Source organism: Lynx canadensis, chromosome D4, assembly GCF_007474595.2.
Source record: "Lynx canadensis isolate LIC74 chromosome D4, mLynCan4.pri.v2, whole genome shotgun sequence".
Taxonomy (NCBI): domain Eukaryota; kingdom Metazoa; phylum Chordata; class Mammalia; order Carnivora; family Felidae; genus Lynx; species Lynx canadensis.
In genome coordinates, this window is record NC_044315.2 from 87,838,167 (window position 1) to 87,907,011 (window position 68,845).

Here is a 68,845-nt window from a genome sequence, read left to right on the forward strand (position 1 = left end):
CCTAAGGTACTCACTCCTTGGCATCATGCTGCCCTCGGGCCCCCGGTGAAGTCCAAGATCATCAAACACACACACACACACACACACACACCAAGAAGTTCATTTGGTGCCAGTCCGACAGGTCAAAATTAAGTGTGACTGGCACTGACCACAGGACGCGGAGGAGATTCAGGGGCCAGTTCTCGATGCCCCACGGTGGTTCTAAGAGCAACAAGAAAATAAAGGGTGGGCCACCCAGTGGCTTCCAGAAGCTTCTGGGCCACAACATCGAGGAGCCGGAAGTCACAGTGATGCCGGTGTGCAAAAAAGATCCTACCGTATGGGACTGGTCACAACGGTTCCTCCGAGAACTGCAAGGCGGTTGTAGAAAAGGCAGCCAACGGGCCGACGGTCACCAGTGCCCACACGGGGCTGCGTGGGGATGAAAATGAATAGACAGCCCATGTGCATGTTTCATTTGTGTTAAAGCCACAAAGACATTGCCGTAAACAAGCAAATAAAATAGCTCGTGCTAACCGGGATGCAGAGACCCAGGAACAGAAACTGACACAACCTTTCCGGAAGAGGCTCTATGGCAATATGATCGCAAGTCTTCAATCTCTCGAAGAATCTCGGACCCAGCGCGGGAGTTTTCTACTTGGGCTGTGACAAAGGATCACAAACCTAGTACTTGAAGATGATAACAAACGTATTACCTTTCCGTTCTGGAGATCGGAGAGTCCGGGGCTAAAATCAAGGCCTGGTTGGGGGTCGGTGCTGCATGTCTCCCCCGTGGTGGGATGTCTTAAGGAAGAATCTGTTTTCCTTGCCTCTTCCAGCTTCTAGGGGCTTCCCACCTTCCTGAGTTTGTGGGCGCCTTCCTCCTTCTTCAAAGCCAGTACTGGCCAGTTGAGTTTTTCTCAAATTGTATCACTCTGACAGAGGCTGTCCTACCTCCCTCTTCCCTTTGGAAGGGCCCATGTGATTACACTGTCATCTACAAGGATCTCCTTTGGGTAGACAGGCAACCTTAATTCCATCTGCTACCTTAATTCCGCTTTAGCAAATCCACAAATTCCAGGGATTATGCTGGGGACATCTTTGGGAGGCTATTATTTGTCTATCACATCCGGATATTTATTAGCAAGAACCTAAGTATGGATGTATAGCAGCAGGGAATGATGTATCACTAGGGTTTCATTAAAAATAGTGGTGGAATGGGGCACCTGGGTGGCTCAGTTGGTTAAGCATCCAACTTGGGCTGAGGTCATGATCTTGTGGTTTGTGGGTTCAAGCCCGACGTCGGGCTCTGTGCTGACAGCTCGGAGCCCGGAGCCTGCTTCGGATTCTGTGTCTCCCTCTCTCTCTGCCCCTCCCCTACTCATGATCTGTCTCCCTGTCTCTCTGTCTCTCAAAATAAATAAATCAACATTTAAAAAAACAGTGGTAGACAAGACACAGTAAGCAAGTTATAAAAAGTTGTTACAATGTAGCTTGACTTTTAAAATATGAATGATGATCTTTCTCCATCTATCTAGAATACAGATATAAGCTGGAAAGATATACTCAGATTATTTTTAGCTCATTCCTTTTCCTTGTCTTATTGCTTTTCTAGATCTTCCATATTGAATAAATATAGTGATTACCTTCAATTTCTTTCATTAAACCAACTTTTATTTATTTTTATTGTTTTTATTTTTGACTTAAATCCAAGTTGGTTAACTTACGGTGTAATTCATTAAACCGACTTTTTAAAAACATGTATTGAATACCTACTGTGTGTCAGAGACATCTGGGAGTGGGTCATATGTAATTTTTATTTTCTCTTGTGTGTTCTTAAGTTTATTGATTTATTTTGAGAGAGAGAGAGAGAGAGAGAGAGAGAGAGAGAGAGAGAGAGAATCCCAAGCAGGGCCTGTGCTGTCATCATAGAACCCGACATGGGGCTCAAACTCCTCAAACTCACGAACCAGGAGATCATGACCTGAGCCAAAACCAAGAGCCAGACTCTTAACCAACTGAGCCACCCAGAGGCCCCAGTGACTTTTATTTTCTTAATTTTATTGATGTTTTCTAAAATCTCCACATCAAGCATCTTATTTCTGCGATAAGAATTTAACTTTTTTTTTTTTTTTTTTTTTTTTTTTTTTAAAGCATGTGAGCTTTTGAGACTGGGACAAACAGGCACTTTAGCTCATGGTCTCACCTAGGATCCAACCTCCAGCAGAGTCACTAATTAAGGATCAGCTCCTTCTCTGCGGAACCTTCTCTGGAGAGCAGGGAACCTCTCTGTGTCCCCCTGTTCCTCCCCATCCCTGCTGCCTGGACCAGGGCCTGGTTCAGTAAACCCTTGTTGAACTGAGGTTCTAAACTGTGATCCTAATTCCCCTTCATTGCCTCCTCTGGGTTGACATCCCGGCCTTGATCTCAATCACCATGGAAATGGTTTCTTTCCTAGCCGCGTCCCTGGGGGGTAATGAGTTTGCCTTCTCCAGGTTAACTGGAATTTCCCCCGCTACATCAGGCCCGGAGTTCTTGCTCAAGGGCTCAGCTTTGGAATAGTGGCCTATGCCCCCGGCCCCAGGACTGACAAGGGTCGTAACCACTCACTAGCAATGACATCAAATAAAATTAAAAACAAAAACAAAAACAAACAAACAAACAAAAAAACCCAGGGACGCCTAGGTGGTTCAATAGGTGAGCGACTGACTCTTGGTTTCAGCTCAGGTCATGATCTTGTGGTACCTGAGTCTGAGCCCCGCATCCGCCTCTGTGCCCGAAGCCTGCTTGGGATTCTGTCTCCCTCTCTCTCTGCCCCTCCCCCTGCTCGTGTTCACGCTTTCTAAATAAATAAATAAATATTTCAAAACGAGCCACGACCCTGGTTGCAACAGGGTCCGATTCACCAGAATTCAGGTATCGGGTTGGTCTCTTTTCTTTTTTTTTAAATTTTTTTTTCAACGTTTATTTATTTTTGGGACAGAGAGAGACAGAGCATGAACGGGGGAGGGGCAGAGAGAGAGGGAGACACAGAATCGGAAGCAGGCTCCAGGCTCCGAGCCATCAGCCCAGAGCCCGACGCGGGGCTCGAACTCCCGGACCGCGAGATCGTGACCTGGCTGAAGTCGGACGCTTAACCGACTGCGCCACCCAGGCGCCCCAACGCCCCCCTCTTCAAAGGAAGGGCTCGGACGGAACAATTTCCATGGTCCTCCCAGCCCCGGAGGGAGCTTCTGCCCTTGCTGCCTCGGTTTCCCCACCTGTCATGCCGGGGAATGGGATCTACATACTCTCTTGGGCCCTTCCCAGGTCCACAGGCCCTAGATTTCACCTGCTGAACCCCCCCCCCAGGAGCACCCCGGAGACTGGTATTTCTTTCCGAAGAAGAGAAACCCCATTTTCTCCAAACCTTCCATCTGCCCACGTGTGCACCTCCGTGGATTGCTGTGGTGACCACCACCTGGGGGACACTTCGCCCCACCTTAGGGGTCGCTCCCTTCTCTCTGGGAAGGGGGGGAGTGACTCCTGCAGAACCCAGGTGGCCAGTTCTGCAGATTCTCGGTGGGGGGGGGGTGCGCACAGGTTGGGTTTTCTCCGTGCAGAGGCCCAGGAAGGGCACGCGGAAGGCCTCCCCCCCTCCCGCCCCCCTCCACGGGCTTATTATTTTTGTTGGTCTGACATTACCACCGGGCAGGGAGGACAGAGGGCCAGGTCTCCAAGCGGCTGTCCCCGGGGAGACACCTGCGGTATCTGGAGGGCTTTCCTTGAAAAACCAACCAAGAGCAGAGACCCCAGCCTGCGGCTCTCTTACCCTGTCACCCATCTGTCAGCCTGGCTGTCGTCTGGCTGTCTGTCCTCTGGGCGTCAAGTAGGAATTCTGGAGGGAAACTCTTTCCTAGCGGCTTGATTTTCCCCCCGGGGAGGGCCTGGAGCAACCTGGAGGTGGGCTACGAGGCGTGTGTATTGGGGGCCGCCCGCGCCTACACCCCAGAAGCTTGAGAACGTGCTGCTTTCTGGGTCTCCCGCCAGGTGGAGTGAACAGGACGGGCCTCGGGTTCTTCCCAGAAGATTAGGAACCGCGTTGGGGTGCACAGTGTGGGGGGGGGTGTGGGGGGGTGATGAGGGTGGAGTTGGGAGTTGGCCCTTCCCCCTCAGCTGTCTCAGAGTCGCCCCCCTCCACCCGAGGAGGACTTTGTGAATGGAGGCCGAGTGGGGGGGGGATTTACACCCCCCCCCGCCACGAACACTGAACTTTCCCACTCCTTACATTGTGGGTGGGGAGGGCGCGGGGAGGACACCCCTTCCCCCCTCCCCTCCCCCTCCCTCCCCTCCCCCCCCCCCCCCCCGGACTCCGCGCAGGACCCCCTCCCTCCCCGCAGCCGCAGGGTGGGGGCGGGCGAGGCGCGGCGCGGGGAGGAGGAGGAGGAGGAGGCGAGGCAGGGGCGAGGTCTGCTTCAAGAAGGGGCGTGCGGCCGGAGGAGCTCGCGTTTTAGCAACTTGGAGAGCGCGAGGCGGCGGAGGGGAGGGAGAAAGTTTGCTTCCCCGACGTCAGCGCCGGGCGGGCCGCGGCGGCCGGGGGGCGAGCAGGCGGCGGGGAGCGGGGCCGAGCGCGGGGCGGCCGCGGGGCGCGCTCGCTCCGACCCGCGCCTGCCACCCGCGCCGGTGACCCCGGGGCCCTGGCGGGCATGGACAGCGCGGCCGCCGCCGCCGCCGCCGCCTTCGCCCTGGACAAGCCGCCGCTGGGCCCGGGGCCGCCGCCGCCGCCGCCGCCCGCGCTGGGGCCCGGCGACTGCGCCCAGGCGCGCAAGAACTTCACGGTGAGCCACCTCCTGGACCTGGAGGAGGTGGCGGCGGCCGGGCGGCTGGCGGCGCGCCCCGCGGCCCGGGCCGAGGCGCGGGAGGGCGCGGCGCGGGAGCCGTCCGGGGGCAGCAGCGGCAGCGAGGCGGCGCCGCAGGACGGTGAGTGCGGGCGGGGCGGGGGCGGGGGGTGGGGAGCCCGGGGGGAGGGGGGGCGGCCGGGGCCCGGGGTGGGGGGGGGCGGGGGGGGGGCGGGGGCACGGAAGCGCGGGGTCCGGCGGGGGCGCGCGCTCCGCGGGGTCCGGGACGGGAGGGAGTCGGGGCGCGGACGCGGCGCGGGACCCGCCGGGGGTGCGGCTGCCGGGTGGGGGCCGTCGGTCTGCGATCGGGCGGGCTGCGGGGACCGGGGCTCTGGACCCGGGGAGGGGCTCGGCCGCCCTCGGCCACGGCCGCCGCCGCAGGTCGTGGGAACGGCGGGGACGTGTGCCGCCTTGGTGCCCGGCCCGGTGGGGGGGGGGGCAGCGCTCGCGGCCGCCCCGCCAGGTCGCCCGGGAAGTGGGTGCGATCACTGCCAAGTCACAGCCCGGGAAACCGAGGCTTCCGAGGGGCAGGGCAGCCGGGTCACACGCTTGGGTTTCAGAGGCCGCCCCGCTTCCTCCTGTCCCACCCCAGCTGCGGCTAGGTCTTAGGATGGGCTCCTTGGCGGGGGTGGGGATGCCTGCCCCCCCAACCCCACCCCCAGTTTACCCCACCGGCGGCTTCCTAGATGGACTGGCCCAATCCTAAGGAGCCAGCGAGGCCTCTCTCCTCTGCCGAGGTTAAAGGTCATCAGGAAAGGGCTTTAAAAACAAACAACCCACCCAAGTGGCTTTTTTCAGAAAGTCGTACTGGATCACTGGGGCCTGAGCCCTGGGTGAGACCAGGAGGGTGGGGGGAGGGAGAGATGGAGATACAGCAAAGGTGCCTGGCCCTGGACGTTTCTCGTGGGAGCCGAGGAAGGACCGGAGTCCCCACACTCGCCTACAACCTGTAGAGTAGCTAGGGTGGCTGAGACCACAGCCAGGTCCCCTAGCTCCGGGGAGCCAGCTGGCCTGCTGGAAGCTCTGGGCCCCTTTAAGAGCCCTTCCCACCCCCTCTTGGGGACCCCCACTTCCTGCACCAGCCTCCAGGTCTCAGGGGAGCCCGCCCCCCTCGCTGGCTACATGCCCTGCTTTTCAGATGAGAGGAGGTGCAGGGGGCACCGAGGTGACTCCAGCCTCGCCTGAGACCTTGTCCAGGAGCACGTGTGTACGTGAGGCGTGCCCGACTCCCAGCCGCACCTCACGGAGCACCCAGCTGGTGCCGTTGCTGGCTCCCTCCCGGGGGCGTCCACTTGCCTGCCAGCCACAGCCTTCCGGCATCTCTCTGCACCCTCCAGGGTGAGCACGAAGCAGGCCGACCCACCCGCGGGAGCTGGGGTTTCCCTGATGGAAAAGTGGAAGCGAGGTGTCTGGTTTGGGCCGGGGGCAAAGTGGGTGCCTTCTGGTGCAAGAGGAGAGGGGCTCTGCCAGCCTGAGTTCGTTCCAGGACCCCAGGGCTCCTGGGAGGAGCGGCTGGCTCTGAGCTGGCTTCCCCTAAGAGGAGAGGAGAGGTCTCTGATTTTACCTGGACGAATGGGGGACCCCCGCTGGGGGTGGGGAGAGAAGGAGGAGCAAATTGAAGGTGAAGCCAAGAAGGAAGGGCCAAAAGGAAGGACAGGAGAGAAGAGAGGGGCGCAGAAGTGGCCGCGAGAAGAAGGAAGGAGGCACGGGCTTCCTGCCCTCGAGACCTGGCCAGGGGCTGGGTGCCTGTTTCCAGCCCAGCCGTGGGGAGAGACGGTGGAAGGCATCGCCGCTGTTGGGACACAGCATAGGTTTCCCAAACGCAGGGTTTTTCTGGGGGTGTCCCAGAACTGCTTGTGTCATCTGCGGACACAAGTGCCTGGACAGGGCCACTGGCAGCCCCCAGGGAGCTCAGTGGGTAGGGGGCCTCCCCAGCACCCCCCTGCCCACCCTAGCCCGGCCACCCTCAGTGAGAGCCCGCGGTGGGGGTGGGGGGGCTTTCCTTTCCCAGATGGGGCTTCCGCACCCTGGGGGCACCAGGGCCCTGGGGACAGGGAACGCACTGGGTGTGGGGTCGGGTGGGCTGGGGCAAGAGCGGTGGCAGCGGTCTGGCCCCCAGAAGCGAGCATCTCCCACTCAGCTGTGAAACTGAAACGTGCATGGCCACCGTGGAGGGTTCTTCGGGAAGCTACACGTTTCAGTTTCAAGGCTTCTCTGTGTTGGGGATCACATCTTTCCCCCTCACGTTTGGTGTTAAAACGCCCTTTCTTTCATGAACTGGGCATAATAATTGGAGATTGTTTGATTTTAATGTCCTTACTTGGCAAAATTAAAAGGAGGTAACCCTATACTCATTCCTTAGATTGAAAGCAAATCACTAGTCCATGAAATCCAAATGTTTTATATAGAGTCAAGCGTCTCCCCAAGGCCAACTGGGCGCATTCCAGGGGTGCCCGCTGCCGGCAGAGTTCCTCCCGGAGAGGCAGGCGGGACGCAGGGGGGGAGGGGACACTGTATGGCTGTCCCCCTGGCCCGTGAGACTCCCTCGGCTTGCTCTCTGCGTCTGGGCCTGCAGAGAGAGGGCAGAGGCCGGCTGCTCTGTTCTTTTTCCATTTCCTTCCCTGCTCAGGCAGGTGCCCCCTCCCACTGCCACTCACTGTGGATTCCCGAGTCTCGAAGTCTCCAAAGTGGGGGAGAAGGAACCTTCCCTCCCGGGATCTCGGTGAACCCAGCCTGCATCACGGGACCCCTTTCCTAAATAGGCAACCAGACCTCAGGGTGTCGGGACTCTAGACCCCAGGCCAGCAGGCACGGGGCCCTGGGCTGTGACTTCGTCCCCCAGTCCTGGGCCCGCCTGGAGCCCTGGCGCCTCGCCGAAGATTTGCCCGTGCTCAGAAGTGGGTTTTCCTGTGGCTTCTGGAGCTGTTTCTGGGTCCAAAGAAAACAACTGACACCAAAGAGAGATGTTCCCCCCCCCCCCCATTAAAAATTAAGGGCTAATGGAGAAACTCATGAGTTAGAAAATTGATACATTTTCAGTCCGCCAGGAGAGCAGGCTCAAAATTAAAAAAAAAAATTTTTTTTTCTTCTCTTTTGTTTTCACAAAGCCACCAGTAGATGTAGCCGAGCCTCGCCAGTGATTTTCCCAGAGCAGGCGTCCCCGGAACTGGCCGGGAAGGCTGTGGCTTTGCTGGTGACTCAGAGCAAAGCGGGGTCTCGTGTCCCTCCCAAATCAAACGCTGAGGTCCGCGCCGGGCGCTGAGCTATGCCAAGCACGTTAGGAAAATAAACCCTCGTTTGCTGTCTTTGCAGTGACTTACAACAAAAGAAACCACATTAATAACTGAGATTTTCTTTAAAGCATTCCCTCCTGTGGGCAGGGCGGAAACAGGGATGCGGACACACTGTGAAAATAAACACAGCCCCTGGAGCCAGCCGGGTGAGGCCCCCAGCCCGGGAGCCCTTCCCCCCCCCCCCCCAAGCCATCTGGCTGGTACCTGGTTTGGAGACCTCAGGACCACGCGGGTCCACTGCCCGGAGATTCAGGACAGCCGGGTGCTTGGAGGCTGAGGGCACAGGCTGGGCCGGAGGGCGGGCTGGAGCCCCGGGTGGGGGGTTCTGGGCTCCCTCAGCCACATCTGCTAATGGGGGGCCAGGAGGCCAAGGGTGAACCTGGTTTAGGGTGGGGGCCTGCCCCTTCCCCGGAGTAGCGGACCTGAAGGGACCCCTGAGTTCTAGAGACTGGCCGACCTGCCTTCAGTTCTTAAAACTTTTACTGTGGCGAAATGTACCCAAGAGTCAGCCCTTTAGCCATTCAGGGGCGCTCAGCGCGTTCACGCCGTTGCTCAGCCGTCAACTGCTGCCGGTCCCCAGAACTTTCTCAGCGTCCCAGACTGAGATTCTGCCCCCTTGAAACGCTGACTCCCCACCCCCCACTCTCCTCTCTGTCTCTCTGAATCTGACAACTCTAGGGACCTCACGTAAGCGGGAGCTTACGACGTTGCCCTTTTGTGACACTTAGCATGATGTCTTCTGGGTTCGTCCATGTGTAGGCGTGGGTCAGAATCTCCTTTCTTTTTACGGCTGCGCAGTATTTCGCTGAGTGCGTGGGCGTGTGTGTGTGTGTTTGCGTGTGCTCGCACGTGCCACGTTTTGACCATCCGTTCATCTGTCGGTGGACACGTGGATGTTTTCCACCTTTTGGCTGTTGTGACAAATGCTGTTGTGAGTACGGTGTGCAAATACCTTTTCAAACCCCTGCTTTCCTTTCCTTTTTTTTTTTTTTTAACGTTTATGTATTTATTTTGAGAGAGAGATAGAGAGTGAGCAGGGGAGGGGCAGAGAGAGAGGGAGAGAGAATCCCAGGCAGGCTCCGTGCTCTCGGTGCAGAGCCCAACCTGGGGCTCGAACTCACGAAGCCGTGAGATCATGACCTGAGCCGAAACCAAGAGTCGATCGCCCAACCAACTGAGCCCCCCGGGGTGCCTAGAGCCTGCCCTTCTTCCCTCTGGCCTTCCTTTCCTGGCATCCGTTTCAAGGGGGCCCCGGGGGGTGGGAGGGCGGGGGCAGAGCCGTCTGCAGTGGGAGCCCTGGCTTTTGCTGCCCCCTCCGTGTGTGACCTTGGGCATGTCACATCCCTTCTCTGGGCTCAGTTCCCACCTGAAAGGGGGAGGCAGTGCCCAGATGTTGGAGGGGCCCCTCCCGCCTTTCATTGTGATTTGATCCAGGTTGAGAAAACGCGCAGGAACGTGGAGTCTCGGGGGTCTAGATCCTGGCAGGGCCTGGTGAGGGCAGCCCCCCAGCCTGTGCCCCGGGTAGGGAGAGAGGAGGGTGAGCGAGACGCTGAAGAGCCAGGCCTAGAAGCTGGGAGCCCAGGGGAATCCAGTCTGAGAACTGCTGGGTCGGCCGGGCTGGCGGGAGGGGCGCGTCTCTGGCTTTTTGTCAGCGGGGTGGGCACTCCCTGTTTAGTTCGTTGTCCTCTAGGTTCCAGGGTCGTCTTGGTCCTCTAGTAAATCATCTGCCTGGAGCTTGGGGTGTGGCACAGGACCCTCGGACCCGCTAGCACCCCATAAGGGCAGAAGCTCAACAGGGCCCAAGCGGTCGTTGTTCCCTCGCGGAAGATTCCGGAAAAGTAGTTTTGGAGCAGTGGTGAGAATGCCTGTTTGCACACCACACTTGAGGCCCAGAAGGCATTGCCAAAGACGACAGGGGGAGAGCGGACCTGATGTCCCTGTAGGTGCGGGGCGCCCTGAGTGGGTGCGGGAGGCAGCACATAGTAGGTTCTCAATAAAGGGCCTCCATGGCAGCTCACTGGGATGCCCCACGCCTGCCCTGTGAATCAGGCAGGGCTAGTGATTTACCATCCCTATTTTGAGGGGGCCCAGAGAGGCAAAGCAACCTGCCCAAGGCCTCCCAGCTGGGAAGGGAGGGGTGGGATTTGTTTGGGGCACTAAAGGGATGGAGAGGCGGGAAGGGCTAGGCCTTGAGGGCTGCACAGAGTGGGGCTGTGGGGGTAGGCCCTGTGCCGTGTTCAGGGTTTCTAAACGTCTGAAGACAAAGGAGGGCTTCCGGTGGCTCGTCCTAGGCGGGGACGTGGGGTCAAACGGGATGAGGCAAAACCTGAGGGGCGGTCGTGGTGTCTAAGACCCAAAGGACAGTGGCTGACCCCAGATGGAAATGAATCTTAGGGGGTGATTAACGGGGAGCCGGCGGGCCCCCTGAACACATCCGACACACGGCACATCAGGGTCGGGACCTGGCCCGGGGTTGCCCTGGAGTTGGAGTGAGAAGTCGGTTGCGGGAGTAGAGAGAGCGGACGTGCCGGTGTGGCCATGACCGTGGTCAGCGGCCCTGAGAGGCACGTTCGCTGAGTGCTTACCGCGTGCCAGCCGGGGCTCTACCCGCCTCACCCCTGTTGTCTCCCCACCAACCACAGAAGTGGCTCTTTTTAGTACCCCCAATCTTTTTTTAAACATTTTTTTAATGTTTGTTTTTGAGAGAGAGTGCGCATGGGAGAGGGGCAGAGAGAGAGAGAGAGAGAGAGAGAGAGAGAGAGAGAATGAGGGAGACACAGAATCCGAAGCAGGTGCCAGGCTCCGAGCTGTCAGCCCAGAGCCCGACGCGGGGCTCGAACCCACAAACCACGAGATCGTGACCTGAGCCGAAGTCGGACATTTAACCAACGGAGCCACCCAGGCGGCCCCCCATCCCCATTTTATACGAGGGAGATGAGCCACTCGCCAAGTCACAGCTTCCCGTGAAGCTTCCCAGGTCTGTCCAGTTCTGAAGGCCCTGCCCTCCACCACTGCCTAAAGCCATCCCCGGAGCCCCCAGAACGCGGGCTGGTCCAACCGGGGATGGCTACTCCCAGGCGGATGTGGGCCGCACTCAGGGGGCATGAGGCAGCCTGTGGAGGGGTCTTTTCAGCAGCCCGGCCTGGGGGAGACGAGCAATCCTGGCAGTGTTGGGGGGCCGCCCAGCTTGGGGGGTTTGGGAAGGTGTGAGCTGAGCGGGGGACCCTCTCCTACCCAGAAACGTCCAGAATGGCCTATCCCACCCTCCGCAGGCCTATCTCCAGCCTCCAGGACACAGGAGAGCAGTGGAGGGTCCTTGACTCTGAGGAACATCGATAGGACGGCCCCCTTTCCTAGTCGACCGCAGCTCCCATACTCATTCATTCATTCATTCATTCATTCCGCAGTCGTTTTCTGAGTGCCCACTGTGTGTCAGGCCTCGAGCCCCTACCAGCCGCCCAGGCTTTCGGATTTCGAGCCCAGTGAGCTTAGAGCCACTGGCCCAGAGTGGCGAGTTGTACAAGTTGCCCAGAAACCCATTTACTCACGACAGGATCGTCCGGTTGCCTCCGTCCGTTTCAGACACAGAGACGCCCCCCCCCACCCCGCACACACACACTCGCACCCACAAACCCTCTCACGCCCACCCACACTCACATCCGTACACACAAGCCCACTCGTTCGCACACACCCCCTCATCAACACACATGAACGTGCGCGCACACACTCACGCCCGCAACGCTCACGCCCCTCCGTGAGGGCTCCAGCCTGGCCCAAGCGATCGCGTCCAGGCTCTTAGTGGGCAGGGCGGCCGCAGGCAGCCAGTGAGCAGTGAGCGGCCAGAAGGCTCTGGAACGGGCCAAGGGTTAAGTGCCTTTTGTGAGGTGGTGAGTAGGAGAGCACCGTGGGAGCTTCCTGTTTAGACAGAGGTGGGGAAAGTCATTGCACGGGCTCCCGTGCTGAGCAGACAGGGTGCTCTGGGGGGTAGGCGAGGGCACAGCGGGCAGGGGGCAGGAGGCAGGGTGCTCCCCATCCAGGGCTGCTGCCAGGAAGGAGCTGTGGCCTCCCCGGGAGCGTGGGCTTGCTGGCAATGGCAGGGGCAGAACCCCTCCCAACCCCCCCACCCCCGCCCCCAACCAGAGCCCAGGAGTCGTGGCATCTTAAGATGTCCTGGGAATCAGGTCGCGGAACAACCCGGATGCTGTCACCGCCGCTGGGAGTCTGGCCCCTTGCTCTGTGTCCCTTCCACATCTGGGAAGCTGCCTGTCCCCAGCCTGGCTCCGAGGGGCCACCGTGATGACAGGCGCCGTCCACATGGGGTACTTTACAGCCGGCCATATCTTTTATTGCGTCCTAAAAGATGAAGCGGGCTCTGGAAGGCATTATTTTTGGTCCCTCTTTGTGATCCATTCTGCTTTTCTGTGCATGGGAGGGGCAGTTGGGACCTTCCAGTCTGGGGGGCGGCGGGGGGTGAGGCGTTACAGAGAAGCCAAGAAGCTCGGACCTGGCGGCCCAGGGGGGGACCGTGGTCTTTGGGGAAGCTCCTTGGTGGGGGGCAGTGAAAGGGGAGGAGGCCGGGACAGGCACCCCTGGGAGCTTCCGCAGCGGGCCCTGAGCAAGCACCTTGGTCGCCTGAGACCCCACCGGGTGAAGGTTTGTCACAGCTGTGACACTGCTGCTCAGGGGGTCGTAGGTGGGGCCCTGGACATGGCCTGTCGCTGGTCTGAGGGGGTTTGGACCCAGCTGTGGGTCAACATGTGGCCCCAGAAAGACGCACCTGGGCAGCCGGTTGAAATGCATGTTCCTGGGCTCTACCCCAGCCCGTGGAATGGTGCTCCGTGGGCCCGGGCACCTGCATTTAACAGGTTCCCACGCACTTCTACGTGCATCAGGGGGTGCACGTTAGAATGGCGGGCGCCACCGAACCCTCAAAACCCCCTCCCGGCGTCCCACCCGCCAGCGGCTCTCCCTCGCGGGGGTGGGTCCCCGGGGGGCCCCAGGAGGGCGGCCACCTGGCCCCCCCCATCCCACCGCCCGGTCCATCCTCCCCTCCTGCCGTGGGCACAGACATCTCCACGCCAGAGATGGCGTTATTAAAAGTGACATTTAACCAGAGCTGGAATTAACCACGCGGATGGCTGCAAACCTCGGAATCAAAGCGCGAGCCGCCGGGCGCGCCTGGCAGGGGTCTGGGCCTCTCCGCCGCCAGAGCTCCGCGCCCCGGCCTCCCATATAAAACCCCCGCGGAACGCCGAGGTCTTGAAAGCCAGTGCACCTCCTTTCATTAGACTAACAAATAACACGTAACAGAAAACATCTGTTAACAGCAGCCCCTAATGTTCTCAAGATGGTGTCGCGGGCGGCCGGTCCAGCCAGCGGGCAGCCAGGCCGATCAGGGCTCGGGTTCTGGCCACCCCCCTCCCCAGGGGGGGTCGCAGGGCCCTCGGGGGAGCCGGGCACCCATCCCCCGTCTCTCCTGGGCCCCTGCACCCTGTGCGGCCCGGGGGATTCCTTCTCCGCCTTTCCTTCCTCTGACTGTCTCCCTGCTGATGAGAAGCAGTCATCCGAAGGTGTGTTTGCGGGGCGGGGGGGGGGGGGGACAGTGCAGCGGGGTCCTCCCCCCCACCCCCTGCCAGCCGTGTGGCCTCGGCACGTTTCACAGATCTGGGGAAACACGAGAGCTGGCTGGCGGGGGATACGTGGCGTGAGGTGGTCAGCAAGGGTGTCTGCTGCTTTGATTACCGTCGGGGAAACGGAGGCTCCGAGGGGTCAAGCGACTAGCCTGGGGTTACACAGGGGGCGGAGAAGCGAGGCCCGAGAGAGCACAGGCCGGCCCTGCCCTCGCTGAGGCCCCACGTCCCCTCAAAGTCCCCACCACTAACCGCACGGGCCCGGAAGGCAGAGGGGCCTGTGGATGCCGTATCTTCCCAGACGGAGGCCGGGAGACCTGAGCGCCACCCCCCTCCCGGGACCCGGAGCATCGTCTAATGGCCGCTTCCCAGACCGAGGGAGGGCAGTCCGGGAAAACAGCCCAACGGTGGGAGAAGAGACAGATTGGCACTTTGTCCCCTGTTTCCCGTCATGGTGAAGCTACAGAAAACAGGTCTTCTCGTCGTCCCCCGAAGAGACCGTTAAGCCCCAGCCCTCCCCGCCCCTCTCTAAGATACGCCTTGCTTTGGGGTTGCAAGGTGACGGGCTGGGGCGCGTTAATTTGCCCGTTCGTTCAGGGCACACGTGGTGTTGTTCCGAGACATCGTGCGGGGAGAAAACACCAGGGGGACGGGGGAGCCCTGGTCCCTCACCGGGGAGGGGAGCGCGAAGGCAGGGTCGCGGCCTGCGGTCTCAGCCGGCCGTCCCCACCTGCCTGGCTCAGCACAGCACTTCACGTGCAGCTCGCTGCTGAATTCTCTCAGCGGCCTTAGGAGGGCAGGGAAGCATGATCCCCATCTTGCAGATGAGGAAACTGAGGCTCAGAAAGGCAGCGCGAGGTGGCCCGAAGCCGCTGAGGAAATGTGCGGTGATCCCCAGAGCCTAGGGACAAGGCTGGTCACCCCCAGCCTGGGCCCCTAGGTGGCCAAGCAGCCCTGACAGGGAGGGACTGCGTCTCCCATCTTCCTGGTTCTCACCTGGAAACCTCTGCAGTGACCCCGAGGAGGGCGCTGCTTTTCCAGGGACACCCTTGGGCACAGCCTCGCCCCCAGCGGTCAGGCAGGGGGACTCCGGGCTGTGCTGCGACGCAGGGGCTGGGGCCGGGGGCCCGGGTTGGGGGGGGGGGCCAGGAAGGGACCCAAGCCTTTGGGAATCTCGTGTTTCCCAGACGCGTCGTGTTTTCCCCGGGAAGGCCGGCCCCTCCCCCAGAGCCGTCTGCCCTGCCATCACAACCCCAGGCTGACCCCCAGGCGGGGCGAGTGTCAGGGCTCGAAGCGGGAAATTGCTGGAGACAAGAAGTAAAAATGGACTGCTCTGGTTTCACCGGGAAGGGAAGAGGAAAAGGCGAAGATCTAACGTGGCCGAAAGCGAGGTCGCTGTTGAAAGGCGATCGTTGCTGTTGCCGTGAACTCGAGTCCGGGCCGAGCAGAGCTCCCAAGAGGGCGGCCTTTTCGAGGGGCTGATTTCTCTCTCAAGGGAGGAAGAGAATGGGGGAGGCATCCCCTGAACGCTTCCCTCCCTCCTTCCACAAATATTTGTCGAGCACCTACTCCATGTCGGGGGGTGGGCTAGGTCCTGGGGTCCCAGCGGGATCAAGGGAAGTGTGGTCCCCGCCACAAAGATGTCCTGGCTGCCCTGAGGACAGATAAAGGGGCCCCCTACCTGGCCTGGAGGTTCTGGAAGGCTTCCTGGAGGAGGCGGGATTTCAGACTGTACCTAAAGGATGAGTGGAGTTAGCCAGAAGAAGAGGTGGGGGAAGGGTGTCTGGGGTGGCGGGAATAGCAGATACAGAGGCTCAGAGGTAGGAAAGAGATTGGCTGTTCCAGGAGCAGAGGGGTGTGAGGGAGCACCGTGGCAGTGGGCCAGCGAGCAAGGCCTGACCCAAGACCCGCCGTTTTTTGCATGAGGAGCGGTGAGAACGCTTCCTGCTCGAGTGAGCCTGTCGTGTGGGATATGAGTGGCTCACTTGGGAACAGCAGGTGGCCTGGCTGTCCAGAGCGCCCAGGGCGCCCCTGTCTCCAAAGGAGCCGACCACAAGCCCTAACTGGCTGCCCAGGGCCCAGTCACTCTGAGATCTGAGATCCCGAGTTGGGGAGGAGAGACTTTGCAACAATCCTGAGATCGAAGCTTCATTCGCGGGCCCGTTAACAAGGCGAAAGGTTGGCCCAGGCCGTCCAGCCGCGAATCCCTGGAAGGACGGAGGGGACTTGGGGTGCTCGTGGCTGGGTCGGGGCAGTGGGGCCGGCTGATTTGTGGGCATGTTCATGTTCATCACGATCATCCACCAGTCCAGACCATCTATCGTGCACCTGCTGTTTGCTCAACCCTCCGTGGTTCCTCTCATCAATCCCTCCCGGATACTCTAGGAGGAAGGTAGTCTTCTGGCCCTGTTTTCCAGACAGGCAGGCTGAGGCCCAGAAGGATGAGCTATGTACTGAGGACACGGGGGTCCCGGGTCTGAGGCCCTTGCTCTCGGCGTGTTTCTCCGCCTGGCTGGCCCGGGGCCCCTGGGGCTGTGCTCACTCCGACCTCATCCAGCCTCTCCGGGCTTTGCTTATGGGAAAGAACAGAGGGTCCAGCTCGACCCTGGGACAGGGACAGCCTCCCTGGACCCCTGTGTGGCTCCATGGCGACACCAGCATAGAAACAGACAGCTGGTCCCAGGGAGTTCCAGTAGCTCCCCTGCCTTGTCAGGGGCAGGACATGTCGCTGGTGGGGTCCGGCCTGGCTGTGGGATTCTGGCCCCAGCCTCACCCCCCGATTTCTGACGATCTTGGGAAAGTGCCTTCTTTCCCTGAGCCTCATGTTCTGCATCTGCAGAATGGGCGTAATGATAGCAGCCGGAGCTTGGATTGTTCTGAGGAGTTGGTGAAATCAAGCAGCTCAGAGCTCAGTGCTATGCCCCCCTGGCCAATTTGTTTTCGTGTTCGCTCTCTCTGCCGCGTGGGAGGAGGAAGCAGCCCAGTTTAGGACTGCCAAGCCCTCCCACAGATGGAGAAACCAAGGAGGGAGAAGTTTCCCGAGGCCCCACAGGAAAAGGAGCTGAGATCGGGAACAGAGTTCTGGATCCCAGGAGCTGGCTCTGGCGGCCTTTGCTGGGACCTAACTATGCTTTCCAAAGAGGGGACAGATTATCCAGCCCTGGGTGCCCCCCCCCCAACACACCCACAGGACCCAAGCCCCACTGCCCCTGCCCAGCCCTGCCTGGTGACCTGGGGTCCCCTCTCTGGAAGGACGGCACGGATTTGCTGCGGCCCCAGCCTGGCTGATACGGACTGCTCGTTCCCGTGCAGAACGAGCCTCTTGCTTTATTTCCCGTGGCCCATATTGTAACCACGTATAATTTCATGACAAATGCCGTCTATAAAACACAACGCAAGTATTTTTATAATGTGGCATTTGAGGTTAAAAATTCAAATGAGAGATCAATTGCCACTTCTAGAAGGTCTGTGCATAAGATGGCTCAGAGAGGAAGGCTGAGATATTCAGATATGCTCCCTCAGGGATTACAGATGGGTTCTTGCCACATGTCTAGAACAGGTGTGTGTGTGTGTGTGTGTGTGTGTGTGTGCACGCGTGCACGCACACACACACACACACACACACACACACACTCAACTGATCCGAGGGCTCCAGCAGAGCAGGTTTAGACACGGTGTTTGCCTTCCTGGGAAAGCTGATCTCGATGCGGGCTCCTGTCTCTGCCCAGGACCCCAGTTTCCTGCTGCCCACCGGAAGCAGGTTCTGTGATGATCAGGCCGCCCCAAGTTCATGGGGGCAGATGGCAGGGGGAAACTCACAGAGCTTGGGGGACCAAGAAAAGAAGGTACCAGGTTTACCTCTGCTGGCTGCCAGCTCTCAGCTTCTCCCTAAACCCTCTCCTCCCTCCAGCCCTGAAAAACCAGACCCGGATGGAAATCTAAGTGAAGAGTGGGTCCGTGGACAGGGCAGACGGCATGGGAGGGAGCCCCAGTCAGGGAGGAGGGAGGAGAGCTGGGCCAGTCCCATTCCAAAGGGGCCGGAGGCGGGGGTGCGTCTCCTTCGGCACCCAGGGGTCAACCCGGAGCCCCCACAGAAGAGCCTCAGGGTTCTGGAGAGTTCCATCGTAGCTTCTTGGGCTCTGCGGATCGTGAAGAATGTTCGCTGCTTTCTTTAAACCGGTGTCCTCTGCACGGCAGATTTTCGTCTCTACCTTCCCCCCGTGCAGGCAGGTCTCTGACATGCAAGCCCCCCCCCACCCCCCCCACACCCCCCCCCGTCAGGAAGGCAGAAGTTCTGAGGAGTTCGTAGCCAAGCCTGCAGCCTGGTGGCCTCCTTGTGTGTCCAAAGGGCCCCAGGGAGAGGAGGTCCAGAGTGGGGGCCAGTGAGTCCGACCAACCCCAGATGGCTCTCTGGGGCAAAGGGCTTTCCCTTTCGGGCCTCAGTTTCTTCATCCGCAAAGTGGGGATAATGACAAGTGGGCTGTGGGGACGCAGAGTTGGGAAGCGCTTAGGCTGTGCTCTATCATTACTGCCATTGCTATGATTAGCGACTCACATGCGGGGGCCCTGAGAGAATGGGAGGAGGAACCCGCCCCACCCCTGGCAGCTGCTGGTCCCTAGGGTCCCTCTTCTCCCCAGCAAGGGACAGAAACTGTCGCAGCCCAGACTAGCTCCATATTAAGGCAACAGCTCTCTGCCCACCCCGAGCCCCGCCGTGGGCAGGGCAGGGGGAGTCGGGGCTCGTCTGTTCCCCTTGTCTGCTGGCCCTGGCACGGGCAGGAGAGGAGGGGTACATGCAAGCAACAGGCCGAGGTCTCCGCGGTGGGCACCCCACCCCCCAGGCCGCTCCTGGCCCTGCTCTGGTGAGCCATCAACCTCGCTCCTTTGGGTGACGTCCCTGTCCACAGAGAGCCCCTGCGGGGACCCCCTTCATAAGAGTGACAAATCACCGCCCCGCCAGAGGAAGCTCTCACCCAGGCCTGAGCCCAGGGCACACATCTCCCCCGCACCTCCGTCTTTACAGGAGGCTGTCAACACTCCCATTTTACAGGTGACAAGTGGAGGTTCCTCTGCTCAACATACACTTCTTGAGCCCCATGCGATGTGCAGCCACGGGGCAGACATCCAGCCATCAGCCTTTAGCGGCTTCTAGGTAACAGGAGACAGGCAATTAACTGATAATGACACAGACGGGGGAATTGAGTGCAGTGCCAGTAAATTCCGCCGAGTTGAGAAGCACAGGGGGGGCCTCCGCGGCTCAGAGGCGGGAGTTGCCGTCCCAGGACTGCACAGCCAGCCCCTGGCAGAGGGATCCCTGCCCTCCCCGTGGTGCGAGCTGTGGCTCACGAGGGCCCCTCCGAACAGGCCGCAAAGATCCCCGGCCCACAGTAGCTGGGAGAGGGGTCCGAGACCGCCCACGTGGCAGGGGCAGGGCTACGAGCAGAGGAGCGGGGTTGCCAAAGGCGGGTCCACAGGTCTCTCCGGTGCTGTATTTGGAGGAAGGGGGTTCCCCTCGTGGGGGGCCCGCCGCCCTCGTTCTGCTAGGCTAGGGATGTAGGTGAGGCTCCAGCAGTGTGCTAGTCAGTGCGGTCACCCACAACGGAGAGAAAACTGGCCCTGAGCGAGGAGCTTAGGCGAGAGCAAGATCGTGATGTGCGTAACTCAAAAATGCAGGGCGGGACTTCAGGCCCGGCTCCATCCAGGAGCGGCCAGCGTCGCTCCCCCAGGGTCTTGCTCTGCCAGGACTGGGTCCCTGCCCACGTCCGGACCAATCACAGAGGGGCTGCGTGCCGATTGGCCGAGGGCTGGGCTGTGTGGGTAGAGGCTTCGCCCAAACCCTCTGGGCCAGGACGAAAGGAAAGAGGCCGGTCCTCTAGAGGGGTGCTTGCACTTATAAGGAGGCGTTCCCCAAATAGCACGGGGGGGGGGGCGTGCTGTGCTTGTTTGGCATGTATTATCTCACCTAATACTCACAGAGGGGCCTTTATGTGCCCGCTTTGTAGACGAGGAAGCCAAGGCTCAGAGAGGTCAAGTAACTTTCCCGAGGTCACCCAGCCTGTGTTTAGAGGAGCTGGACCTCGTGTCTCAACCGTGACCCTCAAAGCAACCAGTGTCTCTCCAGGTGGCACCGGGGCCACCCTTCTGCCGTCTTGTCCCCTTCCAGCAGGGCAGGCAGCCGTGTCACTGAGGCCCCGTGACACGGTGAGGACACTCTGTGTCCTGGGCTGAAGGCCGGTGGCAGGAAGACACGGAGGTAGCTTCAGAAGGGGGCTGTCACTGCCCTCGCCTGGGAGCTGGGCCTGTCAGGGTCTTGCTGGACATAGGACCCCCTTCCGGTAGCGGTGTCCCCCTCCCATGACAGCAAAGACTCCATGGCAAGTAACCTTTATCCACAGCCGAGAGCGGTGGCGGACTTTGCCTGTCTGGCTGACCTGCCGTCATGTGCGGTCAACGTGCCCTCCCCCGTTTGTTAATGACCCTTCCACCTTGGATCCTGGAGCCAATAGAAAACTCTATTGCAGGGGCGCCTGGGTGGCTCAGTCAGTTAAGCGTCAGGCTTCGGCTCAGGTCATGATCTCAAGGTTCATGGGTTCGAGCCCCGTGTCGGGCTCTGTGCTGACGTCTCGGAGCCTGGAGCCTGCTTCGGATTCTGTGTCTCCCTCTCTCTCTGCCCCTCCCACATTTGTGCCCTCTCTCTCTCTCTCTCTCTCTCTCAGAATAACTAAATAAACTTAAAAAAAAAACTGTAGGGGTGCCTGGGTGGCTCAGTGGGTTGGGCGTCCGACTTCGGCTCAGGTCATGACCTCGCAGTCCGTGAGTTCGACCCCGCATCAGGCTCTGGGCTGACAGCTCAGAGCCTGGAACCTGTTTCGGATTCTGTGTCTCCCTCTCTCTCTGACCCTCCTCTGCTCATGCTCTGTCTCTCTCTGTCTCAAAAATAAATAAATGTTAAAAAAATTAAAGAAAAAAAACCTGTATTTCACATCTTTCATTTTCCTGGGCTCTTAAAAAAAGCTCCTGGGCCCTAGACATTGTGGCTCTAAAGGCTAAACGGAGTTGGGCTGTGAGTCATTCATTAATTCATCCGGTGTTTATTGAGCACCTACCTAGCGCCAGGCACCATTGTCAACGCAGATGACCCTGGACAGGGACAGAGGGAAACAGGCTGGTGCCGTCCAAGGGAGCTTAACCAGTGATGGTGAAGCGGTGGGGGGAGGCAGACAGGTCCCCAAGCTTTTCTGGGCTGGGGAGGGGAGGGTTCCCACGGGAAGGGGTGCCCCAGGTGAGAGGTGAAGACTGGGTTGGGCAAGGTGGAAAAGTGTTCTAGCCAGGCCCCCCGTGGGTCTGGTGGCGGGAGAGGGTCTCAGCAAAATGCTAATGAAATCAGAGCTGCCCAGGTGGGGGCCAGGCCCTGGTTAGGGTAGAATTAAGCAAATGTGCCCAACCTGTGGCGGACTCTTTTCCATATTTGATTGGTGCCGGCTGAGGGACAGCCACCCGCAGCGCAGCCCCCCCTGCAGCGGGGGGATTGGGGACATATGATGGGGGTGGGGAGCAGGTTGCTTTCTCAGTCCTGGGAGCCTGCCAGACTCCGAGTGGGCTGCGCTCGGCATTCAAGGATGCTTCGTGGAAGGGAGGGGGCAAAGATGGGCCTCGTGGCTCGGCAGGGAGCTTGGCCTGTACGACTGCCCCCGCTCCGGACCGGTGAGGGGTACAGAGGGCCGGACGCATGCTTGTCAGCCGTGGTGACACCTGCGGGTCCCATATCTCGACCGCCTTCCGGGCATCACCCCACGGAATCCTCACAACAGTCCCTGAGTAGTGTGCTGTGCGCACAGGGAAACTGAGGCGCGGAACGATGAACTGACTTGCCGAGGTGGCAGAACCAGCAGCCTGATTTGCAGGCCACCTTGGCCGCTGTGCCCGAGCCCATGGAATCGTCCTAAGCACCCAGCGAGGATGGCTATCTTCTTGTACCCACCTGAGATGGGAAGCAGGAAGGTAGCACGGCCCAGGAGCTAAGGGCGGGCAGACTCGAGCTCAGATCCCAGCTGGGCAAACTTGGGCGGCCCACGTCAACTCTCCTGGGCTCTTTCCCCTTTCGTAAAGCCGGTCGATGACCGGATCCCCCTTGCACCGTCTCTAAGGGTGGGTGAGAAAGGGCTTCGAGGGCCGGAAGGGTCCCCGGGAGGGAAGGAGGGTTGTTTGAAGAGCCACCCTCCACCGGGGCTCCACGGTGCGGGCACGGACCATGCCTCTCCGCGCCTTCCTGCCCCCACCCCCAGAACCCTCGCGATAGCACACCAAACTCCTGTTTTCTCCAGGAAGCACCACGGACAGCAGCGTGAGGCTCAGCGACTCTGAAGGAGAAAGGGGGGGAGGGCTCCCCGGGTCCACGTTGCTCGCTCTGACTGTTCCGCCGAGGCTCCCCGGGAGGTAGGGACAACGAGGGTCTCGTTGGCGGGAACGTTCCACGTTGTCGTCTGCCGAGAGGCCCGTGGCTTACAGATGCTGGTCCCGTGGCACCGGGAGACACTCCCACGCTCCTTACCGCACCCCCACCTCCTCTCCAAATCTCTCCCCTTTAAGCTTTCTTGGCTTCTCTGGGCGCCCCGGGCACTCACGTCTAGAGCAAAAGCCTGCCCGCTCTGGTCTGAATCCTAACGCTGCCGACCAGCTAGCTGGGTGACCCTGGGCAGGCCCTCATTCTCCCCGAGCCTTGGCTGCCCCCTCCGTAAAACGGGGGTAAGCGACAGCGTTCATTTCCCAGGGTGGTGCATTTGGCTCGGTGCCCTGCACGCGAGGATTGCTCCGCAGATGTCTACAGAGTTCATCATTTCTCAGTCCCCCGCCTTCTGCCTGGCGCCGTGGGGTTAGCTACCCGAGTTATCACCGGTGACGATCCATTTTGCAGGCGGAGAACTAGGCCCGCTTGGGCTAAGTGGCCTGGGACCCTAGTTCTGGGGCTCGACTCCAGGCGGGTGTGATAGCCCAAACCTGTTGAGTCAGACTCTTGAGGGTGGAGGGCTGGGTGGGGCTTGGCATCTTATTATTATTTTTTTTAATGTTGATTTATTTTTGAGAGAGAGAGAGAGAGAGAGAGAGAGAGAGCGAGCGAGCATGCACGGGGGAGGGACAGAGAAAGAGAGAGAGGGAGACACAGAATCCGAAGCAGGCTCCAGGCTCTGAGCTGTCAGCACAGAGCCCGATGCGGGGCTCGAACTCACGAACCATGAGATCGTGACCTGAGCCGAAGGCGGACACCCCACCCCCCAGGGATTGTGCTGAGCACCTACAGCTAGGACCCCCGTTTCAGCTTGCAGCCCCCATCCCTCCCACCTTCCCCAGCCCATCCCCTGCTTCCCTCATGGCCTGTGTTTTGGGGGGTGCGTCCCTCTTTCCCTGAGAATTAGCACGAAACCTGTCTTCTCTGGCAGAACTTTTCAGCCCTTTGGGCACGCTTTTGAGGGTAATGACTCGCTTTAGAAAGGCCCCCTGTGTTCAGGGCAGGTGATGTTAGACACACAGGTTGCTTCAGGTTGCTGGGAAGGATCTGAACCTTAGTGACCAGGAAAGCAGGATCGGGGGCTTGACAGGGCCGCTCAAGGGCCACAGTTCTGGGGGACAGACACACCTATGACTGTCAACACAATACCTGCTCTCAAAATCCTAAATCGGATGTGCCTGGACCAGGATGTGGGTAACTGGGCCAAACACCTCCCTTGGGTGGGCCGGAAACCGTAGTGGCTCAGGAGTGCCGGCTAGAAAATGTGCAGTATTAGGGGCGCCCGGGTGGCTCAGTCGGTTAAGCCTCCGACTTCCGCTCAGGTCACGATCTCACCGTTCCCGAGTTCGAGCCCCGCGTCGCGTCGGGCTCTGTGCTGACAGCTGGGAGCCTGGAGCCTGTTTCCGATTCTGTGTCTCCCTCTCTGTCTCTGCCCACCCCCCACTCACACTCTGTCTCTCTCTCTTTCTCAAACATAAATTAAAAAAAAACATTTTTAAAAACGTGCAGGATTTTGGAAGCTGATTGTCAAACACAGATGCCATCGAGAGTTCAATTACATAAACTCCCAACTACACAAGCTATATTTAAAACAAGGGCAACATTTACTCCAAACTCCCCTCTTATCATTTTGCTACATTTACTATTATTTATATCCTTGGGGTCATTTGCATTAGGGGATCTGGGCAGCGAGAATAACTACACTCCCGTGTGCTTCTGGGCGGCTCCTGGTTTTGCCTTCACTGGTGTTACATTGTAGCTAGAAATTGGTTGTGGTGGAAGCAGTTATACCCCAGAAATTGGCAAACGTAAATCAAGGGTCACTGGTTGTGACACGTTTAGCAGCATACCACAAGCCATAACTTAAAAAAAAAAAAATTGTTTTTGGTTTTCCCTCGAAATAGACTTTATTTTTTTTTAGGGAAGTTTCAGGGTCACAGCGAAGGTGAGCAGGAAGTTCTCATCCCCGTCCCCCACCCCTCCCACACGGTCGGCCCCACTGTCAACCTCCTCCGTTTGTCTGTCGCAGTTCAGGAACGCACATTGGCACATCATTGGCACCCCGTCCATAGGGTTTGGACAAATGGATAATGACAGATACCCACCACTACAGTATCCTACGGAATGGTTTCGCTGCCCTAAAAAATACCGTATTCTACCTGTTTATCCCTCCCCCAGATGCCCACCCCTTTTTCTTGTTTGCATAGTTTTGCCTTTTCCAGAATGTCATACGGTTGGAATCATACAGGGTGTGGCCTTTTCAGATTGACTTCTTTCACTTAGTAGGATGCATTTAAAGTTCCTTCATTTCCTGGGGCACCTGGGTGGCTCAGTCGGTTAAGCGTCCGACTTCAGCTCGGGTCACGATCTCGCAGTTCGAGCCCCAGTTCGTGAGTGCGAGCCCCGCGTCGGGCTCTGTGCTGATGTCTCAGAGCCTGGAGTCTGCTTCGGATTCTGCGTCTTCCTCTCTCTCTGCCCTTCCGATGCTCACACTCTGTCTCTCTCTGTCTCAAAAATAAACATTAAAAAAATTTTTTGGGGGGGGCACCTGGGTGGCGCAGTCGGTTAAGCGTCCGACTTCAGCCAGGTCACGATCTCGCGTTCCGTGAGTTCGAGCCCCGCGTCAGGCTCTGGGCTGACGGCTCAGAGCCTGGAGCCTGTTTCCGATTCTGTGTCTCCCTCTCTCTCTGCCCCTCGCCCGTTCATGCTCTGTCTCTCTCTGTCCCAAAAATAAATAAACGTTGAAAAAAAAAATTAAAAAAAAAAAATTTTTTTTAAAGTTCTTCATTTCTTTTCCTGGCTTGATAGCTCATTTCTTTTAAAGCCGAATAATATCCTGTTGTCTGGATGGACCACGGTTCATCCGCTCACCTTCCAAGTTTTGGTAGCTATGAATAGAGCTGCCGTGAGCGTCCACGTGCGGCTTTTGGTGTGGACGTGGGTTTTCAACTCCTTTGGGTAAATACCAAGAAGCGCGATTGCTGGGTCACATGGTTAAGAGTAGGCTTAGTTTCGTAAAAAAACCTGACCAACTGGCTTCCAAAGTGGCTGCACCATTTTGTATGCCCACCAGCCATGAACGAGGGTAAACCTGGGTTGTTTAGGGGCGCCCGGGTGGCTCAGCCGGTTAAGCATCCGACTTCGGCTCAGGTTATGATCTCAAAGTCCATGAGTTCGAGCCCCACGTTGGGTTCTGTGCTGACAGCTCAGAGCCTGGAGCCTGCTTGGGATTCTGTGTCTTTTCTTTGCCCCTCCCCCACTCATGTTCTCTCTCTCTCTCTCTCTCTCTCTCTCTCCCTCCCTCAAAAATAAATAAGCATTAAAAAATAAAAAATAAAAAACTTGGGTTGGTTACAATATAATTTTGTAAAAAACTTTTTTCATGGTACGGTCTTAAAAATAATTGTTCTCTCGAGGTGAAACTTGGCTTGCCCACATTACTAGCAACGTGATATTCCCGTGCAGTGGGCAGAATATTGTCCCTGTTTTATTTTTTTTTTAATTAATTTATTTTTTTAGTGTGTATTTATTTTTGAGGAAGAGAGAGAGGAAGAATGTGAGCGAGGGAGGGGCAGAGAGAGAGAGGGAGAGGAGAATCCCAAGCAGGCTCCACGCTGTCGGTGAAGAGCCCGATGCGGGGCTTGAACTCACGAACCGTGAGATCTCACGGTTCGTGAGTTCAAGCCCTGAGCTGAAATCAAGAGTCGGGTGCTTCACCGACTGAGCCACCCAGGCACCCCATCCCTATTTTAAATACGTCAAAGGCGGTCGGATGACTTTTCTTGCCGCCACTGGGGCCCTGGACAAGGGCTTGCCTCCTGGAGATGCCAGATAGCTGCTCATTTATTTCCTTAAGGAGGCAGAACCGAACATACGTCTCTTCAAATGCACCTCTGTGAGCCGTGTCACAGATGAGTGTGTCAGGGGCCAAGGGGCAGTGAGATGATGGCCCATGTGACACAACCCTTGAGGTGCAAAGAGCCCCCAGAGGGGAGCAAAACCCACGCCCCCCTCTCTGCCTTTGTCTGGAACTCTCCCGCGCCCCTGAGCACACGGTGCCTCCTTCCTGGTCTCTGTCTTCTGCTTCTGTACGACAAGGACGTTGCAGCCAGGCTCAGGATTGACAGATGCTCGCCTTCTTATCAGACCCCCCTTCCTGAGCCCATGGCAAACAACCAGGGCCCCTCAGGATCTTCCTTAACACAGTGTCCCAAACAGCTGTACCAGGCGATTGGAAGTGGTGTGGGAAGGCGCGTCGGGGTCGCGTGCCTGATTAGTCCCACGCTAACCGGCTGTGTGACCTTGGAGACGCCGTTCGTCCTCTCAGATCCTATGCCTTTATCTGGTTCCCGGGGTTGCAGATGTGGGGACTCTGGGAAGTCACGGGTGCAGGGGGCCCGGCACACAGGGGTCTCCGTGGAGGGTGGCCGCGGGAGCCCCTTTCGGGGTCACGCGAACTCGTCCGGTGTCGGCACGCGGCCCCGGCGGTCAAGCAAAGGCCTCAGAGCTGGGCCGGGCCTCTGGCTTGGGACGTTCAGCGCCCCTCCCCTCCCCAGCCACCCACCCTGGGCACCTGCGGTCGGCATCCTGTCCAGAGGCTTCTGGCTAAGGAAGGGGGTGGGGGGGAGGCCACCAGATGGAAGGTCTGGTCACAGACCCCTGTGACCAGAAACTGTCGCAAGCTTTAGTACCAGGAGAAAGAAACCACCTTTAGGGAGTGGCAGCCGCTTTGTAGAATCCCTCCCTCCAAATTCACTGTCATTTGCTCCAGGCTCTACTCGGCCAGGTCGCTTCTTTGGTTTGCTTTTTACACCCGGAACCCCTGTCTGTTAGTCCCTGGCCTTCAGTGGCCCCCAGGCCCACTCGGCGTGCCTTACCGTTGGGCGGGGGGGGATATCTTACTCTGGGAGGGGGGAATAAGGGCTAGGAGCTGGGTTAGGAGCCCCCAGTTTGCAGGAGCCTCCCCTTCCCGCACCAGGCTGCCTTCTCCCGGCACCCCGTTCTGGGTGGCGAGGCTGGGGGATGGGGCCCCCCCAGCCCAGAACTTTAACGTGGGGCTTTGGCTGGAGAGTAAAACTAGACGGGCTTTGGACGCCTGGGTGCATTCGCCAAGGCCGTCGCAGAGCCTATCAGCCTTCGGGCCGGGAACTTTTTAAAAGTGTGGTTTTGTTCTCAAACCCAGAGTTTCTGATGGCCCACGTTAACAAGCCCCCCAAGTGAATTCAGAGGGTATTAATGGGAAAGTTCTGAACAGAACTCCCCCGTGGTGTAAGCAGCTCCGGGGGAAAAAAAATGCTCTTCTCCTAGTTTTAAGGGCGAACGTGGCACTTTGATGTGGGTCCGTTTTCTTATAAAGTCCCCTGCGAGGGGGGGAAATGCTAAAATTTAACCTGGAGCCAACAAATTACTTGCAATTTGCAAGCACACGTGCTTACCTCTAGGGGCTAAAGGCCGTAGTGTATATGCATATGTGTGTGTGTGTGTGTGTGTGTGTGTGTGTGTGTGTGCGCACGCATATGTGTGTGTATGCGTATGTCTAAAGAGAGGGAAACCCGCTTCCACTGGCCGACCCACTTTAACCCGCTCAGATGGAGATCCTTTAAAGATCGTAGCTTCCTTTTTATGTTTCATTTTAATATTTATTCATTTTTGAGAGAGAGAGAGAGAGAGAGAGAGAGAGAGAGAGAAACAGAGCACGAGTGGGGGAGGAACAGAGAGAGAAGGACACACAGAATCCGAAGCAGGCTCCAGGCTCCGAGCTGTCCGCACAGAGCCCCATGCGACGCTCGAATTCACGAACTGTGAGATCATGACCTGAGCCGAAGTGGGAGGCTACACCGACTGAGCCACTGGGGGGGGGGGGCTCACAGCTTCCTTTTAAAGGCAAAACACGACATGGACATGCCGTCTACCCTCGAATAATAAAAAAAGGCGCTTCCAAAGCGGGGCGGCTTCCTCCGGAGGAGCCGGAGTGGGCCTGAAGCGCACCCCTGGGCTGCAGGGTTGATTTCGGGAGCATTTCGGAATGAGGAGTCGGCTTGGAACCTTCCTTGCCGAGAGAAAGAATCCACCCACATTGCTGAGCTGTCCCCCCCCCGGAAGCCTCACCGCCTCCAGGTGTTCGGGTCGGAGGACCTCTGCCGAAGCCTCAGGGGTTGCAGCTGAGGACAGGCTCTCCTCCGAGAAAGGGGGTGTGGGCGCCCCAGGTAAAGGCCGCTGTTGCCTCCGCAGACTTGCAGTGACCTTGGGTTCCGGGTGTGCGCGTGACGAGTTGAGGAGGCGGCAAAACTGATGCCGAGCCGCCTGGGGGGGGGGCGGAGTCCTGCGCCCCAGTGGGAGGCCAGCTGGGGTGCCTTCTCGATGGGTAACCTTGGTGCGACCGGCCGCTCCAGCCTCAGTTTCCCAACTGTGAAATGGACGGGCGATGGTAGCGGCGTCTTCGCAGAGGGTCACGCTGCGCGGAGATGCGCCCTCGCGGCGCCGAACCCCCGCGCTTGGCCCGGCCGTGCGCGCGGGGGCAAGAGGGCAGCGCCGGTCACCGGCTGGCGGAGGCCTCCGTGAACTCGGTTTCCCGGGATGGGAAAAGGGCAGTCCCGGTTCCAAGCCGGGGACGGAGCGGAGGCTGGGGGGCGGGGGTGGGAGGGAGGTGTCGGAGCCGGAGGGAGGGAGGGAGGGGGAGGGCGGGCGCGCCGGCCCCCGCGCGCCCCGCGCCCACCCCTGCGCGCCCGCCCTCCCGCGCGGGCGGCCGCCTCGCACTCCCGCTGAGCGGCTTGGCGGCGGCGGGCGCGGGCCGCGCGGGGCTGGGCGCGCCGATCTATTAACGTCTGTGTGTCTGGGCCGCGGGTCTGCGGCGAGGCAGGCGCCAGGGGCTCGCCTGGAACCAGATGTGCCGCGGCGCCGCTCTGGCCGCCACCGGCGCGGCGCGCTCGCACGCACGGGCTGGCGCGCACATGGCCGGGCGGGGCGGGCGGCGGCTGGCGCGCCGGGCCGGGCACCACCCCCTCCCCCCCACCCCCACCCCCGCCCCGCGGGGTTCGGGGTCGACCCCGGCCCCGCGTGTGCGTAAAAGCGACCCCAGCCCTCCACCCGCCAGCCGAGCGCCGGTGCGCCCCGCCCGGCGGGGAAAGCGACCCCCGGGGCGCGGGGCTTCCCCGGTTGGGGTCCGCCCAGCCCGCTGGCCTCATCCCCAGGAGGGAAGGATGGCCTCTTGGAGAGCCCCACCCCCTCCCCCCAAGGACCGGGGACTCTTCCCGGCCGCCCCCCAAGTTTGTTTTCTCAAGTCAGTGCGTAAGATTTTTCAAGTTCTGAGTCAGAGCTTCCCCTAAGATGAGGAGTTTGGGCCACACTGAGACATGCCAGCGTGGGGGGGAGGGGAGCAGGAAACGGGGCGAAGGAAACGTGGGGGTTGGCCGCTTGGAAGCGCATGGATGCGCGAGGGGGCTTTTCGTCCGCCGGGGTAAAGGCAAGGGTTTCAGCGAGGCCTGTCCCCGCTTGGCAACAAATCGGCATCGACCGCAGGACGGGCTTCAGCCTCCCCCGGCGGCTTGGGGTGCCCTGCCCTTCCGGACCCCCTCCTTCCTTCCCCGGGCCCCCTCTGGGGTGCTGTGGTGAGCAAGGGACTGGGCCCCCCGCAGAAGACCACTCCCAGCAGGGGAAGTTAGGAAGATGGGGGCGGGGGTGGCCAGGAGGCACCCTGGTCCCCCTAGATGGAGGCCTCGTGGAGAGCAGAGAGGAAGCACGGGACAGGGTGGCGCTGTCGGTCTGGGCCGGCCCAGGTCTGGCTGCGGAGGAGGCGGGCGTCACCCAGGGCCTTGGGGTTTGGGGTGGTCCCCTCGGTTTGCAGTCCTTCCCGGACTCGTGGGAAGAGTGTTGCACAGAAAACCTTTGAAGATACGTGGGAGGAGTGCTTGCTCCTGGCCTCCCAGGCTCCTAGAAGTGGGGAGCTGGGACGCTGAGTGGGGGGAAGGAAACATCCGCCCCATAAACACCAGACCCCGGAAGCAGGTGCCTGTGGGGTGAGGGCTCCTGTACCTGCTGGGCCATCCCCAGGGGCTCGGGATGGCGTGGAGAGGGCGAGACGCGGGTGGCCGACCGGCTGGCCGTTTCGCCCCGCTGCAGAGGAGGCTCCCGTTCTCGCCACCGCCGGCCCGTTGAGACACATCACTCGTGAGGACACCCAGGCCCACTGGATCAGGCTCTGGCCCCCAAATTTAGAGAAACAATAAATACATTCGTTTCTTCAGATGGGAGGGTCAGGAGAGTGGGAAAGCTCGTACACTTCACCCCGATCTATAGTGCATAAAAGTCTTCACGGATCGGGGTGGCCAGAGAATTGGGATTACCTCCCCTTCGGCCCGCAATTCCACCCATCCATCCATCCATTCGTTCTTGCAATCCGTCATTCATATAGTTATTCATCCAGTATTTATTGAGCACCTACTACGTGCCAGGCGCTGAGCATAAAGAGGCAAGTCCAGGCTGGGACTGGGAGGGCTTCCTGCTGGAAGCAGCCCAGCTTCTGTGGAAGCGTCCGTGAAGGACAGACTTTTGGGGGCACATTCGGGGAAGCCTCTGTTGGGGGGGGCGGGGCACCAGCCCTGGGGCAAAGGTGGCCTTTAGGAGTGTTTGGGAGTGAGACTTCAGTGCGCCAAGACCTGTCAGTAGCCAAGGTCTCCACAACACAGATGCAAACGTGAGGTTCAGAGAGGTTAAGTAACTCGCCCAGAGGTCGCCCAGCCACTAGATGGCCAGTCTGGGACTCTAACTGAGACCCATCTGACCCCACACGATATACTCTTGGCTGATGTGACGTAGCATGTACTAGGTCCCAGACGCTGTTTTCAGAATTGCATAAATGTGAACTCATTCAATCCGCGTAAGGGATATGTGGCTATCTCCGTTTTCTCGACGGGAGCACCGAAGTACAGAAAGGTTGTAACTTACTCAGGGTCCTGAGCAGTGAAGCTAGGATTTGAACCCCCGGCGGGAGGGGGCGGGCAGGCCGATTCCAGAGTCCAGCTTGTAACCATCGTGCTGGGTGCATCAGCTTCAATACTCTTGTGGGGAACCTGTTCTGGCAGGAGAGAGCCCAGAAGGTTCTGGAAGAGAGGTTGTAAGAACTTCCGCTGAAGTGGGTGGAGTTTGGAAATCCAGCGGGAGGACAAAGACGCGAGCCATTTCCGCGGCGGTTGACGACAGAGGAAAATCGGGCAGAACATAGCTGTCCAACAAGAGGGGAATGACTAGTGAGGTGGTCTTAGGACCCCCCCCCCAGGTGAAATGATGCAGCCGCTCACAGTGAGCTTGACGAAGAGGGCGGAGCTTAAATGAACATCAACCAACACGTGCTGAGCCCTGGTCTGTGCGGCTCACAGCAAAAGGGAGTGAATCTTGGGGAATCCGCCCCCTAAAATCGTGAGGTGGTCATCGTCGCCGACATAATAGCTAAGTGACTTGGGCACTTCCGAGGTGCCAGGGGCGTTGTCCGAGCACGTCAGGTACCGCTGCCTCCGTTTACAGTGAGGCAACCAGACTCCGGGAGGTGAAGCCACGTGTCCACAGAGCTCCCGTAGCTGGTGCGAGGTGGAGCCAGAACTTGAATGCAGCTATTTCCAGAAAGCAGAGTGCGGTCTAGCGGGTTGTCCACTGCACAACTATAGGGGGCACCAGGTACACTGTAGTCTATGGGGATGGTGCCCTTGGAGTCGTGCAGTGCACAGCCTGTGCAACCGTACATGTTTGTCTCTGCTGCACATGTCTGATCTTAATCCTGGCCTTTTCACCAATGCCTCGTCCAAAAAAGAAAATGTTATTCATGCACACTGTTAAGTGGAGTCAGGTGCAAGCTGGATACGTGTGGACGCGGGCCAAAAAGTCCGCAAAAAACTAAGCCGATAGGCTGGCATGGTGGGATCGAGGGGTGATTTTTCTTCTTTCAAAGGTCCTTCAGGGCTGGTCTTTGTTGTGGTTTGTTCCCTCTCCATTAAAAAAAAGAAGAAGAAGAAAAATTGGAATACCAGAGCAGCTCCCGCTGATACAACTTTCCGTAATGATGGAAATGTTCCCTATCTGTGCCGTCCCACTTGTGGCCGTTGAGCCCTTGAAAACGTGGTGACTGCGGAACGGGATTTATGTTGTTATTTCACTTGAATCGATGTGAACGGAGACGGCTGCGGGTAGCTAGCGGCTACCGCATGGGACGGGGCAGAGCCAGAGCGCCCATCGCTGCTTTTCGTGTCGTGCCTCGCCATTCCCAGTTTGCGGCCCTGAAGCCCGCGGTTGCCACACTTGTGGGTGGGAGAGACTTTGCCGCAAAGTCCCAGCGGGAGCGCCTGGGTGGCTCAGTCGGTTGAGCGTCCGACTTCGGCTCAGGTCGTGGTCTCGCGGTCCGGGAGTTCGAGCCCCGCGTCGGGCTCTGTGCTGACAGCTCGGAGCCTGGAGCCTGCTTTGGATTCTGTGTCTCCCTCTCTCTGACCCTCCCCCGTTCATGCTCTGTCTCTCCCTGTCTCAAAAATAAATAAAATGTTAAATAAAATAAAATAAAATAAAATAAAATAAACTGGGACAGAGGAAACCATACTGGGCCCTTAGCAGCAACTTCACCCTGGTCCCGAAAGGGTTAACCAGAGCCGCTTTCCTCCAGGGAGCAACCACTTTGGGGACTTGGGGACTGGACGGACAGACTAGGCATAAATTGCTTGCCTCGTAGCCTGGCTGGGTGACCCTGGTCGGTGACTTCCCCTCTCTGAACCTCCCCATCCCCCACTGAGAACAAGGCTTAATACCGGTGCCTTCCACGTTTCTGAAGGCAGGGCTCTATAATCCAGGGCCAGGTACGTAATCAAGTTTAGTAAATGGAGGCCAAACAGAAAAAGGGAAGGGAAGGGAAGGGAGGGGAGGGGAGGGGAAGGAAAAGAAAAGAGAGAAGAGAAGAGAAGGAAAAGAAAAGAAAAGAAAGAAAAGACCCCTCCCTTCCCTCCCCCTCCCCCTTTCCTTTTCCTTCTTCTTTTCCTTCCCCTCCCCTCTCTCCTCTCCTTCCCCTCCCCTCCCCTCCCTTCCCCTCCCTTCCCCCCCTTTCCTTCTTTTCTTTTCCTTCCCCTCCCCTCTCCTCTCCCTTCCCTCCCCTCCCTTCCCCTCCCTCCCCCTCCCCTTCCTTGCCTTTTCTTTTCCTTCCCCTCCCCTCTCTCCGCCTCCCCTCCCTCCCCCCTCCCCTCCTTCCTCCCCGCCCCCCCCCCCCCTTTCTTTCTTGTCCTTCCCCTCCCTCCCTCCCTCCTTCCCCTCCCCCTCCCCTCCCCTCCCCCTCCCCCTTCCTTCCTTTCTTTCTTTTCCTTCCCCCCCCTCCCCTCTCACTCCTTCCCCTCCCTTCCCCCCTTGCCCTTTCCCTTCCCTTCCCTTCCCTTCCCCCCCCCCCCCCCCAATGCATCCCTAACCTGGTTGCAGGGTCCTTTCCTCCACCCCAGGCCCAGCTGCAGTGACGAGAGCAGCCTAACAGTCAAGACAGCCTTGGAGCTCCTCTGAGCTGAGCCTCAGACACATTTTCCAGAAGGCCCTGGAACTCACCAGCGGGTCATAAAAACCCTCTGGCGGTGCTTTAAAGGTTACCCTCTCTGGGAGCGCGGCGTGGACCCAGAGCCAGGGCTCCGCGAGGTCCCGCCGGCCTCGGCCTCGGGAGAGGGGCTAATGGGCACGGCCTCGGTCTTGCCTGCTCCCTTGGGGTGGGAGGGGGCGACCGGTGGGGACCCCGAGATGGAACAGGGGGCGGAGGGGGCGGGTCCTTCTGGGGCAAAAGAGACTTGGCTTTCCGTCGCGCTGACTTTACAGGGTGGGGTCTGCGGACCGGATTCTCCGAGTCCGTGAATCACCCGAACGAGGTTCCAGGCAGAATTTTGTGTGCACCTGTGTTTTTCTGGGAAGGACCCGTAGAATTCCTCAGATTCCTCCGGGGGTTCACAGTCGAAACGGGGGGGGGGGGGGGAGGACCAGTGAGCCAGGGCCTAGGTTTCCCTTGGGGGAATAAAGTCAGAGCGGGGACAACGGTTGTCTGTGTCAAGCTCTCAGGGGAGCCCCGGACTGTTCCATCGGGGACAGGGGGGCGATGGTAACTCCTCTCACCCCAGCGCACAGATGGTGAAACTGAGGGCCCCGAAGCGAGGGAGAGGGGAGTTTTCCCCATTCTCAGATGCTGGGGGGCAGAGGGAGGCAGTCATTTGCTCTCTGGGTGGGCTGCGGGTTGCCCCTCCCCCACTGTCCCCAAGCGTGCCCCATGGCTGGGTCAGGGGTAAGCCGGGGACGCGGGGAGCAGGGGGGAGGCACACGTGTGTCCTCAGGGATCGCACCTCGCCTCAGGGGGCAGAACGTGGGACCCCAGTGCCTCGCTGGGAGCGTTTGGCCAAGCCGGCGCCCCCCTCCTTGTCGCCATTTCCGCATCTACAAAAATAAGGGGCTTTGACAGAGGAGCTGTGAGGGCCCTTCAGGTCTGAGCCCTCGAGAAGACGAGAGTACCAGGCTTGAGGCCCCCAGAGCTGTTTGCGGGTTTCCTTCGGAACCGAGCTCTCCGAACGTCTCTCTCCCTGACCATCAGTGCTCACCGCGGTTCCCAGCAGGTGCCGGGGGCCGGCTTTGCGAGGCCCCCCCTCCCCAGGCTCCTAACTGGGAGGCAGGACCCCACGCTGGCCCCTGAGTGGCAACGTCACCCCGGTCTGGAAGTGGTTAACGAGGGCAGCTTGCCTCCAAATACCAACCCCTTATTAAAATGTAGGTCTGACAATAAATTTGGCATTGGGCCACCAACCTCAGATTAAAACCAGACGGGACAGACACTGCCCTCCTTCTCTGACCAACTTATGAGCCGGGGGGGAGGGGGGCCTGCTCCTCTTCCTCCTGAATGACTCCCCGACTCCCTTCCCTCCTGTGCTCCCACTTTCTGGAGGTGGTTTTGGGGTGTGGGGAGCGGAGGAGGCTGGGCCGACCGCCGATGTCAAGTTTGAACCCTTGGCTCTTGGGCTGCTAAAGCCAGAGGCCTCCGTGCGGGACACAGGAGGAGGCTCGGGAAACCCAGAGCCTTTGAGATGGCCAGCTGTAGCTGGCCTTGACCCCCTGGCCCTTTTCTGTGCCTGAGAATAGGACGTAGATATTCTCTGCCCAGTAGCTTTGTCTCTGCTCCCCCCTTGGGCCCAGTGACGCCATTTCTCAAAAGGCTCCTGGGCCTGAGAAGAGGCTTTGGCCTGATCTGTATCTGGCCCCTGGCTTCCCCCAGGGGTGGCAGCCCCACATGTCCCCTCTCCCATGGAGACGTTCTGCCCCCACCCTTTCCTGTGTACTTCTTTTTATAGACCGACTTTATTGAGATATACTGCACGGGCCATACAATTCATCCCCTTAAAGTGTGCACGCCAGTGAGTTTTAATATGTTCACTTGTGCAACCATCACCAAGATTTTAGAGCTGAAACCCCGCACCCCTCGGTCATCACCGTCCATCCCCCACCCCACCCCACCCCACCCAGGCCCTAGCAGCCGCCGACGGACATTCTGTCTCTCTAGGTTTTGCTTGTTCTGGACGTTTCTCGTCCTCGGAATCCTTCATTATGCGGCCCTTCCTGGATGGCACGGGCTGCTTTTACGTAGCACGGTATTTTTAAACATAAATAACGTTTTTAAAGGCTCGCCCACATCAGAGCATGAATCAGCACCTCGTTCCTTTTTACGGTCAAAAAACATTCCATTGTGTGGACAGACTACATTCTGTTTACCCAGTCATCAGTTGGCCGGGCGTTTGGATTGTCTCCAAGTTCGGGCTGTTTGGAGTATCGTGGTGTGGACGTAGGTTTCATTTCCACCCCCCCCCCCCCCCGGGGTAGATACCTACCAGTGAAACTGCTGGGTCAGATGGTAACTCGGAATTTCACATTTGGAGGACCTGCCAGACTCTTCCAGAGCGGCTGCACCATTGGACTTTCCCGCCAGCGGTGCACGGGGGGGGGGGGGGGGTCCAGTGTCTCCAAATTCTTGTCGGCACTTGTTATTATCTGCCTTCTGATTCTAGCCGTCATACTGGGTGTGAAGCGGCATCTCCTTGTGGTTGCGCGTTGCATTTTCTTGATGACTCAGGACAAGCACTTTTTCACATGCTTGTTGGCCATTCACATACCTCCTTTGGGAAAACGCCGATGCGGACCTTTTGCTCATTTTTAATGGGATGGTTTGCCTTTTTATTGTCGTGTTGAAAGCGTTCTTCATATTTTCTAAATTCCCTTACCGAATATGCGATTTGTGGATATTTTCCACGTTCTCTGGGTTGTCTTTTTTACTGTCTTTTTTTTTTTCCTTAATGTTTACTTATTTTGAGAGAGAGGGCGGGGGAGGGGCAGAGTAGAGGGAGAGAGAGAGCATCCCAGGCAGGCTCCGAGCCGTCAGCACAGAGCCCAACGCGGGGCTCGAACCCACGGATGTGAGATCATGACTAAGCTGAAGTTGGACGCTCAACTGACCGAGCCGCCCAGGCGCCCCGACCCCCTTTTTCACTTTCTTGACGGGGTCCACCAAAGTTTTAATCTTTATGAAGTCTGATTTATCTTCCTTTCTTTACTGGCTTGTGCTTTGAGTTGTCCCATCTTAGTAACCATTGTCTGGCCTTTTGAAGGGCAGGGGGAACTGGGTTTGGATGCTTGGACTTCCCATTGTTTTCTGGAGGGAGGCCTTCCTTCCTTTATATTGAGAAATCTTTTTTGAGACCAAACTTCTTGCCCGGTCCTGGGGATATAGCAGTGACAAGGCGCACACAGTCCCTACCTCCTAGAGCTGAGCTAAAGGGAAGAGACAAGCACGAAGTGGAGAACCGGAACAGAAGAACAACTTCATTGCAGACGTTCAGGAGAGGGAGACAGCCCAGGAGCCTGTGGCAAGGAGATCTGGCCTGACCTGGGGGCTTGGAAAGCCTTTCAGGGCAGGGAATTTAGGTTTAGACTAAAAACTGGGTAAGCATGAGGCAGAAGGAGTGCAGAGGGAAAAGCATGTGCAAAGGCCCTGAGGTGGGGAGGAGCTCATGTGGTCTTGTAGGGTAGATTCCATTGGTGCACTGGGTTTCTTGGGGTGGGGAGGGGGTCCAGTCATCGTGTGGAAATGTATGCAGCACCCCAAGACCTTTGTGCATGTGAAGGAGAGGCTCCAGAGCCTAGAGAGACCCTAATGTGTGGCAGCTGCCTCCAGGGCTCTGCTGAAGTTTCTAGGGGACACGTGGGAGCCTCCCCCAGCCTCCTCTAGACTCCGGGGTCGGCCGAAGCCTGCTTAGGCCCCCTTGTAGCCCCACCGGTCACTGGCCTGGGGGCTGTGAGGGGAGTATGGGCGTGACAGTCCCAGGTTTTCCATTCACGCGTTCACCCAGCACTCAAAAAGATATTTGTGAAGAGTTTACCCTGAGCTAGGTCCTGTGATGGGTTCCAGAGAGACAAAACCCAGTAAGTTCCAGTCCCTGCTGGACGAATGACCCCACGTCTACTCTACAGTGTGGCACAGCTATGACAGGGGTCTGGGAGGGCTTCCTGGAGGAGGGGGCATTCTGCTGCTGCAGGTAAAAGTCAGGGAGGGACAGAGGGGGGCGATGGAAAGCCCAGGAATGGTATGCAGAAGGGGTCCACAGTGAGGGGTGGGCACGTCCAATGTGAGTACCACCAGTCCTCCTGAGGTCCAGGCCCTGGCTCTGCCCACCAGGGTGGCCTGGGTGGCCCCATCCACTGGATAGAGCCAGAAAGGCCCTCAAGAGAAAGCCTCTGTCCTTCTGTTGTGCTCATCACTGGATTTGCCCAGCCCTGGGCTGGGGGCCGGGCTACCTCCTCTCTCCATTATCCCAGACGACTGGCTACCAGGGATGTATCGAGAAGAGAAAGGGCCGCGGGGGTGGGCTTTCCTTGCTGTGTGACCCCGGGTGGGTCCTGGCCCCTCTCTGGGCCTCCCTCTGCCTTCTCTGTAGGACAGAGACAGCCCTGCCCGCCCCTCTTGAGGCTGTTGGGGGCCTCCGGGGAGGTGATGCTGGAAAGTCTGCCTGTGTGATCTCACCCGAGGACCCGAGCCCCTCCCCTGCGTCTTAGGCCTGGTCCCTCAGTGTCCGGGACCAACGCCAGCTTGGCCGGACATGAAACCAGCTCTTAAGGTTCCTCGCTTGGGATCCTGGCTGGAGTGGGGCCGGCCGCCTAGGGAAGCCCTTCTCCAGAAGGCTCCAGGGACCATGTTTCTTCTCCTTTCTCCCTCCTCCCCCCTCCCGTCTTTGCTTCCTTTCTTCCTTCGAACGTTGGCCTGACTGGGTGCCATGCTCCCCTCTGGCCCTGTCTCCCAGGCTGGGCGGCCCGCGCACCCTTCTCTCCTGCGCTTCTCCAGCTGCTGCCTTCCGTGTCCCTCCTCCTGGTTCACCCTAAGCCCACGGAGAGATTCTCAGAATCCCGCTGCGGGAGGAACGAGGGTGCGGGCCTCTTAGGGCCGGTCCCCCCGCCGCGCCAAGGTGTTTAAGAACCTGGGCCTGGTGCCCATCGGCAGGTTCAAATCCCAGCTCCGGCCTTGACGAGTCTTACGGCTTTGATGTGTTGCTGTCCCGTGTGAGCCTCAGGTGCCTCATCTGTAGAATCGTGGGCTAGGAGCCCTCGTGTAAGGCCCATAGGAGGGTTAATGAGGTCATTTCTGTTGTACCCAGTTTTCCGGGAGATTCCAGAGGCTGGGAGTCGCTAACAGATTTGCCCTGGCCACTCTGCTGGAGATCATTCCCCCTCAGCCACGGGGCTGTAGGCCTCTCACGTCTCACCTGAAGAGGTGAGACATTTCCCTTCGGGTGTCCCCCTCTTGGCCCAGGAGACAGCTAAGGACAGATTCCAGAGTTCCCGTCTGAGCCCCGACAAGGCAGAACCAGGGGTCTTTCAGAGGAACCCTCGTCCCTTCCAGGAGACCTGGGGGGTGGGCCCGAAGCTTTTGCAGGCCCCTCCGGGCCCTCCACCTTCTTTTCTCCAGTCTTCCTCAGACTTTCCCGGCTGTAAATATTTCTGCAGCTTGGAGCTCCTTTGACCAAGGGCCGGTGTTAATTTGTTAAATCCACATCAAGGTCCTGGGGACCCGTTGTTTATTTTTGCGAACGTGTTGGCAGAGATCACATTGGGGGGGGGGGCGGCGAGGAGAGGGGCTGCTTTTCTGGTCAGAATAAATGCTAATTAATAAAAGTTATTTATTTGGGTTGGAGCTCGCCGCGGCCCCGGGGTCAGGCACAAACTGACTATTTGAAGCAAAAACAAACAGAGGGTGTCTCTCAACAGCTTGAGGAAGGCAGAAACGAAGAGGCTGGGTTTATTTGTCTTAGGAAGAATTTGCAGTTAATTCCCTCCAGACTATTTAGACCCTTAAATTACACGGAATAAGAAAAACCATGGGTGCAGGGGAGAGAAGCCAGGACCACGCGATTATCTGGCTGAGAGCGGAGTTTTTAAATGTCTTTGGCCCGCAGTCAGCCAAATAAATGGTACGTGTGAAATAATTTAATGGCAGAAAACTGTGCACAAGTCATTCTTTTTTTTTTTTTTTTTATTGTAATGTAACCGGGGGACGAAGTAATTCGGTTTTAAGGGAGAGGGAGCGTGGGCGGCGGGCCTCCCCCATCTGAATACCTTTCTCTCTCTCCCCCTAGAGAGAGAGAGGCGGTTTCAGGCTTTCTTTTTCAACCCCAGAGAAAAGCAGGACTTTTACCGAACAAAAGGAAACTTGGGGACTAGCCCGACTTGGAAAGGGGGGGGGGGCGGGGCCGGCCATCGCTGGCCTGAGGCTTTAGTGAGTATTTATTTCTTTTCCAAATGCTTCAGAGTCCCAGCGTGGAGCCCCCAGGGGGACACACGCCCACCGCAATACATTTCTCAGGCGGTGACTCAGGGACTTAGGGTAACAAATATCCAGCACATCCGCTGGGAAGCAGAGGCCAGCCGGTGGGTTCGAGCCTCTCAGCCTCTCAGTCCCCAGCAGGGACTGCAGACCCGTCTTTCTAGTGCGGGCTGGGTCGAGGAGACCCACGGGCCGGGGAGAAAGACCCTTGGCTTCCTCGTAAGCGACAATGCTAAGGGCAGCCGCCATTTATTGAGCAATTACTATGCTCTCGGCACGGAATTAAGCTCTGCTCCTCTTAGGAGCTTTATGTGACTCTGGGCACGCTGTTGGTTGTCCCTTGCCGCTTCCAGAGGTGTCGTCTTCCTTCGGAACAAAAGCGGGGCCGAGGGACGTACTTCCCACAGTCTGGGATGGAGACCCAAGGGCATTTCCGCACTTAGGCCTCCTAGAGCCAGGACTGAGATTGTGACAGACCCCTGCGTCACCTTCCTTGGGAGCAAGGCGGGTGAGGGAGGAGAGGCCGAGCCTACAGCCCCGGGGCCGGCTGAGCCTCTGACAAACATGAATTCCAACCCAGAGGTGCAGCCTTGGCCTCAGTTTCCCTGTGTGTGAAATGGGGTCACACCTCCCAGGGTGGGGGTTAGGGAGCGGGTGGCCCGCTTGGCACCCTCCGTGGCCCCAAACCAGCTTTGGCTGAGCGGCCCCCGTCGGAGCGGCCTTGCTGTGACCCCGGAGAGAGCGGACCCCAGACCGGCGAGGAGCCCCGCTGGGGCTGGTGTGGCAGGTTGTCGGGGACCTGGCGACAAATGCCTTTGCGTGAGGGTTCCGGCTCCAAGTCACTACTCGGTTTAAACCGGCGGCGAAAGAGCCCAGTCTCTTCCGACGCCCACTTGGCGGGGCAGAAGCTGAAGAATGGTTTTCATTTAGACACCCTCCGTTTGGGATTGCTCGGAAACTTCTCGAAAAAGTCTCCTTTTTTGGCCGAAATGCCTCCTGCGTTGGGTGTGTGCCCAATCGGCGTTGCCTGAAGGGGGACGGAAGTCGTCTCTGGGTTGGCTGGTGTTCCAGAAGCTTCTGTCCCCGCTTTCGGGGCTGTTGATCACCCCCCCCCCCCGTTTTCAGCTCACGGGCCCTCGTCGTTTGGGTTTAGATTTCCTCCCGCTCCAGGGGACAGGGATGTGGGGCAGAGACACGGTCATAGGCACCAGGCATTCTCCTCCACTTTTCTGTTTTCTGGGGGGGGGGGGGGGGAGAAGGCTGGAGCCAGGCCAGGGGACGCAGCGGCTCCCTTGGGACCACTCGCGTTCCCCGTCGCTCCCCAGCCTGTGTCTCCTGAACATCCCGCTGAGCCAGGGCCGTGGGCATGGTGCACGAGAAGATTCTTCGCTGTGGGGGCCTGTTCTCGTCCTGAAGGGTATTTGGCGACAGCCCCCGGCCTCCACCCATTCAATCCCCGTGGCACCTCCCGCCCCCGGTCCTCACAATCAAAACTATCTCCAGACACTGTCAGATGTCCCCCCGGAGGCAGAACTGCCCTCAGATGGGAACTTCTGGTCCAAACTCAGCTGTAAGGTCGTCTGTGCCCGGGGCATTCCCTGAGTCCTGCCTGAGAAGACGCCCCCTTTGCCCCCACGATCATTTACCAGTCCCGTGGACCACTTCAGCCTCAAGTCCAATCAGTGGATTGCCCCAGCGGCAATAAACCCTGCTCACGTGGGATCTGATTTGAAAGCAGGGACCGAGTGGTAGCCATTGCCGGGCCTGGAATGTTCTAGATGCTCAGCAGAGCCAATACCCGGCATTGTGCAGACAACACTGAATGTATGAAGGGAACGTGTCGCTGAGGAAAGCAAAGACACAAGGCGTGGTGGACTGAACTCCCAAAGGCCGGCAATACGTTCTGTTGTCCAAACTGGGCAAAACAGACCTTCGCCTACACCGCTGGTGGGAAGGCTGGTGCGGGAACCTGGCCACATCTAGCGTTTTTTTGTTTTTTATTGGCCCGGCGATTCCCGCTTCTAGGAATCTATCCCAAACAGGCACTGGCAAAAATAGAAAATCATGTCTTCACGGGCTTATTCATCGTGGCACTCTTTCAGTTGCGGAAGATTGGAAACACGCCAGAGGCCCATCCATAGGACCCTGGTAGGATAAACCAGGGGACGGTCCCCCAGCCAAGGGCCTTGGGGCTGGGGAGGGGAATGTGAATGATTTCTGTGCTCTGGATGGAGGGATCCCTGAGATAGGTGCTAAGTGGGGAAGAGGTGAGGTGGGGGGCAGGACGTCGTAGGCGACTTTTTGATAGGAAAAATATTGTACATATTTTGTTATATTTGCAAAGAGCGATGCTCCGGCAAAAGCAAAAACGGACCTAAAAAAAATAAGTCCCTACGCGTGGAGGGAGGGAACATGAGAGAAAATAGAGTAGGCAAAACAATCCAAATAAAGAGGGCTGTGTTTGGCTGTATGCGAGATGGAATGTCTGGAATATTATCAAGTAAAAAACAGGCAAGTTGAAGCACCAATGTGTTCAGCACGGTCTCATGCTGGTAAGTTTTTTAAATGCACATTTGTAATCTGGTAAAGCGTGGGGAGAGGAGGGTACTTTGTGTCACTTTTTTACCCCCTTCCGGTTTTCGACTCTGTTCCCGCCACCAGCAATGACATTACTTTGTTATTATCATGTACGTTTTTAATGAGAAAATCGGATACGTGAGGAAGGGCTGAACTGGGCAGTGTCGCGGGTGGTGCCGGTGAGCGCGGGAGGGGATCCCGCGTGGACCCGGGTGATCCGGAGGGCTGCCTGGAGGAGCGGGCAATGAACTGGGCTCTTGGGGACGAAGAGTCAACAGTTCTGCCCGTCGATGTGGCAGTAGTGGCTGAATGCCCCCCAACCCGTCCTCTCAAAAGACAGGGTGAACCTAAAAGGTAAGAGTTGCTGACCCCGTGCGTTCCCTAAGGTTGTGCTGGGCACCCTTACCTGAGCCGCCCGTTCTGAACCAGAGGCCAGCACAGACCCTTGGTCGGCTCCTGTGCTGGGATTCACCCTCTGGTTCATTTCCACCTCCTGTGGAATCTGACTGCTTTTGTTCACTGTTATATTCCCCGTGGGCCCTAGCACTGCGCCGGTCACACACTAGCTGCTCAGTTAATCCGTGTTGAAGAACGAACGGATGGATGAATGAAGGGATGCGTGAAGGAGAGAATTCAAGGGATCTGCTCCCGCTCTCGGGGCTGGACCCTCCATCCACCCGCTGAGGGAGACACACACAAGGGGAGGGCCCAGCGCGCGCTGCCGAGCCAGTGGGGGGGGGGGGGGGCGGGAGCCCCTGGGCACCTCCGGGGGCGGGGCGGGGCGGGGCTGCGCCTGCTGACACTCGACCCCTCCCCAGGTGAGTGTCCGAGCCCCGGGCGCGGCGGCGCCGCCAAGCGGAAGAAGAAGCAGCGGCGCAACCGGACCACGTTCAACAGCAGCCAGTTGCAGGCGCTGGAGCGCGTGTTCGAGCGCACGCACTACCCCGACGCCTTTGTGCGCGAGGAGCTGGCGCGGCGCGTCAACCTCAGCGAGGCGCGTGTGCAGGTGAGCGCCGCGCACGCGTGGGCGCCCGCGGGAGCGCGCAGCCCCCTCGCCCTCTGGGGGGCGCAGCTGCTGCTGCGCAGGGGCGGTAATTAAGAGCGGGAGCGTCAGAGGCCCGGAGCACCGAGGTTCGAGTCCAAGCCCTGCCACTTCCCAGCCGTGTGGCCTTGGGCAGGTTACCTAACCTCTCTGGTGCCTCCCTGTAAAATGAGGATCGCGTGGGTCTATTTCCCGGGGTTCTTATGAGAACCAAAGTAGTTGATATATTTGGGAGTTTTAGAAAAAAATTTTTTTAAATGTTAATTTATTTCTGAGACGGAGACAGAGCATGAGCGGGGGGAGGGGCAGGGAGAGAGGGAGACCCGGAATCCCAAGCAGGCTCCAGGCTCCGAGCCGTCAGTGCAGAGCCCGACGCGGGCCTCGAACTCACGGACCGCGAGATCATGACCTGAGCCGAAGTCCGTCGCTCCACCGACGGAGCCCCCCGGGCGCCCCTGGTCAATATGTTTGTAAGCGGGCTTGGAGCCGTGCCCGGCGTGGAAGGTTTGGGTGAATAAACGCCGTGTTGCAGTGTTCAGCCCTGCTCTGAGCCAAGTGCCCCTCTCTAGTTGCAACCTTACCACGGTGAAGTGCTCATTTTTGCATCCCTTTCTCCAGCACACGCTTACCCAGCAGCCTTAGCATCCCCATCTTCCGGATGAGGAAGCTGAGGCTCCGTGGGGCCGCCCGTCCAGAGCTGGTGGCAGAGCGGGCCCGCACCGCCGTCCCAAAGGACTTGGGGTCCCCCCTTGCGGCCTGCTGCGCCCCGTTCAGCACGCCTTCCCGCCCCCAGGTCTGGTTTCAGAACCGCCGGGCCAAGTTCCGCCGAAACGAGAGGGCCATGCTGGCCAACCGCTCCGCCTCGCTGCTCAAGTCCTACAGCCAGGAGGCCGCCATCGAGCAGCCCGTGGTTCCCCGGCCCGCCACCCTGAGCCCCGATTATCTTTCCTGGACGGCCTCGTCCCCCTACAGGTGAGAGCAGGAACCCCTTCTGGCCGGAGGGGGAGCAGCCTGGGCGACCCGTGCGGCCTCGTAGGGCCCGGGGCTCCTTTGAGCATCTCAAGACAGCTGTGCATGGTGCCCAGGCGCACCTGAGGCCTGGGCCTTCCGTGTGGGGACACGTGTGTGCGCGCGCTCATGAGTGTATGCGCGTGGGTGTTCCACGAGCACGCGTGTGGCTGTGTTTCGCGAGTACGTGCGCGCGCGCGTTTCCACGTCGGTATGTGCACATGGTTGTGCGTGCGTCTGTGCGTGCAAACACGTGCGCCCAAATGTGCACGCGCGATTGTGCGCGTGACTGTGCATGAATGTAGGGGCGAGAAGATGAGGCCTGTCTGGAGGGGGCGGGGAAGGACCCATCAGGCCACCCTGAGGAAGTTGAAAACCTGGAGGAAGATTCCCGGGTTGGCAAGAAAGCCCCAGCACCCTGTGTCGATCTCCCTGGGAGGCCAGGGAGGGCTGAGGGCACGGCTCCCCTGTCCCAGGGACCTGGCTGGGGTCCAGAGCCACGTTCTGGGGCAGTTTTGTCCTGGTCAAAGCTGGAAAAAGGCGGCAGGGCAGGAAGGAAGAGGGAAGGGGTGCCAGGGAGTCGTTTTTCTGTGCCCACAACTCCAGGGGGTGACACCTGTCCCTTAGTCCGTGTGAGTCACTCTGCTGGAGCCCTGGTCTTGTGGGAGGCAAGATCCGGCGGGTCGGCTTGTGGGGTCAGAGTCCTCGTGATCCCGTGCTGGCCAGCTCTCCTGCCCTGTCCTTACCCGGAGCGGAAGAGCCACCAAGAGGTGGTTTACCGAGTCTCCATCCTGCTGTGCACCAGGCCCAGTGCAGGTGCTGGGTGGGGGGGGGGGGGGGGGCGGGGGCGGGGACGGGACCCAGGACCTGCTCTCCTGATCCAGGGAGGGACGCCTACAGATCCACAGGAGCTACCTGTGTCCCCGTGCTGTCTGCGGGCATTTCTGACTCCTCCCCAAATTCTGCAGCCCCGGTCATGCCCATCCCGTGGCGGGGAGGGCTTCCCGGGAACGTAAACCGAGGAAGGGAGGCGGGGGGACCAGAGGCTGGGGTCCAGGGCTGGCAGCCAGAAGTGGTCGGCTTCGGGCATCATGTCAGCCACAGCCCCATGTCCTGGTATCTTCTGTCGCCCCCAGCACGGTGCCGCCCTACAGCCCTGGAGGCTCAGGCCCCGCGACCCCGGGAGTCAACATGGCCAACAGCATCGCCAGCCTCCGTCTCAAGGCCAAGGAGTTCAGCCTGCACCACAGCCAGGTGCCCACGGTGAACTGATGGTCGGCCCGCCAGGACCCAGCTGCCCGCCTGGTGTCACAACGGCAGAGACTCCCGTCCCCTGTCTCCGGGACACGGATCTCCTGGGCCCTCTCTCCAGTCTGGACTCCCGCGCCCAAGAGGCTGCTGAGATCCCGGAAGCCTGGCTCAGGCCCCCGTCTACAGCCGTGGGAGACTTTGGCCCGTGACCTTTGGGGGGGGTTGGGCCAGAGGTAGAGCAGGAACCCCACAAGGACTGCATTTATTTTGTGTATTAAAACCAAAAAGCTTTTGTCTTTAAGAAATAAAAAAAAAAATTTTTTTTTTAAGCCCCAAAAAGGTTGAGGGAGGGCGGGCGGACGAGGGCAGCAAAGTAATTGAGGGATGGCCTTCTGGGGCCCTGCTCTGGCCTGCAGCCGTCGTGGGGACGGCCCTGGGCCATGCTCGGACCAGCAGCCACGGCAGGACCAGATGCCCTCATGTCCCAGCCTTCTTCTGCACGAAGCTCTCCATCACCCTGCAGAGCCCCGGGGCTGGGGAGTGGGGGAGGAAATCAGAGACCGGCCCTGGACCCCGTGGACACCCAGGCATCTGGGGGAAAGCCCTGCTGTGTGACACTGGGCGGGATCCCTTCCCTGTCTGGGCAGGGAGTATCCCCTCTGGGCAGGGAGTATCCCCTCTGCCCTATGGTGGGGGGCAGGGTAGGTGACCGTGGATTCCTGGGCTGAGCTGACAGTGTGTGAGGCAGGTGCTAGAAATTCAATTCCTTATCTCTGGGGCTTGCAGGACGTATGGGACCTTCCTGGGCATTTGACTATAGAGCGGCTGAGACAAATGCCCCAGACATGGTGCAGAGCGGAGGTCCCAGGTGGCCCCCCGGGACGGAGGAGTGGTCCCAATAGCCAAGGACACCAGAAGACCTTACCCAAGTCCGCCCGCCTTTTTGCAGACGATAAGGGTCACAGAGGACACATGTGCCACCAGCCAATGACGTCACTTGTAAGGGAGCCTGCGGGAAGCCCGGGCCCCTTCCGCCTGGCCCCGTACCACTCTTTCTGTGGGGCGCACCCTCCAGGGAAGTTCAGAGTCACTTCTGCTGCGGGGGCCCTCAGTCAGCCCCCAAGTAAGTAGGACAGCGCTCCCCGACCCCCAGAGGGCACGAAGGTGACCAGTCCCTCCTGGCGATGGCCCTCGCGGTGACACGGCGGTCACACCCCATGGGGTAGGTCAGCTGACCTCTTGTCCCGTAGTCTGCCCTGCCCATGCAGCCAAGTGCCCCAAAGCGTCCGTGTTCCCGCCCATCAGCTGCACACTCCTGATGACCCAAACGGGTCAAAGCCTTGGGGACAATCCTTGTGTCGGGGACGATCCCCATTGGTGTCTTGGGAGGTATGGTAATCATACCTGTGAGTCAGACGAGGACCCCTCCCCACCCTTCAGCTGGAATTTCGCCATGAAAACGGGGTTCTCGCGCACTGAGCGTCTTGCCTCCTTCGGACGCGCAGACGAGCCCCAGGACGCTCCCCGTGTGACTGCCTTGCGGCTGGACAGTTGGGACTCCGTCCGCAGGAGAGCGTGGGGCACCGTTGAGGGTGAGGGAGGCACGGGCTCCGGCTGAAGGCGTGGGGAGGGGGCGTCCTGCGGATGTCTTGAGGGGGCTCGGGCTCACCCTGACTGCGAGGGCCAGAGCGGGGGAGACACCTGTGCCCTGGACTGGGGGGGGGGGGGGGGGGGGGAGCGTGTGCGGCCAGAGCCACGTCGTCTTCCTCCGTGTGGCCTCTGCCTCGGGTAAGTGGCTCCTGGGCCTCCATTTGCCACTCGTTCACTGAACAAGCATGACACGCTGTGTGAGGAGAGAGCAGAGAACTGACGCAGGGTCCCTCGGGGCAGAGGCCACACCAGGCCCGGGGAGCCCCAAACTTAGTCTCAGACATCTGGGCAGCCTTCCCGGAAGCGGTGTCCTGCGAGGACGAAGAGTTTGCCAGGCCAAGGCGGGGGTGGGGGTGGGGAGGGGAACAGTGTTTCTAGCTAAGGGAACAGCGTGTGTGAAGGCCCCGGGACGAGCCAAAAGCTGTCTCTCGGGGCCGGCGGGGACAGTTCCCGGGCTGGATCTCCTGATGCAGGATGAAGGTGGAGAGGAGCAGAGGCTGACTTAAGTGGGGCCCGTGGGGCCAGATGGAGAATTCTGGATGTCATCCTGGCGGTGGGGAGCTGTGGTGGAGGGACACGCCCCCCGGGGGTCCGTGTGGAGTGGCCCCGGGGCTAAGAGTGGAGGCAGAGTGACCCCTGCGGGGGCCAGGGCAGATGCTGGATGGACAGGAGCCCGGACCGGATGGGGACAGAGCGGGCAGATCTGGGAGGTGTCCCGGACACAGCAGGGCAGGGGTTAATGACCAGATGACGGGCTGAGGGGGACGGCCAGGTGGCCAGGATGTGGCTCAGGCACGCGGACGTGCCTGGGAGAAAGAGATTCTGGAAGCGGGGCCTGCCTGGCAGAGGTGTTGGGAAGACGCTGGCCTGCCCTTCTACCCACACGAGAGCTGGGCCGTCCTTTTCCAAGCAGGGAGTGGCGCCCTCCCTCGTGAGGAGCTGACCGTGTCCCCCACCCCCGACCCCAGGAATCTGCACGAGTGAAGGGCCGGCCCGCGGGGTCCAGAGCAGTGCCCTCGCCACTGGATGGAGGCCCATCGGTTTATTTCTCATCCAAAGGGAGGGTCTCACGAAGCATCGCCAGGTCGGGGCTGCCTGCGGCGGAGATGGGGTCACACTGGGCGGAGGGCTCCGGTTGGGGGGTGGGGGGAAGGCGGGTCCCGACAACACCGGCTGCAGAAAAAGCTGGGGGCCCGTTTCCCACGGAGGCGCTGGCCCCGCCGTTGGGCCACCAGGATTTCGGTGTCACTTCCTCCCAAGCACGCTAGAGAAAACAAACCGTCTTAATCGTTTACATATGCTGCTCCGGGAGCTGAGGGAGGGGAGCACAGCAGCCCCCCCCCCCCCGTAACAGAAAATCTATTCAAACATTGCTGTCACTTTTGTAGCCCTGATTGCTGGGCTGTGTGGGCAGCCGTCCTGGGATAGAATTTTCCACGAGGATAAGGTACCCCAGGCCCCGTCCCAGGCTGGGAGAACTTGGAACCTTCCTCTCTCGGCCTCCCTCTGCCCCTTTGGCCAAGCACGCTTGGGAGAGGAGATTGCAAGCATCTGCCTCTATTTTTTGTTTGAAATAAAGGAAGGTGATTGGGAGAAAGAGAAAAGGCAGCCCGGCTCTCGGAAAACCCCAGACCTGAGAAACAGACCGGTTTGACCTTGGGCAGAGCACTTCTCCGGGCCTCAGTTTCGTCCTCTGTAAAATGGGGGTAAGAACAGGTAACGATCACAGAAGCCGCGCCCCAGGGTTGTTGGCACAGAGTTACCTTCTATCAATGGGCACTTTGGTGTTTATGGTGACAGCACGCAGAGTGGAGTTTGAGGTCCCGGGTGCAGTGAACACTGTTCCTGCCCGGAGAACCTGGCGCTCACCATTCAGGGCCCCTTCTTTGCCCACACTCTTGGGGAACGCCAGTTGAGGACCAAAGCAAAATGGCATCCCCACGTCCCACCCCTGTGTCATCCCTCCCTGGAGGGCGCTGTGAGGCCACTGTCGGGCACAGAGCTGGGAGAACCACAGGCCTATTAGGGGGGCCCCTGACCTAGCCTTCTCTTGAAACACAAAGGGACGAACAAATCCTACATCACCAGCAGGGGTCACAGCGTAAACACTGGCACCAGCCTTCCGGAACGTGTCCCATCTGATGCCATCCCTCAGCCCCACTTTGAGAAAGAATCCAAAAGGGGAATCAAAACCAATGCGTGCTGAGCCATTTGCCCCACGTTTCATCCCCGCGGTGTAAAAACCCCGAGAAGGCGGGAACCCAAAGTTAAATATTGTAGCTTACGTTTTATGGGCGGCTTGCAATCCGCTCGTCTGCGTATTTTCTGTGACGTGGCTGATATAACCCTATCGAAAAACAAAAACAAACAGGCCCACGCAATCGTCTCCACTGGCGAAGGAGCTCTTTAAAGATGGAAAATGTGTTGGGGCGCCTGGGTGGCTCAGTCGGTTAAGTGTCTGACTTCAGCTCAGGTCGTGATCTCACAGTTCATGAGTTCGAGCCTCACATCGGACTCTTTGCTGAGAGCTGGGAGCCTGGGCCTGCTTTGGCTTCTCTCTCTCGCTCTCTCTCTCTCTCTGCTCCTTCCCTGCTCACATGCTCTCTCTCTCAAAAATAAATAAACATTAATGGAAAAGAAAAGGCACGGAAAGGAGAGGTGTGCGGTTGGCATCATTCTAGAATGGCCCCGTGATTCTCACCCCCAGGTAACCACAGCTTTGTGAAATCCCCTCTCCTTAAGTGTGGGTGGAAACTCTGACTTGTTTCTAACCGAAAATGAAGGAAGTTAGCAGAGTTAATGAAGGTCCCTAATCAGTTGACTTGACTTAATCAAAAGGGAGAGTGATTATCCTGGGTGGGCCTGACCTAAGCAGGTGAGCCTTCTAAAGAGACCCCGGTCTTCCCTGAAATAAGGGGCTCAAAGTAGAGAGATGCTGTCTTGCCTGCCGGCCTTATAACCAAACAGCCCTGTTGTGAACTGCCTTTGGGGGCGGCGGCCCCCAGCAGCGGGGGTGGGGGTGGGGGGCTCAGTCTTAACAGCCGACTGCAAGGAATTCAATTCCCCGTATAACGTGAATGTACTTTAGAAGGGGACACTGAGTTCCACAAGAGGCCCCAGCCCCAAAGGCCTCTTTGACTGCCGCGAGACCCCTAGCAGAGGACCCAGTTAAGCTGTGCCCCGACTCTTGACCTGCAGAAACTGTCAGATCATGAATGGGTGTTGTTTTAAGCCGCTACGTTTGTGGCGACTTGTTACACGGCATAGACAGGAACACAGGTGGAGACAGAGCTTGGATGTCTACCTTGAGCTGGGCCTCCCTCTGCCCGTGGCACATCCAAGGACCCCAGACCCACCACAGAGGCGACCTGGAGCCTTTGCTCGAATTATCTGCCAGGCCACAGGAATAGCCTCCCCTCTCACCTCCTTCCGGGCCCTTCTGTACAAGCTGACCGATTTCTTGCCCTAAAACCCAGCTCCGATCATGTCCCTTCCCTGTCTAAAGCCTCCTGCGGCTCCCGAGGGCTCTCTCAACGATGTTCCATCACCCAGGCCAGGTGTTCGGGGCTCCACCACCTAGCCCTGCTCTTCCTGTCCAGCCTTAACCCCTCCTTGTCCCCCGCCCCAGACTCCCCAGACAATCCCTCCAGACGGTTCCTTTTCCCTGTCTCGTTCCTTCCTCTGGCTGCTGTCTTATGGCCGTGAAAATGCATTCCAACGAGGGTTACGATGTAGTGTCAACTTTTTTTTTAAGAGAGAGAGAAAGAGAGAGAGAGAGAAAGCAGGGTAGAGGGAGAGAGAGAGAGAGAGAATCTCAAGCAGTTTCCACACTCAGCACGGAGCCCAACGCGGGGCTCAATCCCACGACCCCGGGCTCACAGCCTGAGTCGAAATTGAGAGCCAGACGCTCAACCGACCGAGCCGCCCAGGCGCCCCTGTAGTGTCAGCTTTTTAAAAAACAAAGTCAAGGGGCGCCTGGGTGGCTCGGTCGGTTGAGCGGCCGACTTCGGCTCAGGTCACGATCTCGCGGTCCGTGAGTTTGAGCTCCGCGTCGGGCTCTGTGCTGACAGCTCGGAGCCTGGAGCCTGTTTCGGATTCTGTGTCTCTCTCTCTCTGACCCTCCCCCGTTCATGCCCTGTCTCTCTCTGTCTCAAAAATGAATAAAACAGGGGCGCCTGGGTGGCGCAGTCGGTTAAGCGTCCGACTTCAGCCAGGTCACGATCTCGCGGTCCGTGAGTTCGAGCCCCGCGTCGGGCTCTGGGCTGATGGCTCAGAGCCTGGAGCCTGTTTCCGATTCTGTGTCTCCCTCTCTCTCTGCCCCTCCCCCGTTCATGCTCTGTCTCTCTCTGTCCCAAAAAAAATAAATAAACGTTGAAAAAAAAATTAAAAAAAATAAAATAAAAAAAAATGAATAAAACATTAAAAAAAAAATTTAAAAAACAAAGTCAAGTTCTAGACAGCCCGCAGATACCTCTGCATGTCTGGGGAGCTGTGTGAAGTTTGAAAAAGAATAATTCAATGTCATCACTTTATATTTGGAAATGGAAAGGAGAACCCTGTTATTTTCAAGGTTCGAGCTTTGGAAAGGGAAGCGGCTCAGAATCTTCTTGGCTGGACAGATACCCTTGTCCCGTGGGTGGCCACACGACAGGCTCTCCAGGGAGCAGAGGTGAAGAAACCTGACATGCCTCACCATCTCTCTTTCTCTCTCTCTTTGGAGAGATATATACACACACACTCATATATAGGTGTATTATTTATACACTGACACATTTACATGTATCTAATAGGCACAGATATATTATGCTTATTACATCTCATGTGCATGTTTGTAATATGCATGGTTAAAAAAAAATCTGACAAGTAATAAACCATAATGTGAACGGTGATTTTTCTCAGGGACGCGGGATCGTGGGGGGTCTCTGTTCTTTATATACACGCTTGTAAATTTCCCCACGCGGGCACTAAAACTTGACAAAACTCTTTTTAAAATCCTGGGGTGCCTGGGTGGCACAGTCGGTTAAGTGTCCGACTTCAGCCAGGTCACGATCTCGCGGTCCGGGAGTTCGAGCCCCGCGTCAGGCTCTGGGCTGATGGCTCAGAGCCTGGAGCCTGTTTCTGATTCTGTGTCTCCCTCTCTCTCTGCCCCTCCCCCGTTCATGCTCTGTCTCTCTCTGTCCCAAAAATAAATAAAAAACGTTGAAAAGAAAAAAAAAATTTAAAATCCCATCCAAACGGGGACTGTTGCTTTGGAGCACAATCTCTATACCGCGAGCCTCAAAAAAAACACATGCCTCTCACTGAGCAATTTTACTTCTAGAAACGTACCTTCAAGAAACGGACGTGCACGGAGATTTATGTTCGAAGATGCTCGTGGAAGCGGTGCTAATCCTGACGCGGCCTGGGAAAATTGATTTATCCGACGATAAGGGCCGAGTAAATAAATGATGAGGTTGTCCAGGATGATGAAAAACCAGGGGAATAAAATCCACGTTCTTGACCATCGAAAGCCCCGGGAGGAAGTGCAAATGTACCGTTAAGGAAAAACCCCCAGCGGTGACAAAAGAGCCAGTCCCGCGTGTCGCTGCAAGACTGTGGGAGCCCCGAGCCCGGATGCCACCCGGGTCTGTGACGCGCCAAGAAGCCCTTAACAAAAACTTTGGGTCGTGGAATCCCACACCGGATAAAGGCAATCCTGAAGCCTTATCTTGTGTTGCACGTACACACACAGTCACGTTCATTTTACACACTATCTGTTCACTTAACACAAACACCTTAGGAGCCAGGCGCCCTTCCGAGGCCTGGGGACACGGGCCCAGCAGGAAAACGGCAGAGGCCCACACCCCTGTGCCCCTCGCACTCTACAGGAAGAGACCAACAACGAAGAAAAGAAGAGGCCAGCCTCGCGAGAAGGCAGCGTCCCTCGAGTGGGAGGCGAGGGGAGAGGCAGGGATCTGATTGGGAAGTGGTCGCGATGACCCCAGCCCTCAGCACAACGGGCACGAACAAGTGTCCCAGAGCCCCCGGAGGGCGACCCAGGACTGCCTCTGTGTGGTGACAGTATGGAAGGTTTTTATTTTCTTCTTCGAGCTTTCCCATAGCTCCCGAACCTTTGACATTGACCACTGGTCATACCTATAATTCACAGTTTGGGGCGCCTGGGTGGCTCAGCGGGTTAAGCGTCCGACTTCGGCTCAGGTCACGGTCTCGCGGTCCGTGGGTGCGAGCCCCGCGTCGGGCTCTGTGCTGATGGCTCGGAGCCTGGAGCCTCCTTCCGATTCTGTGTCTCCCTCTCTCTCTCTGCCCCTCCCCCACTCACTCTCTGTCTCTCAAAAAATGAATAAACGTTAAAAAAAATTTTTTTAATAAGTTAAACAAACAAACAACACCCCCCTTTCAGGTTCCAGTTCAAAGGATGCCTCTCCTGGCAAGGTTGATTGGATTCCACCAGCCGGACACATAGCCCCTTTGCTGTGACCCCCCCTCCCCTCCCCCCCGCCAAGGCCCAGCCCGCTTAGAAGGGGTGGGTCTTTCCTCCCTGGCCAACAGCGTCCTGGGGACACACACACACACACACACACACGCGCACACACACACAGAGGCTTCTGTGGGTCCTCTGGGAACCAGGCTCTGCTTCTGCAGGGGGTCCCCAGATCCTGTCCCTGCCTCCAGGACTGAAATCCAGGCTTCTTCGCCTTCTCAATAGTTGCCTGGTTTCTCAGGTCCCTCTCACACCGGGGAAGCTTTTGGAAGCCTCGAGCCAAGAAATCAAGAAATCCGTTGGACCAGGCAGCCCCAGGGTTTCCCGGCAGGGGCCTTCACGGGACAGGGGCCCCCAGCCACCACCTGTCTTGAGCTTCCTCCGTAGAATGTGTGCGCGCTGGAGTGGGGGTATAGCTTCTATGACGTTAGACCACACTGGCAACATTTTGGGGGCAGGGTCCCAACTTGACCCTGGGGTCTCTGTGACACCCCAGCCCGGCTCTGGCCTTTCCTGCTCACTCAGAGCCCAGGAGAAGATGTCCCCAGACACGACACCCCAACCAGGGCCAGCTCAGCTTCCCGGGCCCGGGTGGGCGGCCATGGGGCTCCCAGCCCTCCCCCACCCTGGATTGGGTCTGCCCGGCTGGCAGGAGCACAGCACATCCCTGGGCGTCCTCCTCCCCTGCTCAGGCCAGCTGCCCCCGGACAGCACCCTGGGCTGGCCCCTCCCAGCCCTCCGCTCACACCTGCCTCTCCCCTGCCTCTCCCCTGGGCCCTCCCGCTCTGCTCCGCCCACTGCCTGGCGGTCAACCCTACTTTGCTGGCTTTCTCAGACATCCTTTGAGGTCGCAGACCCCGACTCTACCGATCCCCCCTCCAAAGACCCCCAACAAGGCCCCAGAGCCTCAAATGAGCCCCGCTGCTGCTGACTCCTTTAGCCTCATTTTCTGCACACCCCTCCCCTTCCCCTCCCCTCCTCCCACTCCTCCGCTAGCCTTCCCTTCACCCCCTCCCCTCCATGCCCACGCCCCCCCCACCCTCCACCTCCCCTCCACCGCCCCCTTCCCTCCCCCCCATCTTCCCTCCACCCCCCTCCCCACCACCCCCTCAGTTTCCTCCGTTCCGATAATCCCCCTAAAACAGATCTGTCTCACCTCTATTCCCAGGTGACTTCTGCCCGCCCCCCCCCCCCGCCCCCGCCGCGGAAGCCTGTCTCCGCAGGGCTCCTAAGGCGCTCCCTGTGCCCCCACTGCCTCATCCCCCCCCATTAGGGTGCCGGCACTCTAGGTGGTCACTGTGCTGTCCTGCTGTCCCCCAGGCCTGGCCCAGCATCTAAGGAGGTTCCACAGAGGTGAATGGCTGGGGGGCAAGGCGCAGGGGCTCATCAGGTCCTTGGCTCCACGGGGCCACCCCCTTCATCCAGGTTCACAGGGCTCCCTCCTCACCCGGCTCTGAGCTGTGCCCTCTCAGGCCCTCTTTCTCCAAGAGGGAAAATACACACAAGTGGGGGGAGGGGGGGCGCCTGGGTGGCTCCGTCGGTTGAGCGTCCAATCCCAGGGTCGTGGGATCGAGCCCCGCGTCGGGCTGAGGCCCAGCCTGCTTAAGATTCCTCCTCTTTCCCTCTGCTCCTCTCCCCGACTCGGCTCGCGCCCTCTCTCTCTCTCTAAAACAAACAAATACACACACACACACACCTCTGGCCTTTTACCACACCGCAGCTCGGGGACAGTGGGCGAGCGACCTCTCCCCTCTGAGCCCCACTTCCGCCATCTGAAAACAGAAATGCCTCCCTCCCGGGATCAGTGCAAGGATCGCGTGAAAAAAGATCGTAAGCACCGCGCCCAGCCAGCGCTTAGCAAACGGCAGGCTCCCGGGCTGCGACGGCTCCCTCCGGAGACTAGAGTCTCCTCTCACCACCAGAGGGCAGTGTTGTCCACTCCCAGCTGTGAGCGCCTCCCCACCCACGGAGCCTCGGGGATCAGGGGGAAGCTGGAATTTCTGGAGAGGCCAGGGGTCCCCACGAGGCCCCCGCCCGGCAGGTCCATCAAGGGCAGTTCAGCGGCTTCGGGCTGTTGGGAGGGAGACCTGCCCAGCGGCTTCTCCAGACCCTGGAGAGAAGGGGCAGCGCTGAGAGGCGGTCAGGGGAGGTGAGGCAGTAGGGGACGGTGGTTAGAGCGGGACTTTGGAGGCAGACGCGCCAGATTCAGAGCGGGCCCTGCGCGTCAGGGGCCCACCTCCTGGAGACTTGGTGTCCTCATCTGTAAAGGATGGACTTGACACACCACCTTACTCACCCGTGGGAAGGAGGCAGGAGGGGGCCCGCGAGTACCCTGCTTGCATGTTTGCGCGGGACTTAACCCCCCGGTCAGGGCGCACTTGTGTGTTTTCCAGAGACGTCGTCCCGTCAGTGTGGCCCCAGACACACACTAACAAAAATGTCCCGCGAAAATGACCCACTCGGGCGGCGATAGACCCCAGGGGCGGGCAGCCAAGGGGTTGCAGGGTGGTGGCCCAAGCCGGACAGACCCTTCCATTGAATGATCAAGGGCCCACACATCTTAGAACAAGAGTCTAGGAGATACACACACATACACACACACACACACACACACAGATTCCCCGCAGGGGTGCACATTTGTTCTTTTCAAATCTTGCGGGTACTGAAGGAGCCGGAAAGTTCCTTTGAGCGGTTGGTCATGCCGGGCCCATTCTCTTGCTTTATGGCCCTTAACGAGTGAGTGACTCCCCAGGGAAGAGAAGCGACCCTCACTGTGGGCCCTGCCTTTCGGCACCTGCATGTAGGAGAGAAGGATCCGGCAAAGGAACGGAGACTGAGCACGGGGAGTGTCAACAGGGCGCCGGGGAACGTAATCCCACGCCCCCCTCGCTAAACTCCCACCACAAAAGAAATTGCAATATCACACCCCACCCTGTGCCGGGTCCTGCTTCTGGAGGAAAGGGGTGGTGTGGAGCCGGGGCCCGGACACCGCCGGGACACGGGGGAGCTTGACAAAAACGCAGATGCCCAGGGTCCCCTCGAAACTAGCCGAATCGGAATCTCTGGGGTGGGTCTAAGAAGCTCGCGGCTAGTACAGCCCTGAATCCGGATGGTGGTTTCGTTGAGGAACCCGAACGGACTCTTCTCTCACTCGTAGGGACGGAGAAGGAACATGGCTTTTAATGCGCTGGTGCTCGAGTGGGAGGATTTTTCTGTCAGTCTTGAGAAACCATCTCCGCACGGTCCGGGCAGCCACTCCACCCAGAAGTCCGAGAGGCACGCCCGCCCACACGCGTGCACACACATGGGCAAACACGCACAGGCCCGCGGTGCCCAGGATCCCGCGCTCGGTGGGTTGCCAAGAAACCGGGTCCCTGGGCCGAGCACAATCCCCAAGGGCCGCCCGGCGCCCTCCGGGTACAGTCACGGGGGCTCGCGGCCAGCGGTCTGCTGGCTGAGCAGTTGTCGGCTGCTGGTCACAGGTGGCAGGCAGCTTCCCAGACGATCTGGAAGGCCATGGAGGCGCAGGGGAGCTGGGCCAGGGTGTAGGCCAGGGAGCGGGTGGGTGCCCGAAGCTTGCCCAGATAGGCCACGGTGTGCACCACGCGGCCCAGGAAGAAGACGAGAAAGTGCATCCGGGCGATGAAGGGGTCAGGCCCCAGGAAGGAGTAAACGAGGCCCAGGAACAGGAAGGGGTAGATGGTCTCCATGTCATTCCGGTGGGCTCTGGGAAGGCAAGGGTGTGCGGTCAGCCGGGCGTCAGCAGGGAGAAGCTCGTGGAAGCCGGGGCCCTCTGCCCCGAAGGGCCCCACGCCCCTGGGGACCATCTCGGGGTGCCCGGCTCGCGTCCGTTCGTGGCCGGGAGAAAGGGGTACCACGGAGGCAGAAGCGACAGCAACTCCAAGTCAGCTGCTGCCAGGACGCAAAACCCCACTTATGGGCCGGTGGCCGTGACAGGCAGCTAGCCGGGGTTTTCCTCCCGAGCCCTGGGGCTCCCCAGGACTTGGCCCCGGCCACGCTCCCCACCGTCTTCCCTCGTGTGGCCTTGGACGCCAGCCAGGAACAGTGGGACTCAGAGGGGGTTGAGAGCCGGGGTGGAGCCTAGGTCTGACTCCCACCCGCGCCCTTTACCCCCACCCCCCCGGGGCAGGGCTTTTCGCGGCGGGGGGGGGACACCCTCCTTCTGAACGCAGGTGCCTGGGCCCTCCCCAGGGGCATGGGCTAGAGCACACGTCTGAAACCCTTGCCTAACCGTCTTGTCCTGCCCCTAGATGTCGGCAAACCCTCCTGCCTCTTTCAGGGATAATAATAATAACAGAACGGCTGCCACTCACTGCCCCCCCCTCGGTAAAGCTCTTCATTTCATCTACGCTGTCCTGTGTCTTTGTGTTTGTTTGTTCAAAACGGTCAAGCGCGTGAGCACGTGGGGTGGCGCGGGGGGAGTGGAAGGGCTGAGTATAGCCCTGGCGTAAATAAATGACCAAGAAAGAAAACCCACCCGCGTCTGCTAAGAGCTGGGTCACATTTTCCATGACTCCTGCCAATGGACAGCTTCCTTGGGGAGAGGTGAGGAGGTCAAGTCTCATAAATTAGAGACCGAACCCGTGCCTGAGGTCATAGACGGTATGTTGGAAGAATAAACAGGAACCTAGTACCGGGGCTGGGACCTCCCCCGAGGACAAGGCCGCATGTGTGAGGCAGGGGGGACTCGGGGCGGGAAGCGAGGTGCGCCTTCCAGCTGGGACGCGTTCCCCCAACGCTGTGCGCCCGCGGGCCGGGCCCGGCCCAGCAGCTCCTGGGTGACGGAGGACGGCCTGTAACACAGCCCTCCTCTTCCCTCCCACTTGCAAGCAGAGCCTTAGGCAAGGGCCCGGTGTGTGGCCTGACCTAGGGAATGGGGCTGGGCAGGGCACGGGAGAGGCCCTAACTCAGCTGCCCCGTGCTGCAGGGGTCTCTGCCAAGTGACCGGCGTGGGTGGGTTCAGGGCAGGAGATGTTTGCACCGAAGCCTGAATGATCAGGGATCATCAGCAGGTCACCACCGGTGCAGGGGAAGGAAGAACTTTCCAGGGAGCAGGAGGGGCAAAGGCCCTGGGGTGGGATTGAGCATAGGGTGTTCGAGGCACAGAAAAGTGACCCTGGAGCGTGTCTGGAGTGGGGTGGCATGAGAGGGAGCGAGGCAGGTTGAAAGCAGGAAGGGGAGGGCTTGTGAAGGGGGGGCTTGGGGCCTGGAATTCAATCCGCGTGTGCAAAAGCTCCCGTTAACCCAGCGGGGCCTGGACCGTTCTTAGGTGAAACTCGGGACACAGCGGTTGGCGTCTCTGGCCCCATATCCCAAGGCCAACGTGAGCCCGCCTTCCCCTTTTCTCCCAAATCTCCACCGTGGGACCCAGCCTCGGGGAAAGCAGTTCTGCAGGAAGGCCCGGTCTCACCCAGTTGGGTGAGGCCCTGCCGCCTGCCTGTGCCTGAGAGCAAGTCGTAGGCCCTGGTCAGATCCTGGCCGTGGGAAAGAAGAGGGAAAACTAGGCTGGGCCCGCCCCCCCCCCCCCCCCCCCCCGCTCCCTGATCAAGCAAGTCCCTTACCTCACTTGTGAGGGGACAGCAGGCTTCCTCCAGACCCCTCTACCCTATGGAAATGGGGCTGTGCCCCCCGACATCCCCCATTAGAGGGACACCCTTGGGAAACGTGCTTTATTCTTCTTATTCTTTAATGTTTACTTATTTTAAGAGAGAGAGAGAAAGAGAGCAGGGGGAGGGGCAGAGAGAGAGAGGGAGCCACTGTCAGTGCAGAGCCCCATGTGGGGCGGCTCAGTCCCATAGACCGTGAGATCATGACCTGAGCTGAGATCACGATGAACCGACTGAGCCACCGGGCGCCCCTGGAAAGCTTACTTTACATGAAGTCAGTGATGGGGCGCCTGGATGGCTCAGTCAGTCATGTCCGACTTCGACTCAGGTCATGATCTCGCGGTTCGTGGGTTCGAGCCCCGCGTCGGGCTCTGTGCTGATGGCTCGGAGCCTGGAGCCTGCCTCGGATTCTGTCTCTCCCTCCCTCTCTTCTCCTCACTCCACTCGTGCGCTCTCTCTCTCTCTCTCTCAAAAATAAATAAACATTAAATGAAGTCAGCGTGTCCCAGAAATCGGTCTGCCTCTCACAGCTGACCCACCTGGATGGGCCTTTCTGTCACACGCTCATCTGAACGTTTCAGGAAAAGCACCCACTAGTATGGGAAACCCATTCATCCGGATACTGTCCTTTAAAGCAGGTATTCACATCGGACGAGTGAGTCACTTTTTAGAGAGCTGACATTGGCCAAACCCCAAAGAGCCGACAGAGGGGAGCAGGGTGGAGAGGAGGGTGGGATGGGCGAGGTTCGTGGCAGGTGGGGACCCATTCTTCGGGGCAGAACCGAGAGGCGGGGAGGTGCAGCCCCTGCAGAAAACCAAGCCGTGGTCCTGAGCCCACCTCCCAGCTCCAGCTCCGGACCCCAAGGTCGCCAGTGAGGGAGGAGAAGTGGCTGGGGGCTGAGAAAGCCCTGAGGCTCTGACCCTCAGCACCCCGCGCCCTCCACCCCACCCCCCACCCCCCACTGAGAGCTGGCCCAGCCCGTCCCTCCTCCCTCTCCCTCCTCCCTCCGGTAGGGGTCAAAGCGGGGGTTCCCCACGAAACCACGAGTGGTGCCGAGGACAGGGAGCTGTGGGGAAATCAAAGGTGAGGCAAGAAAACTCATTCCCCTCCCCGGGGGGCCCGGATGTGAACTGACAGACGTGGATGGAGTCACGTACCGGAGAGACGTGGTTGGGCAAAACGTGTCATTCCAATAACAGCCACTTTTTACCATAAAAGTCACCCAAAGCAAATCCCCGCCAGACCGGACTTGCTGGGCTTCCTGCCGCACCGGGCCGCCCCTCCCCACCCCCCAGACATTGCGACACCGGCTGCATGACGGCAGGTGATGGGCGGGGAGAAGGTCTGCGAGTAGCCCCAGGCAGCTGGCAGGGACGTCCGTCCTCATCCCTGGCCCTCCCCGCTGCCCACGCTGGCCATGCCAGGGCCCCTGCTGCTCAATGTCAAGGGCAGGCATAAAGCGGGGCAAAACCGCGTTCCTACAGAGCCCACGGTCCTGGGCTCAACCGCGTGGCCTCGGCAAGCCTGCTCTGCCTCCAGAGATAACAGCACCCTCCCCGGGGAGGCTGTTGGGGGGCCCGGTGGGTTGGCAGCTATCGACAAGGTGCTTAGGACCCCGCTGTCGCGGAGGGGCTGCGCCCCGATGCACCTGCCGTCTTCCTCCTCTCCCTCGCCACCATCGCCGGCCTGGTCCGGGGCACGACCCTGAACGCTAATCTCGCCCTCTCGGTTTTGCCAGCCTCTCCTGCCTCGGCCGGGTGAATGAACCCCGGTGTGGAGCCGCAGAGAGGAGGGCCGGGCATGAGCCCGCGGTTCGGCGTGCCTCTAACCTGCTCCCTGGCCTGGGTTCACCGTCCACAACATCGAAGGGACTTCTAGGACTGCGATTCGGGGACCAGTCTCCGGACAAACCGGTTCAGTCGGATTCAGGCTGCGTGTTCTGAGTAGTCAGAAACCTCGCCAAGCACGGGCCCCGTGCCCGTCTGCCTCCCTTGGGGCCACTCGGAGACTCCCTCCCTGAGGTTTCCCACACACGGACTCGGGATTTGGCCCAAAGACACCTGAGCAAGAGGCTGGGGTTGGTGTCATGAAACAAGGTGGCCAGGTTTCATCATTTCCCTGGAAATCCGGCTCCTGACCTCTCCCAGAGCCGGGCTCACGTTCGTTTTGGCTCTGGCGTGTGGCTAATCTGCAAAGCAGATTTATCCTCCAAGAACCTAGACCTAAGTGCTTTCCTGTCTGGGCAGGAGGGTGACCCTGACTGCACCATAAACTCTGGTCTAATATTTAACTAACTTCTGTTTCCAGGGCATGTCCCCCTCAGGTTCCAGCAAGTTCTCCAGCAGGGGATGACGGGACGTGTGATCCTCTGAGCCCTGCACCTTCACGGTTCCACGACGTTCTGTGAAGGCAGGAGGTGGAGGAGACCCCGGGGGACCAGGAACCCCCAGACCTGCCGTGGTAAGTCTCCAATAAGTACCAGTGCGTCGCACGTCCCCTCCACCGATAAACACTTGCCAAATGGGCATAAAACGTTATTTGGTAAGAGGTGCTCGGGGTTGAACTGGGGCGCCTGGGTGGCTCAGTCGGTGGAGCGTCCGACTTCGGCTCAGGTCACGATCTCACGGTCCGGAAGTTCGAGCCCCGCGTCGGGCTCTGTGCTGACGGCTCGGAGCCTGGAGCCTGCTTCGGATTCCGTGTCTCCCTCTCTCTCTGCCCCTCCCCCACTCACACTCTGTCTCTCTGTCTCTCAAAAACAAACATTTTTTAAAAAGCGCTGAATCGAACTCCAGCCGTTGGAGCATCGCCACTATCGATAGAGGGTCATTTTGATCGGAAGAAGAAATTGTACTGGGTACGTAGAAACATTTGGGCACCACACGGGTCTGTTATCTCTCCTTGGCTTGGTTACAGCCAGTAAAAAATAAACCAAAGTGCTCGTCGGCTCACGTAACCGCTCCCGTGCCACAAGAAAGCTTCGCTACGTAGGACGCGTGTACCCTGTGAAAAGCCAAGTAAACCCCCTCGGTGGCTGCGGTGAGCCAGCCCAGGCTGTCCACGGTCACGGCTGCCTCGACTGCTCAGGCCCATCTCCACCGCCCAGGAGAGTCAGGCCAACCAAGGGGGTGGGCGGGATAAGGGTCACCGGTATGGACTCGGGTATCGGTACGGCTTTTGTCCACTTGTTCACTACGTGTCCGGTGGATGGATGGATGGACGGATGGACGGATGGACCTCATAGGAAGAACTACATACCGTAGTTATATTAGGAACGCTAGAACAGCACAGGATTTCACTTCCTACCTTACACATCTCTGTCATTCTTAAAAACCACAAGTACGCACATTATTTTCAACGGGCAAGAAAACGAAGAGAAAAAAAGCGCTCTCCTCGAAGAAAAGAATCTCGTATTTACACTCCAGTGTCCCACCCATTTCTGCCCGTGGTGCACGGGAATGCCCTGGGAACTACGGGAGAGTTTGTCTCCTGTCTCCCCCTGTGCAGCTGCCCGTCCTTCCGCTTGTCCCTCAACTCCACTGGCAGTCGCTGTCCCCTGCAAGTGCTGCCTCCTCCCTCTCCAGCCCACCGGGGTCAGCCAGAGGAGAGCCAACGGCCAAAGCCACAACATTCAGATCAGGAACGTGAGATCAATCCACATCTAGTCTCCGATGGGATTTTACACAGCTATTTTTTTTTCCATTTTTCCCATGTTTTTATTATTTTTATTTTTGAGAGAGACAGAGTGTGAGCAGGGTGGGGGCAGGGAGACCCAGAGTCCGAAGCAGGCGCCAGGCTCCGAGCCGTCAGCACAGAGCCCGACACGGGGCTCGAACTCACGGTTAAACGTCGGACTTGTGCTCAGGTCCTGAGCTCAGGGTTCGTGAGTTCGAGCCCCGCGCGGGCTCTGTGCCGACGGCTCGGAGCCCGGAGCCTGCTTCCGATTCTGTGTCTCCCTCTCTCTCTGCCCCTCCCCGGCTCGCACTCTCAATCTCTCTCTCAAAAGTAAATAAAAACATTTTAAAAAAGAAAGAAAGACATGAAATCAATGAATAAGTTAGAACTATCTGAGGGGCTCCGGAAGGCAGGAGACCTCGGTCCTCTGGGCGCCCCCCCCCGGCCCTGGTGCTCAGAGCGGAGCCTGGGGGGGCAGACCGTGGCCAGGCTGGGGCCCAACAGTACTTGCCTGAGGCAGCGATCTACGTCCTGGTCACTCCGGCAGTACTGGAGGCCTCCGTGTCTCAGGGCATCCTCGGGGTTGGCAAAAGCCTGGAATACGTCAGCGAGAGTTACTGGCCTAGCCCCCTCCACGTGCCAAGTGCTGGCACTCGCCACGACCAAGGCTGCTATGGGCTGAACGTGTGCCCCGCGGATTCGTATGTTGAAAGCTGACCTCCGAGGTGATGGTGTTGGGGGGCGGGGGGGGTGGTCCTCTGGGGTGATTAGGTCAGGAGGGTAGAGCCCTTGGGAATGGGATTAGTGCCTTTAGAAACGAGACCCCAGAGCGCTCCCTCACCCTCCTACCACTGGAGGATACAGCCGGAAGACGGCCATCTGTGAACCAGGAAGTGGGCCCTCACCAGACGAGGAATCTCCAGGCACCTTGTTTCCAGAACAGTGAGAAAGAAGTCTGCTGTTTACAAGCCCCGCCCCCCCCAGTCCAGGCCCCGTGTGCCCCCGACACTGTTATAGCAGCCAGAACAGACGAGGGCAAAGGCCCTCATGTCCTGGTTTCTGGGAAGCTCACAGTCTGATGGGGAAATGGCCTACGAACCAGGGAAGACCAGGTGGTGAGTGTTAAACAAAGAGAAGACAAGGTTGGCCTTGAGAATGCTTCCAGGAGACCTGATCGAGCCTGAGGGTCAGAGGCGGCTTCTCTGAGGCAGGGGCATTCAAGCTAAGCTTTGAAGGAGGCAACAACATGAGCCCGATGAGGGCGGGCTGGAGAAAGAGCATTGAAGACATCCAGGAAAGCATGTGCAAAGGCCCTGGGGTCAGAAGACGATGGGGGTGTTTGAAGAACAGAAACCTAGCGTGGCTGGAGTATAGAGAGCGAGGGACAGAGGCCCAAGATGAAGTTGCTGGGGTCCCGAGGGCACTCTAAGACTTTGGACTTTGAACTAAGAGCAGTGAGAGGGTTTTTGACAGTTCCACAAAGACTAGCTGCCCATTTCTTCGCTTCCCTGAGCCTCAGCTCCCTCATCCGTGAACTCTGGATCAAGCGGAGCTCATTTCCCGCACGAAGAGTGAAGGGGAGAACTGGAGAGGCCTCCGCCCAATGCCGGGCACTGGGAGCACCGGCATGGGGAAGGTGCTCGACGAATAGTCTGCGGACAGCAGAAACTTCAGGTCACGTTTCCGTCACCGGAGGCCCACGTCCAGCGCTCACCAACCCCACAGCAAACACGAATCTCAGCAGCACGCTTTCTGGATTGCTCATCCAATGGCAAATACTGCCGCCTCTGACTCATGAGCCCTGGTGACCCCTGTCCCCAAGCTCTGGTGCGTCCCACCTGTCCCACGCCTGAGGCCCGTCAGGGTCAGGATCAGAGCCCCCACACCCAGAATTCCTCTCCACTGGCCCTGCGCTCGTGGAATCGCCAATCCCGATGGGCCGGCACAGAGTCCGTGGACCCATGACTCCCTTCAAAGGGTCCCAGGCCCGGGTCCGAGGGGTGGCTCGTTCCTAAAGACAGAACCGGAACACAAGCCCGCCGGGCCGGGAGCCGGTCGTAGGGCAGGCCGAGGAACCGCTGTCGTCCGAAGCTAGAATTGCTACCTTTAATTGGGACAAGGGGGCAGGCCGTTGGATGCACTCCTGGGACCGAGCTGTGGTTGCGGCCTTCGAGTGAATTCCAGTTGTTCGTACGTAATGAGAAGTCACGCGTGCTCTGCGCCAGGTGCCGAAGTCGCCCGGCCCGAGCGTGACTATCCCCTGCTTTACAGATGAGGAAACGGCTCCCAGACTCGCCCCAGGGGCAAAGTGTGGAAGAGTCAGAGCCCTTATCTGTCACCTGCCCGGGGATGTGGCTTCCAGGCTCCTTCCTGGCATGGGAGGGAAACTCACAGCCGGTAAGGAGCCTCTGGGGGACAGCCCCAGGGAAGGTTTCTTTCTGGCACTCTCCACCCACCAGAGAGAAAGGCACTCTCGGGTTTCCCTCCTTCTATCCCTGAATTCACATGAAGAGGGAGGCTCCGGACCCCTGCACTTTGCTGTTGAGAACTCTATCCCCGCCCCCGCCCCCTCCGGACAGGTTGTGGGGCCGGACGGCCCCGTTCAAACCCTGCTGCGTGGCCTCACAGGTGTCCTCTCCCGGAAGACAAGGTGAATGTGGCTCCCACCTAGTAAACGCTCAGCTCCAAGGAAGGACTTGATGGCTGAATGCACCTGTCCCTGCTGGGTTCCCCGTATCCCGCATCCAGGACCGGGGTGAGGCAGGGAGGAGGCAGGGGCCATCCGGGTGCCTGTGTCTGCGCCTCTGGGCGTTAAAGCCGTCCCGCCTTCACCCCTGCCCGCGCCTATGCCAGGGGCTGAGTCCGACTCCCCAGCAAGACCCCCGCTCCTGGGTGTCCACACCCAACGTGATGCCAGAGCTAACCTTGCCTTGCCTTTGAACTGGACAAAGGCGGACAAAGGGCCACGGTTTCTGGAAACGAGGCCTGTACTGAAAAACAGGACAGCCGGCCGGCTTGGCCCAAAACTTCTCTGACTCTGGTCGTGTCCAATGCGAGCCGAGCTGTTCTGAATGGGCCGTCCCGCCCACCCAGGCTCCGATCTTAGCCTCTTTGTTGTTTTGGCTCCGGGGACTTGGGATCGGTGGGGTGGCGGGGGGAAGGGCGGGGGGAATTCCTCCTTGAAAATTCCAGTGGAGCCCAGGCCGGCCAAGACCTGGCCTCTGGACGCTGCCGTGCGTTCGTAAGCCCCCTCGCCAATGAATTGGGAATTTCCACTTAAAATTCCTGGGGTTCCCGCGTCGTCGGTTCCCACTCCACCCAGACCTCCGATCTCCTGTGCTGGGAAGCTGCCAGGTCTGATGGAGGCATTCTTGCTGTCTCATTCCACCCTCCGGGACCTGCTTCTCTCTGAGACACCCAGCAGAGCTCAGCAGCACCCGTCGTGCCAGAACTTACCTGGTAACACGGCGGGATGAGTAAATGCTCTTACAACAGAGGACAAGAAGGTGCGGGTCCTGCCATCCCAAAGGTCTCCAGGGCCCTCACATTCTGGCCCTGGGAACACCTCGGCCAAGTTTCCCATCCCTGCAGTTTCCCAGCAGGGCTGGGGCCGGGGAGGGGGGGGGGGGTGCTCCAGGGGAGCATACCTTCTTCCGAAGCCTCACTTGGCCCGTGATGATGGCCACCACGTACATCTTGATGACCAGCAGTGTGCTGCAGAGCAGGAAGGCCGGCAGCGCCTGGCCTCTCACCAACGCCAGGACAGGGGCAGGCATCTCCACGGGCAGGCGGGAGCTCTGGGGCAGGCGGCCGCAGCAGGCGCGTGTGGCTGTGTCTCTATGAGCTGGAGGAGGCGGGGAGAGCCCGCCAGGAGGCCTGTCTGCACACAGCACACGCCCACTCTCAGCGGCCAGATGCTGGGGGAGGCGCAGGGCTGAGCTGTGTCCCCTGTTGGGCCTCCGGCCCCAGACACCCCTCCCCTGGCAAATCCTTAAACGCGTTCTAGTCTGTGTCCTCATCTGTAACATGGGGGCGTCCGGCAGGGCCTGCCTTCTGGGAGGGTGTGCGTGTGTGTGTGTGTGTGACAAAGACAGACGCCTGGCGGGACATCCACAGGTGGCCGAGAGCTCTGGTATCTGTCCCCGCGGGTCAGGACGGGTGTCGGGCAGGAGAACTGGGCCATCCGTCCCCACTCTCAGCCTGGACGCTTGAACCACAGTCATACCTACCTTGGTGTGACTCTGATTTTTTTTTTTTTTTAAGTTTAGTTATTGATTTTGAGAGAGCGAGCGAGCGCCGAGAAGGAGCAGGCTGGAGCAGAGCGAGAGGGAGAGAGAATCCCGATGTGAGCTGTCCGCTCGGGGCCCGACGCGAGCTCCATCCATCCCATGACCTGAGCTGGCACGGAGAGTCGGATGTCAGCAGAGGCAGGAATCTTTTGCCTTTAGTTTTGCCTTTAGTTTTGCGCTCGCTTTGCTCGGGGGTCCCCTGGGGAGGGGGGCAAGAGGGAAACCTCAGTGTCCTGTGCCTTCTCCGCCCTGGCGCCTGCCCCGAAGGGACCGCGGTGTCCGTCTGGGCTGTGCCCCCAAAGCAGCAGAGACCGAGAGAAAAGACCGGCCAGAGGGCAGAGACACTGGCTATGTGCTCCGGAGCCCGACTCAGCTGACGTTGAGTCCCAGAGCCAGCCCTTGGCGACTGCAGCCGTGTGGTCTCGGGCGAGCAGGTTCCTCCTCCGAATCCTTGTCTTCAATGAAAGGGAGTCGTGTCTAATTATTAAACACCGGGCACCTAGGAAGCCCTCATCTGTATGAGCTTCTGAGCCTCAGTTTCCTCCTCCTCCAAATGGGGGTAATGCTTGGCTTGCCAGGAGGGAGGCTCTTGGGAGCACCCGTGCTTGCTGCTGGAGCGGGGAGTGGGTAGGGAGTGGGGTCGATCGCTTGTCCATTTGCTATTGTCTTCCCTCTCGCCAAGTTCAGTTGCGGCTTTGGGCTCTGGTGTCTGCACCACCCCCGGAATCGTGGACCAGACACAGCCCAAGAGGGGACCCCGGGCGTCCGCCCATCCTTGGCGCGGGCGGCCGCGCGCTCGGCCCCGCTTGGGCTTCTGGAACGAGACAGAAACCTCACCAGCAGAGGCTAGAGAAACCAGCGTGGGCAAAGGGCGGATTGTTACCCACCGTCACCTGGAGCCGAAAATAAGAGGGACTTCGTGGGGAAGCCCTGCGGGCTGATGACTTCACGGTAGGAATCTTTTCCTCCACGTCTGCGAGAACGAACCAGCCGAGCCAGGGCCTGGCAGACGGGACGAGGTCTCCTCTGATTTCCTGCCAAGAATTTCCCTAAAGCCTCCCTCGGCCTGGGGAAGCTGCGGTTTTGTTCTTGGTGGTGGTGGTGGTGAGGGTGGTGA

The 68,845-nt window shown here is 59.1% G+C and overlaps 2 protein-coding genes across 3 annotated transcripts in view; one reads left to right on the top strand and one right to left on the bottom strand.

Moving 5' to 3' along the window:
* The first annotated feature begins 4,664 nt into the window (after positions 1-4,664).
* On the top strand, positions 4,665-46,314 carry PRRX2 (paired related homeobox 2). Its single transcript, XM_030294242.1, has 4 exons — positions 4,665-4,938; positions 43,526-43,713; positions 44,543-44,721; positions 45,894-46,314. Exons 1-4 carry the CDS (start codon positions 4,665-4,667, stop codon positions 46,027-46,029), a joined length of 777 nt encoding a protein of 258 aa, XP_030150102.1. The 3' UTR covers positions 46,030-46,314.
* A 10,982-nt stretch (positions 46,315-57,296) lies between these two features.
* Positions 57,297-68,845, bottom strand: part of PTGES (prostaglandin E synthase) — a 21,791-nt gene continuing 10,242 nt past the window's right edge. Inside the window, exons 2-4 of one of the 2 annotated variants that reach the window (XM_030293041.1) lie at positions 67,087-67,680; positions 63,951-64,033; positions 57,297-57,865 (exon numbers count right to left, since the gene is read on the bottom strand). In XM_030293041.1, the coding sequence (XP_030148901.1) occupies positions 57,616-57,865; positions 63,951-64,033; positions 67,087-67,662 (909 nt within the window). In that variant the 5' untranslated portion in view covers positions 67,663-67,680 and the 3' untranslated portion in view covers positions 57,297-57,615. Of the gene's footprint in view, positions 57,866-63,950; positions 64,034-67,086 lie in introns of both variants that reach the window. The other variant, XM_030293040.1, reaches the window with a different exon arrangement.

Coding starts and splice junctions, on each gene's coding strand:
- PRRX2 (XM_030294242.1), top strand. CDS start 4,665: ATGGACAGCGCGGCCGCCGCCGCCGCCGCCGCCTTCGCCCTGGACAAG. Junction 43,714..44,542: donor TCAGCGAGGCGCGTGTGCAG/GTGAGCGCCGCG, acceptor TCCCGCCCCCAG/GTCTGGTTTCAGAACCGCCG. Junction 44,722..45,893: donor ACGGCCTCGTCCCCCTACAG/GTGAGAGCAGGA, acceptor TGTCGCCCCCAG/CACGGTGCCGCCCTACAGCC.